The sequence below is a fragment of the Pinus tabuliformis genome, chromosome J, assembly GCF_031772625.1.
Source record: "Pinus tabuliformis cultivar Carrire ecotype Pingquan chromosome J, CPIR1, whole genome shotgun sequence".
Lineage (NCBI taxonomy): Eukaryota > Viridiplantae > Streptophyta > Pinopsida > Pinales > Pinaceae > Pinus > Pinus tabuliformis.
The window spans coordinates 902,091,582-902,163,670 of record NC_142295.1 but is presented as its reverse complement, the minus strand read 5'-3'; the positions used below and the strand labels follow the sequence as shown (position 1 = coordinate 902,163,670).

The following is a 72,089-nucleotide window of genomic DNA, read 5'->3' as shown; positions in this document are numbered from 1 at the left end:
CTGCTGTTGGAAATAGTGGTTAGTCATGGTTGTATTGTATGACTAGAACTTTCACTTCTTAATATAACAGAGCCAGTGCGTTTCATGCATATTTTGTTACTGTATTTCAAATAACTTGTATACTCTAATAATATATGTATCTTTTTGCTTACGCATGGATGTATGGCTTTTCTATATAAGTATGTATGAATCTTACTGAAATGTGTTGTTGGTTTAACCATCACTTTGGATTGCTAGCTCACTTTCTTTCCAGTTTGTGATGCATCTTTTCTTGTGTGTTCCCTTCTTAACTCTATTCTTTCACAGGTTTCCAAGGGGCGCACTCACCTCACTGCCCATTTGTTAGAACCGCTCATGCACCTTCCTTGCCTTACTGCATATGTCACACCCTTGCTACCAACAGGGACATCTTACTTGCCTTTACACACCATCGCAGTCAAGGCGATACTGTACGACCCACTGTTGGGACTCCTACACCAAATGGTGTGAGGTCTGGTTGGGACTTCTTACGGGGGAGATCCTGTGACATGATGGCGGATCCAACACCATCAACACATCCCTTATTGAAGACAAAGTAGTAGTAAAGAGTGGTTTGACTTTTCCATGTCATCAGTGTCATGTCATGTCACGAATCATCATGTGCGACATCATTTGTCGATTATGTAAATTCTATATTAGAAAATGTAACGTAAAATGGAAGTCCAAAAGTCATCAATGTAATGCAAAAGGTCATGTGGGAGTTGAAAGGTCATAGATAAGTCAAACAGTCACGAGGGTAGTCCAAGAGTTTTGTGGGAGGTGAATGATCACCCCATTTGTTATATATATAGCCACATTGTACATGCAAAGGGATTTTCACCTTGGCTCCTCTTACCATGCATTAAAGAGGAAGACAGTTATTTTGGAGGAGAAAGTGACTTCTATAACGCTCCACTATTGGGGCTAGTGGTGTTCGTTGTTTCGATGTATCTTGGAACTTTTACATAATTCAGAAGCTCGTTGAGATGACACACTTTCATGCATATGTCATGAATATTGTAATATTGTTCTTTGAGTGTTTGCGATGGATGTTGTTTCTCATATGTACTAAGGAAATTTAAATATTTCGGTGGCTTTGGTACTTATCTTGTTAAAAGTATGTTGTATTTGCTTCAATAATCTTTGCTTCCTTGTGAACTATTTTTCTTGTTGATCAATGATTCATTCTTATGTATGTGCTTGTGTTCCTTTTCTATATTTTTATTATTACTTGTCTTTAAAGGTCCCACTTTTCTCTCCCCTTTCAATAGAAGGACCTTGATACTTTCTGTAGTTGAACATTTCACAGGGCGTACTCACTTGCTAAGATACCTATTTATTTCTCTCTTGTGCTGAAATTTTCTAGCCAAGGAAAATCTACAACATACATGGTAGTGAGTTCGATACTCCGGATGGGGCTCCTACTCCATATAGTGTGAGGTATAATTGGGACTTCACATCAGGGAGACCCCCTTAGTTTATGGATTTCCACCACTGACAACATATTGTAATTAAAAAAAATCCTTGGAATTTCATCATAGATCAAATGAAAAATATAACTTGAAGCTACTCTCATCACAAATAAAATTTATAAAGAATAAGCTACTCTCATCACATAATGTATTGACACTAATATATTAATTTTATTCGAAGATGGTGTGGTTCCTTTCATAAACTTCCACATTTGGAGATGTAACAAACATGTTCATTGCAATGTTTGCAATTCAGCATTGCAAGAGCAACGTAGTCAAGTATTCTTTGTTCATGTCTATTCTATCTAGCTTCTTATACTTGGCATAAATCTAAATAAAAAAAGTTTGACAATGAAACTGATGTTTTTTAATTTTAATAAAATGCGTTTCCAAAAATCATCTCAACTTCCTTGATACTCACCATGGGTGGTGTATTGCTATATAATTTTGCAGGGTGTTGTTGGAATCAATTTGTATTTTTATGATAGATGTCTCATCCTACCCTTATGTTTCAATGGTCTATTCCATAAAGTGAAGCAATTGTATCTACGTAAACCTCTCTAAAAACAACTTCCTCATGATGCTAGTAACACCATAAGAACACACTGGAATATGGTAAAAGCCATGGACTTGATAATGTCACACACAATACCCTTCTTCATGGGCTTTGTAAAGATGGTAGAGTACAATTCAAAATGTATATAAGTTTTGGAATGGCATATGCCATAAATTAAAGCAGTTTCATATACATTACAACTATCTAAAGTTAACAAGTTGGTCATGATGGTAACTAATGGTTCATAAGAACACCATAGAATATGGGAAAACCTGTGGATACTATCACACACAATACGCTTATTGATGGCCTTTGTTAATATGGTAGCATAGATTTTAAGATGCATATAAGTATTGGAAAGGGGTTTTGATATTGTTTTTAATGTTATGACTCCCTATTTGAAATTCCTATTTCTATTGTAGATTTTGAAATATTTTATAAATATGAATACTTAAAAAAATATAATGAATAAAACAAAAATTATTATAGTTTATACCCATAAGTGACCGACCAACAACTTCTAAATAAGATACCCATGGTGTGAGTGCAAATGAAGTCGTAATACCATAACCCAGGCTCTTTGCAATGCAAAGTTTGGACAAAGGTCAAAAGTATAATATCATCATCCAGGGTCTCTGTAATGTAAACAAGTTTGGATGGAGGACATGAGAAATTATATTGCAAGTATTAAAGTTTTTAAACCATGGGAGATGGACTATTGTATTGCCAATATGAAAAGTTTTTTAATAATGCGAAATGGAGTTCATATCACATCTTTAAATTTTAAAGTTCCGCAAGCAATGACCAAATTCTTATAACATGTGATTATTTTAATGTAATGCAAAGGTTTAAATTTGTATATAGTGCGCAAAGGTTTAAATTTCCTTGTAAAATACGTGATGTGAATTACGAGTAGGATAGTAGGATAGAAAGTGTTAAAAAACACAAAAAATTGTGAGGTGATAGAATAAAATAAGAATCACGCAGAGACCTTCCCAATTAGTGCTTCACAAACCCCAACCCCATATAAAATCCTAACCCTAAAGATTTGAAATTCAAAGAATTGAGACGAATTTTAAAAATTAATCCCAACCCCATATAAAACCCTAACCCTAAAGATTTGAAATTCACAGAATTGAGACGAATTTTAAAATTAAGCAAGGTTAGCCATGTAAATTAGGCAAGGTTAGCTTTCTTCCTGCTTGAACACATTAATCTCAAGTCAAATTAAGCAATATTTAATAAATTACTTATTCAACCTTAAAATCAGAGCCATAACTCATCACAGATAGCCCTAAAATGAGAGCTATAACCCTAAAAAATGAGAGCTATAACCCTAAAATCAGAGCCAAAATAGCTATAACAATAATTTATCCTCCACAAAACCGAAACCAAAATTAGAGCCATAAACCCTAAAGTCAGAGCCGTAACATCAATTTACCTCCACAAAAAAAAAAAAACAGAACCATAACACCAAGACTATAATTTCTAGCAAGAAAGAATGTGTTAGAAAACACAGAAATTGTGAGCCATACCCACACACCGTTGCAACAATGATGAAGAACACCAGAACAAACCTTACTTACAACAAACTCTTGTAGCTAAAAAAGGAGTGGTGTTACACTCTAAGAAAACCCAAGAGAAATCCATGTAAAAACAATTGCAGAATTTGAAGGGTTACCTTCATTAAATAGGACTCAAGATTGAAACCTTCATATCAACCATTCGACCTAATGAAATTTGCAATGAGTCTATGCAGGGACAAATTTACCACGATTTGGTGCACCACAGGCAACTTACAACAATTCGCCAAGGGATAAATGGTGTGCAACAACCCGGTAAATGGAAAAACCCCCACAATCTCATCGAAACAACCTCACACGAAGAAAATGACAACCATAAGAGGAAAGGAAATGAAGGCTTCTATCATGGGATTCGAGGCCACACATCATGCCTGAGCAACATAAGAGAGGACATAATACCACCTCCTACGTTTGAGCAAGAACAAACCCTAAACAACCTCGAAAATGATTGTGAGCAATGCCAAAAGGTTGGCAACAGGTCACCTTCCATGTATGACACCTATTGTACGGTCCATGTGAATGAATGCATGCACTTTGATGACGTGTAAGGGAGGGCACACAAAAACTCGTATCCCCTATGGCTCCTCACAATTTTTTAAGCCAAAAACACATGACTTCTCACAAGGTGATGGTTCCATCTCACCTTGGCTTTGGCCTACTTCTTAGTTCTCCTTGTTCTCTATGTTTTCAAATGTTCTCAATGAGTTTTATGCAACTTGGCGCTCTAATACTATGATAAAGATTGCAAAATTTGATAACATGAAATTAGAAATGGTGTGAACTAGCTCTAGCTGAATCATTGAGTAACATCTAAATAAATTACATAAGAGAAGAGAACAATAGCAATAAATCAATGAAATAAAACTCAACTAAGGCAAACTAAGTATAACACCCAACAGACAAAAATGAGAGTGAGAAATTAATGCTGTCAACAATATAACTCAACTAAGTAAATTGAACTGAAAGTGAGTATGACACCCCGTAGACAAAAATGAGAGTGGGGATTAATCCTCTCAACAATATTTTGAATTGAAAGTCAATTAACTGCATCTAGCCAACAAAAATGAGAGTTAGAGATTAATGCTCTCACCAATATTTTGAATTGAAAGAAATTTTTTACCTAATTGTACGAATACGTTGATCTATCGAACTTGTGACTTTGAATTGAAAGTCCATTCCATTTTTACGTTGTACATTAAAACCTTGCTGTCCAATACGTTTTGAAAATGAAATTTTCAAAAAGACATTGAGAAAGCCTTTGCCTTATTAAATGATTCAACAGCTTCATCGATTAGTACTATTAGAGCTATCTATCTAACTTATACTTTGACTTGAAAGAAAAATTTACCAGTTTGTAAAAATTTTGAGGGCTCCTATCATCGCGTCCGTATTCTGAACAGCGCACCAGTAATTTGAAAATTGTTCAGCAATTCTCGTATCTTCCATAGTCTATTCACGGTAAATTCGAGGCCACCGTAGCTTTCAAATTGAATGCAGGAACATTCATATTGAATTATCTGCACCCATCATATGCCAACGAAAATTTATGGACAATAGACCAATTTCGGCATCTCACATCTTTGGAGTGTAGTCTTGTGGAGAGGAGATCTATTTTCAACGCGGCTACGAAACTTTGGTTTGGTCACAGAAGTTCTCCTGGACAACTGAACATTCCACATAATTAAGCTCCTTCTCTACCTCTGGTAATCCAGTGGCGCATTTGGCAAAGTGGCCATGCTCTTGTCTTCATTGTCGTCCCATATTCTCGTTACTGCGACACTGGGTGGACCTCATCATCTCACTCTCGACGCCCATGTGAATACACAATGCATTAACAGAAGCTCTGCCAGAAAGCACAGAAGCATCTACCTACGATCGGGTACGCTTATCTCGTGTTAGTTTCGATTCGATTTCTTAGTATTATTGAATATGCAGGTTCAAGCAAGATCATTGCTTGTGTTGGCGAAGACTCAACTTCCCTTTCCAATCACTCCGATAAAAAGAAAACTGGTACGTTTATTTTCATGCCCTGGTCCCTGACTCCCTAGGCGCTTGTAATTTATTTGAACGGTTGCTAATTATGTGCAGGCGGAGAGGATCGAGGAGAGGTGGCTTCTGCCATACAGTGTTACAAGAAGGAAGAAGCTCTCGAACATATTATATTCTCACGGAAAACGCCTTCGCAGATTTGAAGTGTGAATTCCTGAACACAAAAGACGTGCCGGAATTCCGGCACGTCTTTTGTGTTCAGGAATTCACACGTCTTTTGTGCCAGATCAATGCAGCTGTTTTACGTGGAAAAGGACGGAATTAAAAAACATGTCAAAAAGATCCTCTTCGAATCAGTTGCGTAGAATAAATTATTCAAATAAAGGTGCGTGGTGTTCCGTTCACGGTGTAGTAACGCATGCGCTCGCTGATCAGCATCTGTAGTAACCAATTTCTTTTTCTTTTTTTCTCGCTCATGCCTGCGATGAAATTCTTGGCTTCGAACGTGTTTTTGCTTTTCCCCATTCGTTAAAGCATATTAAATTCCATTTTATGTTAAAGAAAAATGGTTTATCAATCATATCCGAAGATCATCATGAGAATCGTTATGGAAAAAATTTATTCGTAAATAATTAGGTGACCAGCCATTTTTATGATTGCAGTTTAGAGTTGACAATTGATATATCGTGTCGATGAGGTACACATTACGTACACAGATTTTAAAACCAAAAGTTAATACAGGGAACATATTCATTTTACACAATCCATATCAAAAAGTTTATTGGTGGTATATATTATGGATGTAGCCGTCTATGATAGGTAAATGGAAAAGCAATCGGTGTAAAATTCAAAAAGTTTATTGGGTATATATTAGCATAATTAGATTTATTAATGTGGTTGATATAAGATGTATATAAAGTATATATATAATTAAATTTTTCAATATAGTTGATATAATTTTCTAAATATATATCATTCACATTAATAATTATTATGTATATTTTTTTTAAAAACCAACTATTTATAATAATTAATAACTATATAAATAATAGCAACTATATTCTTATATATTTATGATTATTATATTAATATTATAATAATAATATTAACTCATAATAATAATTGGTGATAATAATATTACAACATCATCATTATTATTATTATATTATTATTATTATTATAGTAATAATATTATATTATTCCCCAGATGTGGGTGGTTAAAGACGCGTTACTGTGGATTAGACAGTGGGACGGTAGGTGGCTTAGCCACATGGCCACCCACATTCCCACCCGAGATGATTTATGGTGAGCCATCATCAACTTGCAAGCGCCATTACTCTGATGCACAAGTCGAGGACTCCTCTGCAAGTTTAAGTCCATGGCTTCGGCAAGCCTGCATACCTCTGCCCCACCCCCTCTGAATTGCTCCTTCCTCCCTGATGTTGCGGAGCCGAGCTCTCGCATGACAACAAGGAGGCGTTGTCGACTCCTGAGCTGTATAGATTTGGGGGATGGAATCCATTTTTCCCATAATGTTCTCTGCACTCTGCAAACTGAAGCCTCGGTTCTGGTCTCTATCTCTCGCCTGAATCACCCTGTGAATTCCCACGCTGAGTCTACCTCTTCCTCTGCGCACACTGTTAGCACCTTCGTCATTTCGGCCCACACCAGTCAGCTCCACCCCACCCGCAGGACCATGCCGCGACTCCACCACCGAATGCGTTGCAGGCGGGGCAGCAGTCGAGGCAATGCCATTCACTCCCCCTCTCCGTCCCCCTCTGAGCCAACGACCCCTTCGTTCTCCCCTTCCTCCACCCCGTCCACAGCCCAATTCTCCAGCAAATATCCCGCCACTCGCAGTGGAAGAGGTCGGGTCCAACCGATCGAAGCTCGACATGTCAATGCTGCAACCCAGATGCTCAACCTTTTTGTGTCCCCTCACTAGTCGCATCAAACGGCCCAATTCCGCTTCCATTGTACCATGAACCGCCCTGCCGTCATTGCCACTATCTCTATGGCATTTAGAGAGGAGACTCGCCTGCAAAATGAACAGACTCACACCACTGCAAAACATCATGTCACTGCGGAACCCGCCACTATTCAGGAGAAGCCGAACACCAGCAAACAAAAGGCGGCTCAGAAGAAGCTGGCCACCAATAAACAGAAGGCCTCGGGCAGTAGCTCTGGTTCTCGCAAACACAAAGGCACCCAGGATAGTGCCAAGCATGGTGAGGGCATTCCTGGTAGCACGCAGGCAGTTGAGAATGATTGGGATGAATACAGGTGTCTAGTCGGGGAAGAGCCTCCTCCACCAAACGACACCTAGAGGGTCAACAGAACCAAGTTTTGATTCCCGACTCCTATTCTTAAGGGCTTTTTTCTAATGTTTTTTCAAATTATGTCGTCAATTTTGGTATTTTACCATAATTGTTTCTCTTGGATTTTGAGCTGTAACACCTATGCAGGTATCATTTTCCATTGGCTTTTCGGACTAGTTTCCCCTCAGTGGGAAGTCTTGAATCAGTCTTTTGGATGTCTAAACTTGTTATAACTCTGTTCTAGCACCGCAGAGGCCGGAGCCTCACTGTAAATTTACTGTTTCATTAATAGAATTAGTGCTACTTAGAATATATATAGATATATATATATATATATATATATATTATTATTATTATTATTATATTATAAAAATAATACTAATTGATAATATTAAAAATATTAACAATAATATTTTTAATAACAATAATTATAGAAATAAGTCTTTCTTCTTCCTTTGTTCAAGAATAGAGAGATATCAAATTAGAACCAGGGGATTTACTAGTTAGTTTTGACGTTGTTTCCTTATACACCAAAATCCACATCCAAGAAGCCATTGATATCATAAATCGCATCACTGACAAAGTCACTACCAAGTTGGTTGGCCTCTGACTCACCTCAATTTTCTTCAGTTTCCAAGGTGAGTTTTACGAGCAAACTTGCGGTGTGGTTATGGGCTCCCCTCTTTCTCCTATTGTCACTTACTTGTTTATGGAAGATTTTGAGACCAGGGCCTTAGCCACTGCTCAATTTTGTCCTAAAAAGTGGAACATGTTTGTTGATGATACCTGCGTCATCTGGCCTCATGGTCGGGAGAAACTCGACCTGTTTCTCAACCACCTTAATTCTCTATCTGACTCCATCAAGTTCATGATGGAAGTTGAGGTGGATGGGCACCTTCCCTCTCTCAACATTCACCTTTCGAGGATGGATGATGGTTCCATTTGTCACCAAGTGTTTCGAAAAAAGACTCACACAAAATAGTATCTCCATGCCAGTTCTCATCATTTCCCGTCTCAGAAATTCAGTGTTCTCAATGCTCTTGCTACCCGTGCTCTAAAAGTCTCTGATGATAACCACCTCAAACAGGAGAAATCCCATCATCTTGAAGTTTTCAGAAATAATAGGTATAGCAGATCTCAAAGCCTTAAGGCTTTTCACAAGGCATGTAAAGCACCTATAGTTAAATATGCTTGTGATGATCCTATCTCTAAGGTTCATCTTCCATATATCCAAGGAACCGCTGATAGGATTGTCCATATCCTCAAGAAGATTAATGTATCTTCTTCATTCAAGCCTATCAATACCATTAGAAATTCTCTTAGATCTGTTAAAGACCCTATTGACCCTAAGGACTCAAAAGAGGTCTACCTCGTTCCTTGCTCCTGTGGTATCCCCTATATTTGAGAAACAGGTAGATCTATTAAATAGAGGATCAATGAGCATGCAACAAACATCAAACACAATTGCTCCTACTCATTAGCCTTAGCTGAGCATGCAAAAAAAATCGAAGCACCATGTTTTCATTGAAGAATCCAAATTTATCGCTAAGATAGATCATTTCCACCACACAAAGCTTAGGGAGGTGAATGAGATCGAAAGGCATGCCAGAAATCTTAACAGGGATGATGGTTGGAAATTGAGTAAGAGTTGGATTCCAACTCTCTCATCATAACTCGTCATTCTTTATTATCCTTTCTCCTCTTCTTTTCTTTCTGGTTTATTTTCTTCTATTTCTGCATGGTTCCTCTATTTTTATTTTTATCAATTTTTTTATTTTTTTTTTCTTCTTGATCCCCTATTTTTATTTTTATTGTCAAAACTTTTCTATTTTTTTATTCTTTTATTTTCTATCTTTTTATTTATTTGTTTATATTTTTTTTATTCCCTATTTTATTTTGTTTATTATTAATTTTTTTCTATTTTTCTATTCTTTTATTTTCTATCTATTTATTTATTTGTATTGATTCCCTATTTTATATTTATTATTATCAACATTTTTCTATGTTTATATTGTTTTATTTTCTATCTATTTATTTATTTTATTTTATTTTTTTCACATTATAAATTTTCAGTTTTCCTTTGACTCTCATTTGTTTTAATTTATTTTGGATTCCTTTTTAGGGATTTAAGCGCCGTTTATCAAATAATTTAAACATGATATTATTATTAAATAATCTGAAATTAATGTTATTAATAATTATTAATGAATTATTTTGGATTAAATATGTCTTCCTAACAACTAGTTCTCTAATATGAAAAATCAACCCATAACAAACAAGATGTTTTCTACATCAATCGATAATATTGAATTTCTATTTTTATTTAACAACTATTTTTAACTAAATATAGAATATTTTTGCTTACCTCTAATTCCAAAATAATTTATATTTTTACCTACTAACTAATCCACCAACAACTAATTTTTAACAACTAACTCTGGGCAATGCTGCATCCTTACTATTTATTCCTTTTGATCAATGGATTTCTCACCTTGTTCTAAGGATGAACCACATTAGTTGGTTCAAATCGTCGACCAAATCCTAACAATGTGATTAATTTGAAAGACTTATTTCTACATTATGGATCACAAAAGCCTTAGATCTAACAACAATAATTATTTTAGTAAATGTAGTTGATATACCTATAAGGCTTTATTTCTATCTATGACAAACAATTGATAAATAATAATAATAATAATAACAATAATAATTACTCATTTTTTATAAAATGTAAATAAATATTTACTTATATATATATATATATATATATATATAGGTAAGCACCCACAGGGGATTTGAACCAGTGACCTATCACAAGGAGTGCCTTAACAGTAGACCCATTCACCGTCAATCCAAAACCCCATGGGCAATATAAATATTTTTTTTTTACTATTGTTTTAAGAGAAAATATAAATATTTTTATTTTATTTTATTTTATAATTATAATAATAATAATAATAATAATAGTTAAATAATTAATTATTGTTAAATAATAATAATATTTTTTAATTAAATATTGGTAAATAATAATAATATGAATATAAATTAATTAAATAAAAAAGATAATTAATTCTTTGTCACAATGTGACGTTGGACCATGGTTGACATATTAAGACAATCCTTGTCACAATGCGACATTGGACAATGGTTGACCATGGTTGACATATTGAGACAATCCTTGTCACAATGCGACATTGGACAATGGTTGACCATGGTTTATTATGGTAACCGTTATTGAATAATATGAACCCTTAGATTAATAAACCCAACGGAATAATAAACCTAAGGGATAACAATTATAAACCCAAGGTATATAAACCCTAACATCAATATTATAAACCCTAAAACAAACATGGTTGACCATGGTTGATTTCCATATCAAGCCTTGTTTGACCATGGTTGACCATGGTTGGTTACGATTGATCATGATTAACAAGGATTAATATTATAAACCCAATGGAAGGATATTATAAACCCAAGGGATTAATACTAAAACCCCAAGGGATAAATACTAAAGCCCTAAGGGATTATGAACCCAAGGGATAAATACAAAAACCCCAAGGGAATAATATTAAACCCAAGGGACTATTATTATAAACCCAACATATATAAACCCTAAGATAAATATTATAAACACTAAAATAAACATGATTGACCATCGTTGATTTTGAACATATTGAGACAATCCTTATCACAATTTGATGTTGGACCATGGTGGACCATGGTTGACCAGGGAATAATAAACCCAAGTGATTGATATTATAAACACAAAGGAGCAATAAACCCAAGGGATTAATACTAAAACCCGAAGGGATTATGAACCTAAGGGAATAATATTAAACCCAAGCAACCAATATTATAAACCCAAGGTATAAAGACCCTAAGATAAATATTAAAAATATTGGAATAAACATGGTTGAACACGATTGCTTTTCATATTGAGACAATCCTTGTCACAATGTGACATTGGACCATGGTTAACCATGGTTGACCGTGATTGATTTTCATATCAAGATAATCTTTGTCAGAACACAACATTGGACCATGGTTGACCATGGTTGATTCCCATATCCATATGGTTTGACCATCGTTGAACATGGTTGGATATGATTGACCATGGTTTACCATGATTAATATTATAAACCTAATGGACTGATATTATAAACCCAAGGGAATAACAAACCCAAGGTATTAATACTAAAACCCCAAGGGATTATGAACGCAAGGGAATAAGATTAAACCCAAGGGACTAATATTATAAACCCAACGTATATAGAACCTAATATAAATATTATAAACACTAAAATAAACATGATTGACCATGGTTGATTTTCATATTGAGACAATCCTTATCACAATGTCATGTTGGATCGTGGTTGACCATGGTTAATTTTCATATCCATACAATCTTTGTCACAAAGCAATCTTAGACCATGGTTGATCATCGTTGATTTTCATATTGAGACAACCTTATCACAATGCCATGTTGGAGCATGGTTGGGTATGGTTAATTTTCATATCCAGGCAATCTTTGTCACAATGCGACATTGGACCATGGTTGATCATGGTTGATTTTCATATTATGTTATAACATGTTTGACCATGATTAACCATGGTTGACCATGTTTGATTCTATAATACATGGTTGACCACGATTGTCCATGCTTTCTATATGTAGACAATTTTTGTCATAATGTGAGACCCGACCATGATTGACCATAGTTGACCATGGCTGACCATGATTGATATTATATACCCAAGTTAATAATAAACCCAAGGGATTGATATTATGAACCCAAGGGATTAATACTGACCCCAAGGGATTATGAACCGAAGGGAATAATATTAAACCCAAGGGACTAATATTATAAACCGAACATTGGTAAACCCTAATATAAATATTATAAACACTAAAATAAACATGGTTTATTTTCATGGTGAGACAATCATTGTCACAATGCGACATTCAACCATGGTTGATCGTGGTTGGCTATGATTGACAATGGTTAACCATGATTGATATTATGAACCTAAGGGAATAATCAACCCAAGGGATTGATATTATAAAACCAAAGGAATAATAAACCCAAGGTATAAAATCCCTTAGATAAATATTAAAAATACTAAAACAAACATGGTTGATTTTCATATTGAGACAATCCTTGTCACAATGCAATGTTGGACCGTGGTTGAACATGGTTGTTTATTGTAATGTTCCAGATTTTTGTGAGTGCAAAATTCACTAAGGAGTTTTCCCAATTTTTTGTGATATTAAATAAAAAGGAGAGAACATTATTTTGTGGGAGAAAAGTGGAAATTATTATTTTAATGAATAATGGTGGAAAAGTAACTAGCAATTATAAATAGAGCTTAGAGGCCTCCATTTGGTATCTTTGACATTTGCAAACAACTACTCATCTGTTCACTCTCTTGTTTAGTGAGTCTACTGACTACTTAGCCATGAGTCTCTCAAGGAGGAGACTCAACCTCTACTTCGGGGGACCATACATGCCTGCCCTAGGGAGGCTATCGCACAAGAGTTTTCAGGAGTTCCAGAGAAGTGACATACACCAGTAGCCAGCGGAGAGTAAAGAGTGCGTATTTATGGGCAGCAAGGAAACATGCACAGAGAGATTGAGGCAAGTAGAGATCCGATTGCTTGTCCAATAGTTGGGGAGTTGAGGTAGCAACATTAGACCAACATTCTTGCTGGGTTTTACAACCAACTGTGCCAACATTCCAGCAAGTCGAACTGATGGGCTGAGGGACAACGCAGAGGCCACTCAACATATTTTCATCGTGCTTGGAAGCAGCTGATTTGGGACAAGAGATCATCCAAGAAGTTAGGGATTGGATAACAGGGGTGAACTCAGCATTTTGGAGGAGTTTTTTAGGTGGATTTATAGGCAGTTTCCAGCAGGTCGAGTTTTACAACTATAGTTGAGGGGAGGCTCCAGGGTGTCGAAAATCAGAAGTCAAAACTAGCTAAAATCCCTTCTCGGTTTTTCTGGGTTTTGTCCAAGGAGTCCGGGGTTAAAAGAATATAAATTTCTGGGAAACTTTAGTTCACTTTCGATCCATTCAAACCTCAGTAGAGAAGTAGTTTTCTCAACAGCGTAGTACAGATTGGTGCAGCAGCTAGGAAGCCTTCAGCTTAGCCATTTCCTACCTAGGTTTGGTCTTGATTGTCCATTGTGACAAGCCCAGGTGCACCATTCCATCATCTATTGTATTTGGCTTGCAAAAATTAAACAAAATGGCTAAAAAGTTCTCCATTTACAACTTGTATATGGGTGTTCGCTGAATATTTTGTTTTTGTAATTTGTTGCATATATTATTTGCTTGTTATAAACCCGAGGGAATACTAAACCTAAGGGAGTAGCCAATAAGATCATGAGAGATTTGGGCATGTATGCATTGTGATGGGTGAACCATAGACAAACCCATGGCTCAAGGGAGAGTGAGTACCATTGAGGGAAAAATGACGCTTACCCACTTTGATGGTTTAGCTTTCTGTCAGAAAATGGGTACAAGAATTGGACACATATTTCCGGCTAAATCCCATGAGGTAGGAAAACGCTATTAGACATCCCACTTTGCACTTGGATGGAGATGATATGGAATGGTGGTTTTGAGGGCTGATCTCTTTTGTTCATGTATGTATCACATCGTAAAAGAGTTCACACAGAGGCTTGTGGAGAGATTTGACCGAAAGAACACCAGACCCCCTCATAAGGGAGTGGATAGGACGAGGAAAGCTAGAGGATGAGACCAGGAGGCATTTCTACTGGAGGAGACCAGGCTTTAGATGTCAGAAGTTCAAGGAGGAGGTTGAGCAGGAGGACACGCAGGATGGTGTGGGTCATATCGATATTCCTGGTGTGGCATAGGAGTCACCATTGTTGGAGGACTATTTGGTAGCTCTAGATGACACCTCAGTTGAGGGAGTAGAGCATACACTCGGAGGGCCATCTATTGATGAGACGCTAACAGTTGATGAGGTACCTAGTGCTATGACCCAGTTTCTAGATGATGACCACCCACAACAGGTTGACGAGGTGCCTGGAGGCATACATGTCTTTGAGGAGGTACCAGAAGAGACGGAGGGGTCTAAAGCAGTGACCGAGTTTACAGAGGATAACAGCCCTCCATAGTTTCATCAATTCTTGGCTAGCCTTCTAGCATTGAGAAAGAAGGTCACGACAGTGCGAGAGGCCACTCTACAACAAAACAAGGATTTGGAGGGCATGAGAGCAGCTCGTTCTGAGTCAGTGGCCAAACTAACTCATGTTGGGGAATGGTTGGGTTCCCTAATGGTTCAGTTAGATTGCACATTGGAGCAATGGGGCAACCCTACTTAGACATTACAGGCTGGTGACACTAGCAAGTTGCCACTACACATTAGATAGGGAGAGGCAGAGTCACCTTGACATATTTTATGTGTTGACCAGGATGGTGAGATGAGGCAACATGAGTTGCACCGAGGGCATCCTTGGAAGGATGGAGGGTTAGTTCCATGTATGGGAGTTTATGCTCTCAATCCTTCCATTGGGGTTGAATGGCGAGAGATATTTATTTGTTATCTAGTGGAGTTGGCTAGGAATTTAGATGCATCCATGGCCACAACTCAACGGAGGTTGTGGATTACCTAAGGGGCTAGAGGGCCAGACTGTTGTTTGGATCCAGGTGGGATTCTCCATCACATCATGGAGTCGTTAGGTCATGGTAGCCTCTATGTGATGGGCTTGGTGGTTGGGTTCACACACCTTTTCATATCCCCTTCAGATTTCTTGACAACACTAGTGACAGGATGGATTGGCAGAGGAAAAGGCATATTTCATGAGCTGTCATGGCATATTGATTGTGCATGGAGTCACAAGTTGATTAGCCTACTCTGGTAGGAGCTAGTAGGAGGAGGTGGCATCAACAGACCACTGGACAGGGCATTACATGGAGATGGTGCTCTCTCATTGGTATATTGGACAATAGAGATACTGAGGATAGACACAATAGTGGCATTCCCATTGGCATGTGAGGAGTCAGAACGCTAGGGTCTTTCAGGGAAGATGGGGAGATGTAGCCCACATCATGGAGGGATTACTGGTAGAGTGGTGGATGCATTGGCACATGCAGGATGTCATATGATACAGGATGGTACAACAATAGGCAATGGTACCTAGGGGTGCACAAGGATATGCCACAAAGTCTAGTCTTATGCAGAGGGATGCAACCAGATTCATACAGACCTAATTTTAGAACGTAGCATCTAGTGTTGTATAGAGGTATGCTGTGATGGGTAGTGGCTTGCATAAAAACATGGATATGCATGGTTGCTTAATGTAGCATGTTGGTTTTCATTGAGCAACTCACATCAAATCAAGTATACATGGGGAGAGCCAGATACCCTGACATAGGTAGGGTACGAGATGGTACAGAATGGTACAACAGTAGCACGGGATATCTAGTGGTTAACAATGATAAGATGCAGGGTACAGTGTCAGGTTGAACGGGGATACTGTATGGGATGCAAGGGAATATGGTGTTGTACAATGCGGTCTTGGAGGGTTGCCTCCAAGGAGACTTATGGATGGAGACACTGGGCATACCTTTGGGTGTACTTCACCCCGAATCAATAGGGACACAAATGAGCGATACTGGATGGTATCCATGGGGAATCACATGTATTTACCTCTTATACATCACTTACAGGGGCAAACAATTTGGATTTCTTCCTTTAACACTCTGGGTATGAGTAGTTGGGGATAGGGAGCTCACCCGAGATGTTGGGATGACACTCAATGCATTAGGGGAGATACTTCTCAGTGGCAGCATTGGGTTGGTGCATGAGTTGACAACCACAGGTTAGGGGATGAAGGGATTAGCTGCAGGGGTGGCATATCATTTATCAGTGAGCCTACGCTTGGGGAGCAGGTCACGAGGGAGACATGTGTCACTCTTTCCATAGGGCATGTCAGGACCATGCATGAGGAGAGGATACCGTGTATGATTGAGGCAACTTTCTAGTATGTGTCTGACCTGTAGACATTGTATTGGCACATTATTGAGAGGGCGGATGGCAGACTCAATGGTGATGGTTGGAAGGAGCAGGATGGGTCTACATACACTGAGCTGATTGCGAGTATTAGATACCCATCTATTGGATGCCTTCAGGGGGTAGTTACTTGGCACATGTGGCTTCCAATAGTCATCGATATTATGTAGTGGCAGGAACATGGAAATTTAGCATGCATTAGATTAGTTCATGATATATGGGGCCTATATTTTGGTTTCATGTAGGGATTAGGGACAAGGAACAAACATATTCCAATAGTTTTTAGAGCTATGCCACAACAGGTCTCACTATAGGATCTAGGGATTGAGTTGAGTGATAGGACACTCCATTCTATAATGAGTAGGTTCATGGGAGAGAGTGATCTAGTTCACCTTGGGTCTAACACATGGGAGATTTTTGAAACCTCCATTGTATGGTGAGGTAGATTTATCTTGTTGTTGCTCAGGATTTAGATTGACAGTGGATGGGTAGACATTGACATCATGGATATACCTAGGTAGAATAAGCTTCGCTTTCACAGACATCCCACCATCATGTTTTGGGAGGGGAGGATATAGTCTGAGCATGATTGGAAGCTTTTCATAGTCAGAGTGGCACAACGTCAGCATGGTTGAACCCTTCGTAGACTAGTATGAGATCCGGGTACAACATATTTGGCGGTTCATCTACCCTGAGGGGTGAGCTTCTTTCTATAGGGGGAGATCATTCAGATATTCCATTGGAATCTGGTGATTCACGGTTGACATGGGGATTGTCACTAGTATGGCAGGATGTTCAACAATGAGGTGTGGTTCAGTGGCACATTTGGGACCCTGGCATTGGCTAGGCAAATGTTTGGAGCAACAAGATATTGCTTGAGGACAATAAATTTTTTGTGGGAGGACTATAATGTTCCCAATTTTTGTGAGTGAAAACTCACTAAGGAGTTTTGCCAATTTTTAGCGATATTAAATAAAAAGGAGAAAATATTATTTTGTGGGAGAAAAGTGGAAATTATTATTTTAATGAAGAATGGCGACAAAGTAATATTTAATTATTCGAAGGTGGGGACCACGATGGGAGAGGACTAGCAACTATAAATAGATCTTGGATGCCTCCATTTGGTATCTTTGACATTTACAAACAACTAATCCTCTTTTCACTCTGCTATTTAGCGAGTATACCGGTTGTTTAGCCATGAGTCTCTCAAGTGGGAGATTCAAAATCTACTTTGGGGGACCATCCATGCCCGCCCTAGGGAGGTTGTTCCACAACAGTGTTCAGGAGTTCCAGAGCAGTGACATACATGAGTAGCCAGCACAGAGCAAGGAGTGTGTATTTTTTGGCATCCAGGAAACACACATAGGGAGATTGAGGCGAGAGATCTGATTTCTTGTCCCAGAGTTGGGGAGTTGAGGTAGCAGCATTAGACCAATGTTCTTGCTAGGTTTTACAACCAGCTGAGCCAACATTCTAGTAAGTCAAACAGTTGGGCTGAGGAATAGTGCAGAGGCCACTCAATAGATTTTCGTGGTGCTTGGGAGAAGCTGATTTGGGCCAAGAGATCATCCAGAGAGTCAGGGGTTGGATAGCAGGGGTGAACTCAACATTTTGGAGGAGTTTTCAGGTGGATTTATAGGCAGTTTCCAGCAGACCGAGTTTTGCAACTACAACTGAGGGGAGGCTCCAAGGGGGTCAAAAATCAGAACTCAAAACTAGCTAAAATCCCTTCTGTCTTTTATGGGATTTGTCCAAGGAGTTCGGGTTTAAAATAATATAAATTTATGGGCAATTTTAGTGCACTTTCGAGCCATTCAAACTTCAGTAGAGCAGTAGTTTTCTAGGCAATGCAGTGCAGATTGGTGCAGCAGCTGAGTGGCCTTCATCTCAGCCATCTTCCTACCTGTGTCTAGTCCTGTTTATCCATTGTGACAAGCCCAGGTGCACCATTCCATCATCTGTTGTATTTGGCTTGCAGAAATTAAATAAAATGGCTTAGAAGTTCTCCATTTGTAACTTTTATATGGGTGTTTTCTTAATATTTCGTTTTTGTAATTTGTTGCTTATATTATTTGCTTGTTATCACTTGTATTCCTATTTAGGATCATTACATTTGTTGTTGACCATTGTTGAATAATATTAAACCCTAGGAATATGAACCCTTAGATCAATAAACCCAAGGGATTGATAGTATAAACCCATGAAAATACTAAACCTAAGGGATAAAAATTATAAACCCAACACATATAAACCCTAAAATAAACATGGTTAACCATGGTTGATTTCCATATCAAATTAATCTATTGTGATATTGACATAATCATAAATAGTTGGACAAATATTTAACTCTTAATATTGGGGTTTTATAAAACCAAGCGATTATTAATATTATAAATACAAGAGAACAATAAACCCAAGGCATTATTAATATTACAAACCCATGGCATTAACCTTATAAAAACAAATGATTAATAAATGCAAGGGATCAATATACCCAAGGAATCAGTAAACCCAACAAACTAATATTTAAAACCCAAACTATTAATAAACCTTCAAAATTAATATTTTAAGCTTAGGGGATTAATAAAGCCGAGGGATGAAATGATAAACCAAATGAACTATTAATATTATAAACTTGAAAAATGAAAAACCCCAATCATTTGATATTATAAACCCAAGGAATTAGTAAAACCAAGGGAAAAATATTAGAAACCTAAGGGATGAAAAATTGCAAGCGATCAATACTAAAAACAAAAGGGATTAATAAAGCCTAGGAATTAATATTTTAAACCCAAAGGATTGATAAATCGACATGACTATGAATATTATAAACCAAAGGGATCAATAAACCCTAGGGATTGTTAATATTATAAACCCAACAGGTTAATAAACTGAAGGGACAAACATTGTAAACCTAAGGGATTAATATTAAACCTTAGGACTATTATTTAAACCTTTATATTAGGGATTAATAAACCCAAGGGATTAAATGATAAACCCAAGGAATTAATAATATTATAAACTTCAAGAACAAATAAACCTAAACATTTAATATTATAAACCCAAGGAAATAGTAAACCCAAGGGAAATAGTAAACCCAACAAAATAGTATTATAAACACAAAGGATTAATATATCCAAGCGATTAGTAAACCCGAGGAATCAATAAAGCCAACCAACTAATATAAAAATCGAAGAGATTAATAAACCCTAAGAATTAATATTTTAAACTCAAGGGATTAATAAACCAAATGGATTATTAATATTATAAACCCAAAGAACTAATAAACCCAACAGTTTAATATTATAAACCCAAAGAATTAGTGAACCCAAGGGATAAATATTAAAAACCTAAGGGATCAAGAAGCACAAGGGATTGCTATTACAAACACAAGAGATTAATAAAGCCTAGGAATTAATATTCTAAAAACAAAGGATTGATAAACTCGTATGATTATTAATATTATAAAACTAAGCGATTAATAAACCCTAGAGATTGTTAGCATTATAAACCAAAAGAATAAATAAACTAAGGGGATAAACATTATAAATTCAACAGATTAAACCCTTAATTTCGAGGTTTAATATACCAACGAGATTATTATTATTATAAATCCAAGGGATTATTAATATTATAAATAAAAGGGATGAATAAACCCAATACATTATCAATATTATAAACCCAATTCATTAATATTATAAAAACAAATGATTAACAAACCCAAGCAATCAATAAACCCAAGGAATAAATAAACCCAACAAACTAATATTAAAAACGTAAATGATTAATAAACCTTAGCAATTAATATTTTAAAGTCAAGGGATTAATAAACCCAAGGGATAAAATGATAAACCAAAGGAATTATTAATATTATAAACTCAAAGAACAAATAAACCCAAGCTTTTAATATTATAAACCCAACAGAAAAATATTATAAACCTAAGGGATAAAAAAATGCAAGGGATCAATATTAAAAACAGAAAGGATTGATATTTTAACCCCAATGGATTAATATTATAAACCCAAGTTGTTTAAACACCACGATATATATTATAAATCAAAATATAAATATCAATGACCATGCTTAACCATCGTTGATTTTCATATTGAGACAATATTTGTTACAATGCGGCATTGGACGATGGTTGACCATGATTCACCATGGTCAATTATGGTTTTCATTTGAAGACAATCTTCGTTATAACGCAATGTTCGACAACGCTCATGATGATTGGTTTTGAGAATAAGAGAGTATATGTCATATTAAATATTTTAAAACCCCTACACCCTAAATCCATGGCATCAATATTATAAACGTAAATAATGCTATAATACAAAATAATAATAATAAATATAAACCATAATAAATATAGGAACCACATTGTAAACCATTAAAACATCCGTACAAAAAATTAATATAAATACATTAATAATAATACACTACAAAACATTAAAACATGATAAATCATCAACACATTTATATCACTACATTATAAACCATAAAATTTTTAAAGCATAAATACATGAATATAGTAATAGTATAATAATTATTATTTCATACCTACATAATAATTATTATAATAATAATTATAATAACATATAATAATTATATTGCAATCTAGATATGACCATTGAGATATTGTGCCGATGAGGTACACAGATTTTAAAACCAAAAATTAATATAGGGAACGAGATTCGTTTTACACGATCCATATCATTTTAATATGTCGAATCATCGTAACATTAAATGTGATATGTAAATAAAAAAATAACCAAGTGAAAGATCAAATTTTTTATTGGTGGTATATATTAGGGATGTAGTAATCTATTTGCTCTATGTTTAATGTGATAGGTAAATCGAAAAGTAACCACGTAAAAGATCAAAAGTTTATTGGTGGTATATATTATCGATGTAGTATTATATTTTCTTTATGTTTTTAAAATTTTTGTTTGTATATTTTCTTCTTTAATTTGCTTGTAATTTTATAAGGATTTATTGGAATTACAAGTTTGAGTTGTAAATTCTCGACAATCAGATTGTTTTAAGGGGTTTTTAAGGTGTTGAATCCATGTATGCAGTCAAAAACCCATTTTAAATAACAAAAACGAAGATTTGGGCAAAACAATTTCCCCACATTCAAAACTCCAAAATATGACATAATTACACAATTCCTATTATAGATTACTTGATTGTATCATGAAAACTTTAGGATTTTTTCATTTGAAGCGATGAAGCAAAGTTTTAAAAAGATATGATGTAATACTTATTGATAAAATTATTTTTTAGTGTGAAACATTGTGTGTCATGAGGAAAGATTTAGTATACTATGTGTTGCACTATTTTTCAAGCTGTGCGTAAAATGCACCATATTACATGAAAAAGATATTTTGTGAAATATGAAATGAAGAGCTCATTGTGGAGGAAAAAACTTAGGAGAATGCAATGTGTTACTACAATGCTATTGCATGGAAACCCTTTTTTTAAGAGGGTGTTGTATCATGTGGAAAATATCCATGTGTATGGCACACCACAAAGAAGAAAAGTGTTTGGTTCATGCAAAATGTAGGGGAGAAAATATTTTTAAAGAGATGTAATGTGTCACAACAAAAATATCTTCATTGTGATCCAATGTTTAACCAGGGAAAAAAATTTGAATGCTAAGTGGTGCAAGAAAGTGTTTTTTTGAATAGTGCTATAAAGGAAAAGTTGTAGAAAAAAAAAGGAAATTTGTCTTTGTTGTAGCAAAGGGAAATTTCCATCTCAAAAAAAGAAAAATTGTAGTGATGAGATGTAGCACAAAAAGATAACGTTTCAAGCGATGCATTATATCATAGATATGGAAACTTGTTGGAAACCTAATACTACATGAAGAAAGGAAAATTGAGGTGATGTGATGTTTTGTTAGTAAAAACATGATGGACATGAAACATCATAGATGAATAAATTTTGGAGGACTTGTAAATGAAATTATGGCCAAGTTTTATGGAAAAATTATATATTTTATGTGCTCTTCTTGTGAAAATAAGATCTTTGGCAAGATATGATATGTTCCATGAAGAAGAGATTTATGTTCAAGTGACACATTAAAAAGTATAAAAGATTTGCCATATGCCTTTTACATTCTTTCTCCACTGTTTCACAAAACCCAATACTCCAATCCACTAAACTCTATCAATAGCATGCTAAAAGAACTCCTTGAAAAGTTCTCATATTCATTGTTATCCTTTCATCTTTCATATACCCAAAGAAATAAATCACCTCTTCTCCAAGGCCTCCTAGGAAGCCCACTAATTAAATAGTTCCAAGAAGAAAAATCTTGTCAAATAGTTTATGTTCTTCCTAAATGCATACACATTTATCACACATGTCAATGATTTTATTATCCAATAAAAGTTTAGGCATAAAACCCATTTATAATCATGTGATTGTGCACAATCCTCCCCTTTTCTAGTGCCCTCAAATTCGAATCATGCAACAATATAGAATGCAAACATGAATTACATAAAATAAATAGAAAATCCTTGTTGTAGTATATTTATAGAAGGCTACATGGATTACTTCAACACTCTTTCATAGATGCAATCCCAAATACTCACATTGGTTGTCATAGTATTAGCATTATAAGAGTTCCCCTTTTGAAAATGACATAAAGTTGTGAATAGGACTAACAAACATGTTGTCCTAACTAAAATGAAATAGTTGGCCTCTTTGGGTGTCACAGACCTTAAAAACTTAGAAGACTAAACATGGGTGTGATCATATGGTCCAATTGTTTACCTCTTACTCTTGAAAGGGTCATTGACTATCTCAACCTGCTTGTTCTTACAACTCTCCACATCACTACAATCAAACATACCTCCTATTATGTTGCCTAAATAATGGAAAAAAAATTGAATGTAAATTGGTGAGGGAAATAATTTTTTTGAAAGGTGAAATAAAGGAAAAAGTTTCCATAGAAAAAAAAATTGTCTTTGTTGCAACAAAAGAAAATTTCCATCCCACAATAAGAAAAATTATGGTGATGTGAGGTAGATTATTGAAAATTAAGTTTCAAGAATTGCAATATATCATAAAGATGGAAAATTCTTGGATATGTCTTACCACATGAAGAAGGAAAAATTGATCTCATGTGGTTTTTTGCTAGTAAAAACGAGATGAGAGGAATAATTTTGGAAGACATGAGAATGAAATTTTAGCCAATTCTTTTGGAAAATCTGTATATTTGATGTGTTGTCTTGTCATAAACATAATATATTTGATAAGAGGTGATATGTCTCATGAAGAAGAGCTTCATGTTCAAGTGACACATTACAAAAAACAAAACCTTTGCAAGATATGTCCATTAGGGGAATTTTGAGGTAAAAAATGGGCCTCAAAACAAAAAACGTACTAACAAAATCAACTTTAAAATAACCAATAAGATTCAATATGGTGATGTGATCTCCAATGGTAAATATTTTGGAGGGAAAAGAAGAAAACTATTTTGTTTAATTGTATTTTTTATTTATCTCCTTAAAGGTTTACTCAAATTTCCAGTGTAGACACCTTGAATTCTGCATCCAACTAATGCCCACTTTGCATACTTTTGAGTAGACCCATATAAAAAAATGAAAATACATGAAAAAAGCGTGTTCAACATGAATTTTATAAATTATAGTAATAAGGTTATTGCAAAGTATTCTAATAAGCAAAAAAGGTTATGATACTTTTCATGGTAAATAGGTTCATAGAAGATCATCATTCTTGACACCAGACTTAGAATCAAGTTTACATGGAATCAGGTGGTTCCATTAGGCTTCCTTCCTATTTAGATGTTTTGAGTTTTAGAAAGGGATATTTTGTGATTAATGAGGAAGGATTGCATGATGGATCACAAAATGAAAAGGAACTCACTTCAATGGTGATTCACATTAATTTATAGTGCTGAAATATGGATGGATTTACAAGGAAAATTTGTTTAATGAATTGCAAAAAAAAAAGGAACAAACTTTAATGAGGATTCTTTGTTAACTACACTTATAATGTGAAAGGTATGCCTATTCAGTCTCTGAAACCCAAATGCCAATATTTGATTTATTTTATTAGGCACTTTTTTTGTATCATTTCCACCTGTTAATGGCATTTCTTCGCTTTAAGCTAAATCTGCCATTTTATTTACTTAAAAGTTTGTCGCAAGAACTTTGAGCGATCTTTATTTCATCAGGGGTTAATTTGAATGTTGGTTAAACATTATTTGGCTAAATCTAGGGATTCCTTGGAATTGTTCCCATGTAGGAATGATTTCAAAAAACTTCAGGTTAATGATAGATAAGAAAACCATTGTGGGGTTTTGACCAGTTCTAGAACAACGAACTTAGAACCTGCCGAGTATGATAGTGTTGATGATTTTGGCCCTGGTAATTTTTCCCATTTATCCCATTTAGATATGTAGTATTAATGTGATGAAAATATGTTCAAAAATATCATTTCGGCACCTGCTTGTGTAATGTGAATCAAGGTGAAGAAAATGAAGTTTCAACACATCGAAATGTAACTCGAATTCAAAGATGAGGTTGAGTCAACCCTCTCAAGCCAACCCTCTTAGAGCATAATCTCCATTCTAATTCTATACAAAAGGAAGAAAATAATTATCCAGGTCCTGAATCGCAATCTAGAATTAAGAAAAAATATATAACCCATGTTGGCATTATGGTACATGCATTGTCCTTTATGGAAACCCACATACAAGTTAGTTTAGAAATGATAAAGGGAAAATCACATTGTAACAAGTCTACTAAGAGGTAACTGAGTAATGGTACAGAAGAACAAGATGATGTGACAAAGGATTACAGATCAAAATCAAGAAATTGAGGAAAGAGAATGTTTTAAGTTATATACAATGTTTAACCTAGTCCAATTAGCGTATACATGTGGGTACATAGAATAAAAAGAACGTATATGTATGCACACAATTTCACCGAAGGAAAAGTGCGTATGGGATGGAAAATTAAGGTCAAGGAATATCATAGGTCCATACCATGGTATTAGCCCACAATATTGAGCAGAATAACGGTTACTAGATCTTGTCTAAGAATACAATAGGTTCTAAGTGTTGTTTTAGTGCATGGTATTGAAAAAGGCTCTAAGTATATAAGGAGGAGAAGATCAAAGGGTTAAATGTGCAAGTGAAATGGTTTTTCATGAATACTTCTATCTCAAGTATATTTTGTGTTGTAAGTTTTATGATTATGATCTGAAACATCTTATACACCCTTGGATACAATGTTGGATCAAGATCATGAGACCTAAAATGACTTATCATTGTATGATTTGATAACGAATAGGCTAGATCTAAGTGCTAACGCATGTTTTATCATTTAAATGCTATGATCTGGGTATATCTGAAGTCTTGAAAAGTTGTGAAGTTATAAGTCATTATTTGCAGATCTATACGCATGTTTGCCTTAGTGAAGGTGCATATACATGCAAGTTTGGCACTTCCAAGTAGTGTATGCAGAGGAAGGGCTTGTTCTTTTTTTCTAAGTCTAAAATCTATTACTTTAAAAAAATAATAAAAGGAGGCTTTGGCCTCTGCAGTTCCTAGCTAGAGTTCATGGCATATTGCAGTACAAAAAAAATGAGGACTGCCCAGAGATGGGAAACCAATCCAAACCGTAATAAGTTTGCTACCCTTGCAGGGGAAACCAGCATATAAGCATATGACGATGTTTGCATGAAAGAGTTTTCAAAATTAACTGTTCTCTTTAAAAAATCAAAATGAAACCTGGAACCTGGAACCATATGACGCGTGGAACCTGATGGCGTGGAGCCTAGACCCTAATGACGTGTGTAGTACTAATTGTCATTTGCTACAGTCAGTTGCTCTTCGATGATGGAACATCTGTATTTGTCGATGTCCTCCTCATCTTCCTGCATCCGACCCGTGTCTTCCTGCGTTTGACGTGCCTGAATATGCTCTGCGGTGGAAGGCTCGCCTTGAGCTGTATTTGCCTCGCCTTGTGCAGTATCCCTATTCTTCGTCGCTTAAGTGGGAGGACCTCCATCACTGGAGGGCTCCTCCTAAAACAGAATTGTGATGGTCGCCATGATAATGGGTCGATTCAGAGTGCTTTGGTATGTGAATTGGGCTAAATGAGGAGTTGGTTGTGAACTGGAAGGGGAAGTTGTGGTAGAAGGATGGGAATGCCGGGACAAGGGACGAACAACTTGAGTGCGGCCTCTATAGCTTCTGCCACTAAGCTTATCAGGATATTGGCCTAAGATGGGAGTTGATGAATGGGAAGAAGAATTAGAGACTGGGGAAGGCAAGGAGCATTGCAGTCTCTGTCTACTACTGCCTCTTCTGTTGCACATTCTCTGGTGTAGAATCGGCATGATGCCTCAGGGAGGAGGGGCTTGTCTAAATGAGGTTTGCTCTGTGTGGAGATTGGGGGCGGAAGGCTCAGTGGGCTCGGAGGCGAGAATGAAATTGCAGAGCAGGCTGTGAGAGTGATGGATGCTTGTTCCAAAATCAATGCAGCACAAGAGATTGCAACGCCTGCCTGTTGTAGTGCATATGCTAGGCTTCACAGAATCTAGAGGGCAATTGTAGTTCAAAGGTAGAGGAGCTAAAACAAAGGAGGTGGGCAGATTATTACCTGAGGCCTCCATGGTGCAGAGCCAAGGCGGGACGACACTGTTGAATTGGTTTGAGTGCCACATTGAATGGCAATTATGCTAGCTGTAAGATGGATTAACTACTATCTGTGTGAGCTTACGGGTGGCTTTGTGGCAGTGCCACTTACCTACCCATCCCTCTATCATCTTGTCAATCGTTGCATACATCCGCATCCGGGAGTTTTGCTTCTTTGTGCACCAGGTCAGTGCATTCTTGTAATTGAGTGCTATCATTAAGGATATTGAATGATCCTGATCTAGTTGCCACTTTAGTAGCTGGGGTTCCTTGTTGAATTTGTATAGCCATATTGATGAGGATTTGGGAATCCCCTTCAATTATGATGGGTTGAAAATTTTGTTGGTTAGCTAAACATAGTCCCTACTAGAGTCGTTTCAATTCTGCTGAGTTATTTGTATTCCAGCCAATTGTTCCATAATATAATAAAAGAGGGGTGCCTTCATGATTTCTAAAGATACCTCCATGACCAGCCTTGCCTGGATTGCCTTTTGAGGCCCCATCAAAGTTTAGCTTGATTACTCCTGCTGGTGGGGTAACCCACAGAGTGGGAGGCCTGGAAATGATGGTAGAAATGTTGTGATCATCCAGAACCTGTGAGATCTGGATATTCTAATTCTCCCAAATGCTCTGTTCCTGTGCTTCAGTGGGAAAATCATCTGCCTACCATTTCTTGAGAGCCAAGGTTTCTTGAATATTCTGGCAGAAATTGTTCCAAATGGTGTCAAGGGGAGTACATTGGTTCTTAAAGATTTTCTTATTTCGTTCCTTCAAAATTGTCCAAAGAAGCAGACCCGAAAGGATTTGCCATAGGGAATTGAGTATTTTGCTATTATAGGGAGCGGATGCCCATTTACTGATGGTGCTTATGATGTCCCCTAAAGTTCTGCAAGCTCTTTGGCATCTGAAGCTGAGTTTTTCCCATAATTTGCTTGCTAAGTTACATGAATCCATGAGGTTCTATTTGGTTTCGCTTTGTTGCTTGCAATTGGGGTAATATGAGGGTCCTTGGAATCCTCTTTTGATGAGATTGTCCCATGTGAGAATTCTTTTATGGCAAAGCAACCATATGAAAGTAGATACTTTGGGCCAAATTCCCGGGGTCCATATGCATTCCCAAACTGGGTTTACTGAGGCCTGGGCTTGAATCATCAATCCATATGCCTCTTTTGTAGAGAATATTCCCTTCGAAGTGTATCCCCATCTTAAAATGTCTTTTTCTCCTGAATATCTGATTTTCCTATTGTTTAGCTCTGCGTGCATTGCTTTGTAGTAATCTGCCGTTTCTTGAGGAATAATCTGCTCGGCCTTTTTCCATTGTCTGTAGCCCTGATTGTTATGTTGAGTCCAGTGCTGAGATACTTTTTCATTCTGATGAATAGAATTTTCCTCATGATTTTGGGGAGGGATAGCGTCTAGTAGTTTGGGTTGTTGTTGCCAGGAGTCTGCCCAAAATCGGGCAGTGTCACCATTTCTTATCTCCCAAAAACTATGTTGTTGTATCATTGCTCTGTGCTGTTTTGCTGCATTCCAAATTAGAGAGCCTGCATCATTATTTGTGAGTCTGATAAGTTCTTCCTGCGGTCGATTATTTGCATATTTTGCAGCCCATATTTTGGCCCATGGTGCATGTGGAGCAGATACCCATTGCCACCATAATTTTGCCCCCATCATTGCATTACTATGCTGAGGATCCCGTAATCCAAGGCCTCCTGCTTTTTTGGCATATAGACTGTCGACCATTTCACTAGTGCCCATTTTCGATTGTGCCCTGATGATCCCCATAGGAAGTTGCGCTGTAGATTCTTAATCTTTTTGAGAACCCATTTCGGCACTGCGAGAGCAGAGAAAAGGTATAGAGGCATAGTTTGTAGTACTGCTTTGACCAGAACAAGTCTGCTTGCCATATTAAGGGCTCTATAAGTCCAAGAAGATAGACGACCTTCTAGTTTCTCTAGAAGTAAATGCCAGGATGTGTGCTTTATAGCAGAATCTGTTAATGGTGCTCCCAGGTATTTGGAGGGAAGATTGGAAACAAAAAAACCAAGGATTCTGGTAATATTTCTTTGGGTTACTGGGGGAGTGTGAAAGAAGAAGATTTGAGACTTAGCAAAGTTTATGGTGGTTCCTTATGATTTAGAGAAGGTATCTAATAGGGATTTGAATGAATGAGCTTCTTGGACTGAAGGGTACCCAAACAACATATTTTCATCCACAAATTGTTGATGGGTAATGGCAGAGGTTCCATGGACAGAAATGCCTTTAAGATTTTGAGAGTGAAGAGAATGCTTTATGAGGCGACCTAGGTCTTCTGCCATGAGTACGAAAAGAAAGGGGGAAAGAGGATCACCTTGAAAAATGCCTCTGGAGGGGGAGAAAGGGCGAGAAGGGACACCATTTACTAAGATGGAAAAAAAAGTGGATGATATGAGATTCATGACCCATCTGACCCATGTAGGGCTGAAGCCAAAGGCTGTAAGCATTTGTTTAATATATGTCCAACTTAATTTGTCAAAAGCTTTTGATAAATCAATTTTTAGAAGCATACCTACCTATTTGTTGTGCTTCAGGGAATGAATGGTCTCATGCATCAGAATTATGCCATCAAGGATTTGACATCCTTCCATGTATCGTGATTGTTCCTCTGAAATGAGAATGGGGAGCAACGGCTTGAGTCTGTTGGTGATGACTTTCGAGATGATTTTATATATAACATTGCATAGTGTGATGGGCCTGAACTTTTCTAGTGTGTTTGGCTACTCTTCTTTGGGGATGAGAGCTATGAATGTTGCATTTAGAGATGGAAGGAGCCAATGCATGGTCCGAGATTCTTCCACAACTTTCCAAACCTCTAGTTTGATGAGATCCCAAAAGTGATGGAAGAAGTTGGTGGTGAATCCATCAGTTCCAGGGACTTTCCCGTCTTTCAATTGAGCTAGTGCTAATTCTACTTCCAGAAGAGTGACCGGTCGCAGTAATAGCTGATTGTGCTCTTCTGTTATAATCTTTGGCACATGCTAGAGAATTTTGTTGATGGTTGATCGCCTGTTTACTTGAGGCTCTTGATGAAGAAATTTAAAATGGGTGAGGAGTTCTCTCTCAATGTCAGCATGTTCCTCCATTGTTTCTCCCTGTTGATTATGAATATGTGCAATGTTATTATGCATTCTTCTTTGGATGGTTGTTTGATGGAAGAATTTGGTATTCCTTTCCCCCTCTTTTAACCATCTGATTCTCAATTTTTGTTTCCAAAGTATCTCTTCTTGCTTCCTTCTGTCATCTAGCTGTGTGAGAAGTTATTGTTCTTGATTTGCTAGTGTCTTAGTTCTCCCTTCCTCTATAATTCTCTGCTGGAGCTCAGTCATGTTGTGCTCAAGCATTTTTTGAGCTTGGAAAATATTACCGAAGGTGGAGTGATTCCATTGTTTAATTTTCCTTTTGAGATTCTTTAATCGTTGTTGGAAATGATACATTGTTGAGCCGAACAGAGGGGTGAAGTTTTCGCAAGTTGTTTTGACAATATTTTTGAAGTCTAGATGCAAAAGCCAGAAAGCTTCAAATCTGAACGACCTTCTGGTAGAATCTCCCGGTTTTTGCCATTTGAGTGAGATGGGCCAGTGATCTAAACCTGACAGAGGCAAGATTGATGTAGTGATTTCTCCTCACAGGTGAATGGCGTTGTCTGAAATGAGAAATCTATCTAGCTGAGATGCAATTTGTTGGGATCCTATCCTTTTGTTGTTCCAATTATAGATGCCATTATTAAATGGTAGATCTATTAGCCAGTTGGTTTGTATATATTCTCTGAAGCGGATGCTTTCAATGTCTAGTTTAACTCTGCCCCCTTTTTTCCCCTCAGTTTCGTAATCATGTTGAAATCTTTGCCTGTGATCCATAGTGGGTGGGTCCTAGTGGAGTTGAGAGCTTCCAACGTATTTAGCAGTGCCATCTTTTGTAGTGAGTCCTGAGGAAAATATACATTTGACAGATGCCCATGTATGTTGGTTCCTATAATATGGAAAGTGGCCTGTATGAGATGATGGGAGGCATGAAAGTCTGTAAGTATGATAGCTTGCGTATTCCAAGCAATAGCAAGTCCTCCCAAGGCACCAGAAGCATCCACCATGACTGTTTGACATCCTTGCCAAACTTTGGATAATATAGAACTCAAAGTCTTACTGTTGCATTTTGTTTCTTGCGTGAAGAAGATTTGTGATTTTTCATTCTGTATCATGTTTTCTATCATTCTGTATTTCCCAAGATTGTTTAGCCCTCTTACATTCCATGAGATGAGCTTCATAGTTGACTAGTAGGTAGCAGTCTATAGTACTCGGTTAATTTTGAACATCTACTTGATTCCACCAGCATCTCCCCAATGATAATGGTTCTTTGAAGATCTGTCTTTCTTCCCCTTTTCTTACCATCTTTGTGGATATTTTTCCCATCCCAGCTACTGCTTGGTTGTATGCCTAAGGTATTCTGCTGATGCACTCTTGAAAGGACTACTTCCAAGTTTTCGAGTTGCCTATCCGAAATTTTGTCAAACTCTTTCTTTTTGCAGGCTTGTTCAAGATTGAAGATGTCTAGGTCTCCGAGGTCAAAGCTTTTTGGTTCTTCTTCCATGTGGCTTTGTTGGCTATTCTCAGGAAATGATTTAGTTGCCTTGGCTGGATCTAATGAAAGGCTGTCGATGTCCATTTCCTTTGCCTGCCTAGGGATTTTATCTATCTCCTTAACTGAGGTGGGTGGAGAGGCTGCTCTATTTGGATCAATTTTTTTATTGTTCACTAGAATACTAGATTCATGGAGATGAGATGAGGTGGATGGCATAGTGGATGGCATGGTGTGTGGTTCAACGGTTTTGGATCGATCTGCTTCATGCATGGAGGGTTGTGACAGAATATCAAATCTATTGTTGGTGGAAGGTGCAGAGGAATTGGATAGAGGTTTCTTGGGAACAGGTGGGGACTTTTTGGTATGCCTCTTTCTATTGGCGACCTTAGTGAATCCTTCAGAGTCAGATTTATCCAGGTTATCACTATTTGTGGGGGAAGCGTTTAAAGGATAGTCACGGAATAGATGGCCGTGAGCATGGCATTTTCTACAGCGGAATGGCACATGTTCATAATCAATAGGTTGGATTCATTCAAAGTCATCATGAAGAAGGCTTATCGAATCCATGAGGGCTTTGCTGAGTCACATGTAAATGTAGATGCGAGCATACGAGGTGTATCTTTGGAGCTTTGTTTCCTCTGCAATCTTTATGAATTCCCCAAGACCATTTCCAATCGCTTTTAGTGATTCTTCATCCCAATATTCCAGAGCCAAAGAGTACAATCGTATCCAAACTGGCGCCCAACTGAAGTATTCTTTGTCTGGATTAAATCTTTCAATCCAATCCCTTAGATACAGACCTGGTGCATTGAAAAAATATGGGCCTCTGTCTAAGATTCTATTCCTGTCTTCTATGGAATTGAATATAGTAGTGAAGAAACCTTTTGGCCCTAGCTGTAGGGTAACGTGTCCTTTTGATTTCCATTTTGCAATAATCCATCCATGCAAGGCTTTCTCAGTTGGCCAAAAGCCAATGAACTTACCTATAAGCGCATGATCCTTCATGAACTGTATTTGGGCATTGATCCGATGGCTTGGTAAGTCGATCTTGGTGCGATCTGCTACAATGGGCTTGCATGTAGACGAGGTCACCTTCATAGGTACATTGTTTTTCGTGGGGGTACCCTCTGTTCCTTTGTTCAAATTTTTCGTTTCCTGATACTGGGCAGGTTGGTTCTGCATCGACTCCTTTGTTCCAGATGATGGCGTTTCAGTTTCGTTATTATTCCCTTTGAGATTTTGGTTGTCATTGTAATCTATGGGGGGAGGCCCCATGGCCTCCCCCATCTGAATATTCATGATGTCGACTCTGTTCGTGCCAATAATCCAATGCTTGAGAGACTAATTCCTTGCATTGGATGGCTGTCGCGCCTGTGCTTCTGCTGTTGGTAGGGTTTGTCAGAAACCTTAGACCGTCTTTCCACAGAGTGTTCTCAATAAAAATTAATAATCCTCCCATACCCCTCTCCTCTCAACTCAGAGGAAGGGCTTGTTGTTCAGAAATGACTAATCTATTTAATCCGTGATGTTGTTTTACTAATGTTTGTCAATGATGTCTTCATTAGATCGAAAGTAAAACTGATTGTAAAAGGCGATTGAGTCTGGCTGGCTGATTGATTAAGTAAAAGGGTGATCTTTGCTGCTATTTGTTTAGAACTCTGTAATATGACAATAGATCTTCATAATGTCTTTGGGTAGTACAGTTTTTGGTTCAGAAGTTTTATGATTCAATATCTTTAGAGGTATATGCAAGTTGGATTAGAGAAAGTAGTGTATACATGCAGATTCTCCTCATTAAAGTAGTGTATACATTCTGACATATGACTTTTGAGGTTGCAAATGGTTCTGGTTGTTGATGCAGTGTTCTGGGTTTAGCTCTGTGTTTTGGTGACAATGATATGATTGTTGAGATTGATTAATTGTGTCTTTCTTCAGATTTGATGGGTTTTAGTGATTAGTTGATGCAGTTGTATTTGATGGTTGTATTACAGTTGTGGTGATTTATTTTGATCTTCAATGTTACTGATGGGTCCAATATGAACATTTGATGAAACATGGCCTACATATTGTGTTGATGTGTACAAGGAGTATCGAGTTTGAAAATTTATGAAACATTGTCCCTGGAAGAAGAGTGGAGGGGGTAGCCTTGTGTAGGCCGGCACCTACGTACTCGTACAATTTTACGCTAGTACAAGAGCCAGGGGGTTGTAGCTCCCTTCCAGTAGCAACTGGAGAATGAGTAAAGGTTGTAGCCTTCTGTAGGCCTGGTAAACATATCAGCCAGTACAAGAGCTAGGGGGTTGGAACTCCCTTCCAGTAGAAGCTAGAAAATGGGTGAAGGTTGTAGCCTTTACCAGGTAGATGCATGTGTACTAGAAAAATTTTGCACTAGTACAAAACTTGTAAACACATTTTATAATAAGAAGATTGAAGACTGAGACGACAACTGCGTGGTTTTTTCCCACATTGGGTTTCCACCTGAAAATTCATAGTGTTCATGTGTGTTGATTTATTCTGTTCTTACTGCATCTGTTTACTGCTTAGTAAATGCATCACACTCTGATTTAAGTTCAAAGACAATGAATTCGATGTTTTACAAGTTTATTATCTATACGTTGGTTTCATTCATTATAGTCGCGGACATACGTTATTTGGTTTCTGAAAAAACGCATATACAGTTTGAAAGGGAAAAATTATTATTGTGAAAGTTTAAATACTGATTGACACCCGTGTCCCTACCCACTCCCTCCGCTCTCTAAGTACTTTTCCCAACAACCTAGAGAATATCTAGAGCACAACGAAATTGTGGAAATAAAGTCCCTGCTAAACAAGTCCATGTTGATGTCAAGTCTCTAGACAAGCCCGTGTCAAAGAAAAATAAGCCCCAACCAAATCATAATTTTTATTTTTTTTATGATAATACTCCAACTCATAAGGATGATGATAATTGCGATATCCATTGTCAACACAAGGCTGATAATGATGTATTTACTCAAAGCATGTATTGGGAGAAACATTATACTATTATTGTTCCCTATCTAGAGCATAAAAAATGACAACTTCAATCCGAAAATGACCAGTTAAGATTGATGAATAAGCTTAGGGAAATTCAACAGGATAAACATACTTATAGGTTGGAGGAAAAGCCACAGTTAGCAAATACTCACATTATCATCAAATTTGCTAATATCAAAGAAGTCAGAATTTTATATCCTCATAGTGAAATTTCTGTCAAATAATATGATGTCATTTGTTTATTTATAGGTTGTAAATTTGGCAAGGTATGCTTATTTGTTTTTATTTAGTTTATTAATTTTGAGAGAAACTATAAAATCTCATAATTTGTAGCTTTCCATAGGATTCAATTCTTCATTAGCTTATTAGTGCCTCGATTTAATTGAGCTTAGATGTTTATTTTACAACTTAGTATGATGCAATTTAAATTTTAGAGGCTTATTCTACAGTTCAATATAATGTATGTAATTCTGTTAGTTGAAATTTTGCTTATAACCGTTAAAATATGTTTTTTTAAATCCAAAAGTAAAAAAAATAAATAACTATATAAAACATTTAAATATTATCCACTCATAAAAAAATTTGAAGGTGAAGAAATTGAATCTTTCTAAATTCATATTAGAACAGTGTTTAAAATAAATCTATACTAGTAATATTTGAAATTGATGCGCAACCATTGGGACGAAGGAGGCATTGGGTGGGCTAGGGAGAATCCTGTTGCTGATATTTATGTTACGGCCATGGGACTTCGAATCTTGAGACTGCATGGATACAATGCATCCTCAGGTAAATGAAAATGTTGACACGAAGAGCCATGTTTGAGCTATAAACTGTGCCAATAGCAAAGGATTTTAGTTCTTTCGTTCTGTTGAATCATCTGCAACCATCATTCTTGGCAGATGTTTTAAAAACTTTTAGAGATGAGAATGATGAGTTCTTTCGCTTCTCAGGTCAAACAGAGAGAGGAGTAAAAGACATGTTAAACGTCAATTGTTGCTCACGCGTTGCATTTCCGAGAGAAACAGTCATGGAAGAAGCAAAATTCTCCACCGAAAGATATCTTTGGAGCACTTTGCAATATCTGGATGAGAACATTAGGGGAGAGGTATATAGTATTTGTCGGCTCTTTCAACATCTCAGTCTTGCTGCTAACTCAACCTGACTATATATATATATATTATATATGATATTATATTACATTATAGGGGAGAGGTATATAGTATTTGTCGGCTCTTTCAACATCTCAGTCTTGCTGCTAACTCAACCTGAATTTTATTTGCAGGTGGAGTACGCCCTGAAATATCCATCGCTTAGGACTCTGCCAAGGCTGAAGGCCATAAGCTACATTGAACATTACGGGGCAAACGATGTATGGCTCGGGAAAACCGTTGAATCCGATATTGGTTTCGGCGTGCTAAATAGTAAACCATTTGTATTTTAATCTATAATTGAGAGGAGCAGGATGCCATATATTAACAATGGCAAATATTTGGAACTGGCCAAACTGGATTTCAATAATGTGCAGTCTATACACCAAAAGGAGCTTCGCGAGCTTCAAAGGTGCTAGCATTGTTTAATTCGATGTTTCAATCATTTAAGCCTAGTATTGTTTAGTTCAATGTTTCATTCATGTAAGTATAAGCTAAGCTAGTGTATCTAGCATTTTTCAAAGGTGCTGGAAATCATTGGGTTTTGGTGATCATGTGGCTGAAGTATTTTTCACAATGTCCTCTTCTATGTTTGAACCAGAGCTAGCTTCATGTAGAGCTGCCTTTACCAAATTTACGACCTGCGCTATCATTTTAGGCGACCTATATGACGCTCATGGATCTATAGAAGACATCAGGCTATTCACAGAAGTAGTTAAAAGGTGGAAGTTTAATATATTAAATCTCTTTTGATCTAAAAATAGATGAAAGTTTCTACAATTATTGTGGCTGCTAAGCTAAGTATTCATGCCTATTCGTCATCTTTGTTATAGATGGGATCACTCTCTGTTAGACCGAATGCCAGAACACATTAAAATATGCTTCCTGGGTCTGTACAATCTGGTAAATGAAATTGCGGAAGAAGGTTGCAAGAGACAGGGGCGTGATGTGCTAGGCTATATTCGGCACTTAGTACGTACTATGTTTACAATTTTGATGTTACAGAAGTTTTTTTTATTTTCTACAAAGATACAATTAAATATTGATTATGGATTTATGGGTCATATAATATATGACAGTGGGAGATCCATCTTGAAGCGTACACGAAAGAAGCAGAATGGTCTGAAGCTGAATATGTGTCGTCCTTCGATGAATAATGTGTCAATACCACTGGCAATTGTAATTCTGATTAGTGTTATTTTCACTGGAGAGGTTCTTACAGTTCACATACTCTCCCAAATTGGTAACAGATCCAAATTTGTATATCTCATGTGCTTGAAAGGGTGTTTGGTAAAAGATACCAAAAGTTACGGATCCAAAATCGTATATCTCATGTGCTTGACATGGCATTTTGTGAATGATGTCAAAGGTTACCAGGCAGGGTACTCAATCTCTTGTAATCCAACGTAGGGTCTGTGTCCTTAAGCGCTTGTAATTTATTTGAACAGTTGCTAATTATGTGGAGGCAGAGAGAGGTCGAAGAGAGGTGGCTTCTGCCATACAGTGTTACATGAAGGACCATCCCGAATTGTGAGAGGAAGAAGCTCTCGAACATATTTATACTCTCATGGAAAACGCCCTTGCAGATTTGAAGTGTGAATTCCTGAACACAAAAGACGTGCCGGACAATTGCCATAGAATGGTTTTTGGCAGTGCCAGATCAATGCAGTTGTTTTACGTGGAAGAGGACAGTTTAACACTTTCACAAAATACGGAAATTAAAGAACATGTCAAAAAGATCATGTTCGAACCAGTTGCGTAGAATAAATTATTCAAATAAAGATGCGTGGTGTTCTGTTCACGGTGTAGTAACGCAAGCGCTTTTGATCCGTGGCTGTTAAGGCCGAAATCAGACGGTGGGCATATAGAGGGGCTGTTCATTTAAAGCCCGATAACATGGAAATATGACTCGTTGCCAACGTATTTTTGCTTTCCTGCCTTGGTTAAAGATAATTAAAAATGGGAGGTGGGGAACTATCAATCCTGGAATACCACTCTTTCGTCTAAGGATGCCTAACCGCTTCTTTCTCTAGATTGATTCTCAGGGCGGGACACTGCAAGGTGGGTAGTTTATCTGGGGCAGATGCCTCCTAAAGAGTAACGGAGGTGTGCGAAGGTAGACGCTTTCAATAAGCAAGCGTAATGGTCTAAGCCTGCCTGACTGTGAGACTCACTGGTCGAACAGAGACGAAAGTCGGCCATAGTGATCCGGGAGTCCCGCGTGGAAGGGCTCTCGCTCAACGGATCAAAGGTACGCCGGGGATAACAAGCTGATGACTCCCAAGAGCTCTTATCGACGGAGTCGTTTGGCACCTCGATCTCGACTCATCACATCCTGGGGTTGAAGAAGGTCCCAAGGGTTCGGTTGTTCGCCGATGAAAGTGGTACGTGAGTTGGGTTTAGAACGTCGTGAGACAGTTCGGTTCCTATCTACCGCTGGTGTTGAAGGGAGAACTGCGAGGAGCCAACCCTAGTACGAGAGGACTGGGTTGGGCCAACCTATGGTGTACCGGTTGTCACGCCTAGCAGCGCCGGGCAGCCAAGTTGGTATGGAAGAACTGCTGAAAGCATCTAAGCGGGAAATCCTTCTCTAGACAAGTTCTCGTACGAGGTGAAAGAACATCACTTCGATAGGCGATAGGTGTAAGCACCGCGAGGTGTTCAGCGATATCGTACTAAACCGAAAAGTGAGAAAGAATGGTCCCGGAGGGGCTTGCGCTTCCTAGTGCAAGGACCCGACAGGGGGCTCGACTGATAAGGACCCTTTAGGGGGCTCGACCATAGGACCTTTAGGTACTCGACCATAAGGGAGAGGGAGAGGAGAGGAACTTTAGTTGCTCGACCACCGGGAGAGGACCCGACAGGGGGCTCGACTGATAAGGATGCGTAAGCAGGCTCGACTGTTAAGGAGAGGACCTTTAGGTGCTCGACCATAAGGACCTTTAGGTGCTCGACTGATAAGGATGCGTAAGCAGGCTCGACTGATAAGGAGAGGACCTTTAGGTGCTCGACCATTAGGGAGAGGAGAGGATGCGTAAGCAGGCTCGACTGTTAAGGCTGCCATCGCCCTATATTATTTAGGGGCGGAGCCACTCACTATTCCGATGGTGAGGCCCGGAGGGGCTCGACTGTTAAGGAGAGGAGAGGAGAGGTACGTTAGTGACTCGACCAACGCCCCCCCACCCAATAAGTAAAATGAAACTTGAAGAACTAAAAGGCCGCCATCGGCTCGACTGATAAGGCCGCCATCGAAATCGTCATTCTTATTGCTATTATATATGTCATTATGCATTCATGAATTCTCTAAGTCATTACGCTTTCTTTCTTGATATCCGAGCTAAGTACTTGGGCTTTTGTCAGGTTTCTCAAACTGGAAGTTTGCACAAGAAGCTCTCTAAGAAACTCCTAGTAAGCCCAATTCATAAATCTCTCATCTCTAAACACTAAGACTAAGAAAACACTCATAACACAATCAAACACTAAGAAACTCCTAGTCTCTAAGCTATCACTAGTAGTAGGAGAATTATGGTTGAGTTCTTAGTAGGAACAAGAGAGGAATATGTACCAAACTTCGGAAAATGATGCTTCCTCCCTTCCTCTGGGACTGGCTAAGCTACTGGTCCTCCCTACTCTTCCGTTTTTGAAGTCTCTGTCTCTACTGCTCCTGCATCCACAACTGGGACTAGATCTGGAGCTACGGGTGCCATTGGTGCTCCTGGTGCTAGATCAACTTACTAAAAAGCATAATCGACTTCTTCAACCCGATCAATCAACTACTCCTGCATCTTTAGCTATTGATTCTTCAGTCGATGAATCAGTCATACCCATATGAAAGAGAACGAGATCCCTCATATAGAGAACCAGAGTCAGAGTTTTCATAGTTTATAGAGAAAGACCCGGAACCACCAATAGCCGTGGGAGAGGCAGTTGACCGAGTGAAAGCAGCACCAATAGCATAGGTAGAGCCAGTTCCAAGCGCAGCACCACCGGATAGTCGATCCAGCAGTTGCTTTAGTCTATTATTTTGGTTATGCTTTTGATTATGGTGGTTTAGCCCTTTATGATCCACTTGAACCAGTCGATTAAGCTGTAGATTCTGTTCAAGATACATAGCTAGTAGTTGACCTTGATCCAACAACAGAAGCCAGGGTATATGCATCAGTAGATCCATCAGTAGCTTACCCACTACCACCTTGCCCAGATCCATCAGTATACCCTGCATAGGCAGAGCTATAACCAGTAGCTAAGTAAGCATCAGTAGCAGTAGACCTAGCACCAACACCAGCATATCCAGTAGCAGCACCTACACTAACAGCAGCAGCCCTTGATGCAGCAGTTGTTTATTCTGTAGACTAAGCAGTTGTTGGTTCAGTAGTTGAAGCACCAGTAGATCCAGCAGCAATAGTAGATCCAGTGGAACGAGCACCAGCAGCAGTAGTCAATCTAGTAGCTTAAGCAGCACCTATTGAACCAGCAGCATCACTAGTTGTTGACCTTGAACCAGTTGATCCATCAGTAGAACCATAAAAGGCATAGGCATAGGCACAAGTAGCATAGAAAGCAGGTGACCCAGTAGATTAAGCTGATGACTCAGCAGTGTATGTGGAAGAATACAGAGATATCTTCACTTCACCTACAGGGGTGCCTCTGCACTGTTAATTCAAGCATTCAATTTCTTTGATACCTAGATAGTAAGCAGCATCTTAGTTAGTTGTTTCAGCACCCCTAGCAGAGGAAGCATATGGCTTAGACGGGAAAGAAAGGGAAATTGAGAACCCAAAGAGAAGGAGAAGCGAGGTTACGTTAAGTAGCTCGACCGTTAGGGAGAGGGACGAGCGAGTGCTATCAAATGGGGTAGGGCCCCCAAAATGGAGGTGGAAAAAGTATCGAGTAGCTGGTTCATTCCCCCATGACGAAGGTGGACTTGAAGTGCTAAATGAAAAAGTGAAAGGGTGGCGTATTGATGAGAAATTATATGCCTTGATATAAGGGAAATGAACTAATGAAAGGTGGCCTATTCCAGCCATCCATCCCAGCCATCCCCATCCACCGCTCCTAACATACGGTGCTCAAGTGTCCTTCAAGGAATGTCATATGGTATGGTAGTAATTTCGTAAAGTAGCCAGCCTTGGAGCATCCTATCCCTGTTACCAGAGACATTAAGCCCTTCGACTCCGACACAGTGATTCAGGAGCTTGACAGATTGGCCATTCAGCCAATTCACCAACCGTTCCTCCTACAGAACGAACGTCCCAAGAGTGAGACTATCAGCGATACGACCAATAGCGCCTACACTCGCCCCAGCCATCCGCTAAACTGGGCGAGCTAGGACACTGATGAGCACAGAAATCATCCTTCGAGCACGCGAATTTGATATACGTAGCTGCTCAACTCAAATTTCTATTCGTACAATTAGCCATTTAGGCAGTCGAAAAGATATGTCACCGTTGAGCTGGCCATTCATGCATTCCAAGCTAGTCATTCATGCACTCTTGATTCATGCATTCATTATATATATGTCATATGTCACCGTTGTTCGATCGATCACAGCCGCCATCAATCCGATCAATCGATCAATCATAATCAACCCTTCGAACGCTACATCAACCCAGGATGGACCTAGGGAGGTCCTTAAATGAAACTTACTTTACATTCTGTGGAGTGTCGTTCGTGTCTGGGGCCGTTATGTTATCTCTAGAAAGAACAACTAAATAAGCATGATATGGGACGAGCCATTACCTTATTTATTCCTTCAATTATCTGGCCCCTGACTACAACCAGTAACTCATCTATAACGTATTGACCTATCCCATTTCGGTAACTAGGGATAGCATAAGGAGAAGACACCCACTCCATAACACTGGAGATAAGGCGCAGTAAGGTCCTAGCTACAGGTCCTGGCCTTATATATTCTCGGTACCTCTCTTCGGTCGGCCCTATACCCACCCAGGGATATAAGTCAAGCCATCAGTAAGCGCCTTAATAGATTCTCTGGGGTCCTAGCTATCGGCCAAGGAGATAAGGCGCAGGGCAGTAAGTGAAAGTATCTAACCAGTCGCGTGGATGCTCATAAGTAAAAGGTTTTTATGCCTCTCCCGTTGGTCGAGAGTTCGACAGGCTCACCCTCGTATATTCTAATATTTAGAAAGGCTCGGCCAACCAAATAGGTGATAGAGATACGCGGTACCCAGAATCTTATATGTGATACCCGGAATAATTCTTAAGTAAAGGTAAGATAAGGGTAAGGGTTATATAGATGCTGTACTCATCCTGTACTATACTGATCTTCTTGGTGGAATGAATTGGTCAGTAAGTCCTAGGGTTTGATAAGGGAAGGTTTGGCTAAAATTCCAGACTTGTCTCACTTCGTTCCTCGGTGGGAACATGATACCTAGAATCTAATACGTGGTAGACTGGAATAATAAGGTATAGGGTAAAGAGAAGACGGGTAAGGGAGAAAGACATCCACCCAGTCCTAGTAGATCCAGCAGAAGCAAAGGCAAAGGTAAAGGAAAGCCATTGATCCTGCCATCCCTGGCACGAGGAGTTGTCTATTAACGGATTATGAAGCGATCGAATGATCGGATAGCGGCACTTAAGAGTCTTTCTTTCTGATGGCCATCTAAGTCTGAGCAGGACCCGAACGAGAGCTGATAATGAGGGGGTACGGGGGCAACCTCGACTTACAGAGGTGGAGTTAGAAGATCGATTCCTTCCGAAGGAGATAGCTGGGTGAATGACTCGAATTGTCTTCATAGTTGGCACTGCTCTGTTTCGAATCCATGGGCATATAGCTGTCAACCCATACCACTGGAAAAGACTGAGACTGTATTCCCTCTCACTCCAGCAAATAATCGATATCTCAACCCCTGGGTTCAAAGGCCTTGATCAGAACAGCAGTCACCCTTGATTTCATTGCCTCAACGAGAGGACAGAAATAAAGGTCCCGGAGGGGCTTGCGCTTCCTAGTGCAAGGAAGGAACAAAAGCTGGCTGAAGAGGTCGGTCGAGTCCTATTCTCTTCTATCAATCGGTTTTATTGCTTATTATTATGAGAGGAGACTGCCCAAGATAGTCGAAGATCATGATGAGAATCGTTGGTCGTTATGGAAAAAAGTAATTTGTAAGTAGTTAGGTGACCAATCATGTGACCAATCATTTTTATGATTGCAATCTTGAGTTGACCATTGATATATCGTGTAGATGAGGTACACAGATTTTAAAACCAAAAATTAATATAGGGAACCAGATTCATTTTACATAGTCCCTATCAAAATGTTGGTTTTATATATTTTTAATGTAGTAGTCTATTTGCTTTACGTTAATGTGATAGGTAAATGGAAAATTAACCAGTTGAAAGATCAAAAAGTTTATATGTGGTAACTATAATTATATTTACAAATATGGTTGATATTCCTCAATAAAGATATATGAAGTATATATACAATTACATATTTTAATATAGTTGATATATATAAACCACATTAATAATTAATAATTATTATGTGTATTTTTTTTTAAATCAATTATTTATTATTATTAATAACTATATAAATAATAACGAGGCATATTTTTATATATTTATATATTTATGATTATTATATTAATATTATAATAATAATAATAGTAATATTAATTAATAATAATAATAACTGATAATTATATTATTATAATAAAAACATGATATTGTTATTATAATAATAATATTAGTAATACTAATTAACAATAATATTCTTAATAACAATAATTATTTTAGTAAATGTGGTTGATATACCCATAAGGCTTCATTTCTATTCATGACAAAAACAATTGATCAGTATATAATAAAAATAAAAATAATAATAATAATTTATTACTCATTTTTACAAAATGTAAATAAATAATTACTTATTTTATTAAAAAAAATTAAATTTTATTATTGCTTTTAGAAAAAATATAAATATTTTTATTTTATTTTATTTTATAACATTAATAATTATAAATAATAAATAATAGTTAAATAGTTAATTATTGTTAAATAATAATAATATGAATATTAATTAATTAAACAATAATAATAATAGCTAATTCTTTGTCACAATGTGATGTTGGACCATGGTTGACCGTGGTTGGCCATGGTTGAATTTCATATTGAGACAATCTTTGTCACAAAGTGACATTTGAGCATGCTTGACCATGGTTGACTATGATTCACCATGTTTGACCCAAATGAATAACAAATGATTGGGATTAACACAAAAAATAGAAGATTGACCATGGTTGTCTACGATTGACCATGGTTGACCATGATCAACCATGCTATGACCATGGTTGGTTATGGTTGACTATGATTGATATTATAAAACCAAGTTAATAATAAACCCAAGGGATTGATATTATGAACCAAGGGAAAAATAAAGACAATGGATTAATACTAAAACCCCATGATTGACCATGGTTGACAATGGTTGATCATGATTGATATTATAAACCTAAGGGAATAATAAACCCAAGGGATTGATATTATAAACCCAAATGAATAATAAACCCAAGGGATTAATACTAAAACCCCAAGGGATTATGAACCCAAGGGAATAATATTAAACCAAAGGGACTAATATTATAAACCCAAGGTATAAAACCCTAAGATAAATATTAAAAATACTAAAATAAACATGGTTGAGCATGATTGATTTTCATATTGAGACAATCCTTGTCACAATGCAACATTGGACCATCGTTGACCATAGTTAACCATTATTGAATAATATTAAACCCTAGGAATATGAACCCTTAGATCAATAAAGCCAATGGGTTTATATTATAAACCCAAGGGAATAATAAACCTAAGGGATAACAATTATAAAACCAAGGTATATAAACCCTAAGATAAATATTATAAACCCTAAATAAACATGGTTGACCATGGTTGATTTCCATATAGAGACAATCCTTGTCACAATGCAACGTTGGACCATGGTTAACGATGGTTGACCATGATTGATTTTCATATGAAGAAAATCTTTGTCAGAACACAACGTTAGACCATGGTTGATTTCCATATCCATTGTTCTTTGACCATGGTTGAACATGGTTGGTTATGATTGACCATGGTTGACAATGATTAATATTATAAACTGAATGGATTGGTATTATAAACCCAAGGGATTAATACTAAAAACCCAAGGGATTATGAACCCAAGGGAATAGAATTAAACCCAAGGGACTAATATTATAAACCCAACATATATAAACCCTAAGATAAATATTATAAACACTAAAATAAACATGATTGACCGTCGTTGATTTTCATATTGAGACAATCATTATCGCAATTCGATGTTGGACCATGGTTGACATCATAATAAACCGTGGTTGACCAAGGAATAATAAACCCAAGTGATTGATATTATAAACCCAAAGGAATAATAAACCCAAGGGATTAATACTAAAACCCCAAGGAATTATGAACCTAAGGGAATAATATCAAACCCAAGTGACTAAGATTATAAACCCAAAGTATAAAAACCCTAAGATAAATATTAAAAATACTAAAATAAACATGGTTGAGCATGACTGATTTTCATATTGAGACAATCCTTGTCACAATGCGACATTGGACCATGGTGGACCATGGTTGAACATGGTTGATTATGGTTGACCATTGTTGAATAATATTTAACCCTAGGAATATGAACGCTTACATCAATAAACCCAGGGGATTGATATTATAAATCCAAGGGAATAATAAACCAAGGGATAAGGTATATAAACCCTAACATGAATATCATAAACCCTAAAATAAACATGGTTGACCATGGTTGAAAATGGGCTAGCTAATTTGATGGGATGTCTTTAATGTCTCCCTTAACACACACTCAAAATAATTCCAACATTGTCTTTTCATCTGCATTTAGTCTATTGTGTTTCTCTTCAATTTCCAATATTTTTCTGGGATGGATTAAAATTTCCTTCATTTTGTGGTCCTCTTCCATGTCTTTTGGTGATTTCCTTTTGGGGGTGATCTTCTCCCAACCCTTGCCTTTCAGTTCATCATCCTCCATAACATGAATTGCCAACAGTGTTTCTGAGCTTTCTACGTTATAAATTTTATCCATGTTTTCTAGAATGGAAAACGTATTGGTATCTAGGGTCTTCTAGGGTTGACCTTGAGATTCATTTGGACTAGACATAGCCATATAAGTCTCAGTTGATCTATAACCCTATCGGGTCTATTGATTTCTAGCTAATCTACCCCTTCTTGGGTCGATTGATTGAAAGTATTCCTTGTCTTTCTTCTCCTTTACCTTTTTCTCTTACGCTACTATGAATGGACAATCTCTGAAGAAATGGACATATTCATGGAATCAACGAAATTTGAACAACACATGTTCATAATCCAACGAAATTTGAACAGCACATGTTCATAATCCAAAGGCTAGGTCCAAATTGTGTCATTATATTCCAAGTCAATTGAATCTAGCAAGGGTTGTGAAATGTTCACATGGACACAGATCCGGGTGTAGCCTACATGTCTCCTTCTCTTTGTAATCTTCAAGATATTCGGAAATTTTCCTATAAAATTACCAATCTGCTTTAAAATATTGAGTTCCAAGAAGTATTCTGGAAATGAGAAGAGACGCGCCCATACTGGGGCCACTAGGAAGTGCTCCTTTTTTGAATCATAACATTCTTCCCAAAAAAAATGAATAGCACCACATTGTTCATGAAATAGGGCCTATTATCAAATTCCCTTTTCCAATCTATTAGATCTATTACAAGCACTGTAAAAAAACCTTATTTTCTTAACCTAAGCTTGATTGGCCCATTGGGGCTCCATTTTGTTTGGATCCATTGAATAATTTCCTATTCTTTCGGCTAGATTCCCATGAGCTTACAAATGAGGACATGGTATTTCATGAATCTTTGGGTCTTTTCCAAACAGTTGTTTGGAATCAATTTTTTTATTTTATTTTTATTTTGGGTGGATTTTGACATGAAACACACAATTTCTTGCTTGCCACAAAGCCCCCATCATAGGTGACTCCTCATTTTCCTTTCCTCCAGTGGCTGAGCTAAAAGCTCCTCCCATTCCATTATTTGATTCATTAATTGTATGGCGCTAGGAGGAGAACCCTTCCCCCTATTGTGGGGTCACTCATGAGGTGACTAGAATGGAGGATGATGACATCTCACATGGCTCTGTGGCTTGGATTCGGCAAAAATTACTGCAACCACCTGCGAACTTCTGAAAACTAGTATAACTAGAAAAAAGCACTAGCAGAATAGAATAATGTTATTTTGTTTCCAAAACCTTAATGAAATACATAATATTAATTTAATTTTAAAATATAAAATAACTAAAAATTTAGAAAATAATTTTTTTCCCTTTACACATTAATATAATATTTAGTTTTCTCCAATTTTATAATTTAATTATTTCTATAATATTTAGTTTTCTCCAATTTTATAATCTAATTATTTATTTCTATAATATAAACTAATTGGTTGCAATCAAGTCCCTCTATAACATTGAATTTACCATGCCCTCTTCCCAGTCACTAATAAGTGAAGGAGATGAAAAAAACTACCAAGTCACTAATAAATGAATGAGATGAAAGCAAATAGTTAAATTGAAACACTTCTACATTTTAAAATTCTTTTAATATTATTTTACATTTAAATATTTTTAGAAGTTTATTAATTTAAAAATTAATATTTTGTTATTAGCCAAATTTATTATAAGGGAAAATGAGAATGATCATTCTGCCATTATTTATTTATATTTTGAAATATCAAAAAATTTGAAAAAATAATAAAACATTTATTTAAAAACAAAGAAATAGAATTATATATATATATATATATATATATATATATATATATATATATATATATATATATATATATATATATATATTGCCACCAGAAAAATCATAATCTTTCATTATATGGTGAAAAATTACATATAGTAAACGCTGTTCAGCATATGCAGATTTCATCCATGGCTATAGTATCTACAAACCATTCCTGTACATGCCTCTGTCAAAAAACGAAAAATCATCACGCAGGATGATGCTGTGATTGGTATTCTATATAAAAACATAATTGCACCTCGTAGGACGATGTTCATAAATAAAAACTAGATTATCTACACCATCATATATACTTGACAGTTCTTCAAAAAATCAGTGGTCATCCACTCGAGGGTAGATTTGGTCTATATAAGGCCTGTGGTAGTACTGGTACTGAGAGATGCCCCTCTGTTCATGGATTATCCACTGTCCTCCTGGTAGGTGCGTGGCTTCCTTGGATAATCCGTCGACACTGTGATTATGCTCCCTGTAGATATGACGAACAATGATGTTATTAAACTGTGATTTGAGGTGCATAACTTCATCCAGAATATTTAAGAGTGTGTGTGCGTGACATCTAGATTTCAGATTGATCCAATTTATGATAATATTTGAGTCCCCATATATCTGTAAGTCTCTGCAATCATGATTTAAAGCAAAATGCATAAGATGGCGAAGAGTTATGAGCTCAGCAAAATTGTTCGTTCCTACGCCTAAGCCCATCTTGACTTTGTAATGATGCTGATCTGATAGATATAGTATAAAGGCCCCCCCCACATCCATGTTGTTGAGCAGCTCCATTGAAATATATATATATATATATATATATATATATATATATATATATATATATATATAGATATATATATTACTATAAAAAAATCATATAAATTATATGACAATCATAAATTATATTGATATATATTTGAAAAAAATTAAACTATTTTTGAAATTAGATTTTCAAATCAACTAAAATAAATATAAAAAATAAATAAAATATTATCTTAAACATCTTATTCAAAATAGAAAATGAGGCTTTACAGTATACTTGTCTATTTTTTCCTAACAACTTACTCAAAAATGAGAAAGGAGATTTCTTGTCTACTTGTTACTCAAAATTGAGAAAGGAGATTTCTAGTCTAATTGTGTCATTTTCATGATAATAAATAACATAATTCCAACACATAATGGAGGTTCTAATTTAAACGGACCCTCCTAATCACCCCACTCAACCTATTTTTGCTCAACAATGGTGGAAAAATCACAAAAGAATAAGGTGAACAAGACTTTAAATAAACAAGGATTGAGGAAAATCAGATGGGCAAGAAGGAGAAGGAAGAGAAAGAGCTGAAAGAAATAACACCAAAATAGAAGCAAAGCTTGAAGTGAAGGAACAAAAGAAAAGAAAACAGTAGAAGAAGAGAGAAATGTTGTAGAAGAAAAAGTTGTCCAAAAAGTTGAGACAAATGAAGTAGGGATAGGGGCAAGGAGATTGAAGAAGAAAAAACTACAAATGAAACTACTCAAGGTAAGAAGAGAAACCATGAGAATGAGTAAGATAAAAAAAAATGCTCAGAATAAGAAAATAAGAATGAAGTGAAGAAGAAGATAAACAAAAAAGAAGTTAGAAAGACCATGTTTGAAACGCGGGTAATAAAGCTATTTGTAAGGTAATTAAGAAAAAAATATCTAAATTTACCAAGCTCTTTTCTTTTTTTAAGCTGATATAATTGTGGATCTACTATTTCATGTAACAAGACAAAATGTTTGTAATATTTTTTTGAATGCAAATATATTTGTAATATTTCGATACTTAAATAATCTATAAGGAATTCAGATATTTATGTTGTCAATTTTATAATACAATAAACTTAGATATTATATTGTGAATTTTGTAGTAAAATGTATTTATATGTTTAAAGAGGAAGTACACTGAATTTTAAATATAGTAAATATTAAAAAGATTATATATATATATATATATATAAGTAATTGAGTGATGAATTTATTTAAAATTGTAATTTAAGTAACAAGAAATCACAATCTTGCTTGAAATTATATTGTCAAATTTCTAAAAAGAATTATTTCATCAATTAATTATAGTGCAACATTAATAATATTTATATATAATTTTCTTTAATGGCAGAAGTGTCCTCAGACACGTAATTTTATTAATCAGAAAAAAATAATTACATAATTTGATTTTGCAAGAGTTTACACCCGAACACCCAAACACTCTTGCAATGAGCTATTTATAAGCTCCATGTCCTAACTACCTCTAATTATGGATCACTTATTAAATAACAAGTGTCCATTTACAATAAATGCTATTCAAACCAACTAGCTAACAAATCTCCTAAAATAGAGCCTAAGATACGACACATTTGGAGAGTCATATCTAGTTACAAAAATATGCTAATTCTAAAAGTATCCATTAAATAATTAAACATTCTAGAATAATAATTATTAATTTAATATCTTAAATTAATAATTATTTTATTCTATTTTTATAACCTATGATAAAATTGTATTTTTGGATCATCTAACATTCCCCCCTATGATCCAAAGATACATTACAACAGATACCAAGTTCATCCCTGAACTTAGTAAATTTTATTCTGCCAAGTGGTTTCATGAAAATGTTGGAGATCTGATCTTCGGAAGGACAATAAACTAGCTTGAGGACATCTTTGGCAATGAGAGATCTGATATGATGATACTTGGTGTCCACATGCTTTGTCTTTGAATGAAAAACTAGGTTCTTGGCAAGTTTGATGGCTGACTGGCTTTCAATGAATAATGATGTAGCTTCGGTCTGAGAAATTCCCAAGTCCTGCAAAATTCGGCGCAACCAAACAATTTCACATGCTGCTTCCCATGCTGAAATGTACTCTGCTTCTACTGAAGAAGTGGCCACTGTAGCTTGTTTCATACAACTCCAAGATACTGCTGCTGACCCCATGTTCATTAAATAACCTGATGTTGATGCTTGATCATCAATACTCCCAGAAAAGTCGGCATCAAAATATCTACCAAGCACAAAATTTTTAGTCTTTGTGTAAAGAAGACCAAAATATTTTGTTCCTTGGATATATCGAAGAACTCTTTTGGCTGCATTCTAGTGGCTGTCTCACGGTTCCTGCATAAAACATGAAAGAATACTGACTGCATAAGATATATCAGGATGAGTATTTGTCAAATAAATCAAGATGCCAATTAATTGTCTGTAAGTTGTACTGTCCACCTTTTCCCCCCCCCCTTCAAATTTTGAAAGTTTCAAGTTTTGCTCAATGGGGGTGAGAACGGGCTTGCAATCCTGCATGCCAAATCGCTGAAGAACCTCTGCTGCATACTTACTCTGAGAAATGAAAATATGATGTGGATGTTGGAAGACTTCAACTCCAAGATAGTAGTGAAGTAATCCCAAATCTGTCATCTTAAAACTTGCATGTAACTCCTTTTTCACCTGTGCAATATGATCATCATGGTTGCCAGTAATGATCAAATCATCTACATACATAACAAGAATTACCAGATATTTTCCCTGTTGTCGCACATACAAAGTATCATCAGATTCACTTTGGTGAAAACGAACTTTCTTAAGGTATTCATCCATCTTTGCATACCAAGCTCGGGGAGCTTGTTTTAATCCATATAAAGCCTTGATCAATTTGCAGACTTTATGTTCTTTTCCTTGAATTTCAAAATTTGGCGGTTGGGTCATATACACTTCCTCCTGTAAATCCCCGTTGAGAAAAGCACTTTTCACATCCATTTGATGAACTTTCCATCCTTTCTGAGCGGCCAATGCAAGTGTTAAATGGATGGTGTTCCATTTAGCTGTAGGAGCAAAAGTTTCCTCATAATCAATGCCTTCCTGCTGCGCAAAGCCTTTTGCGACAAGTCGTGCTTTATACTTTTCAAGTTCTCCCTTTTGATTATACTTAATTCTATAAACCCATTTGCATCCTATGGGTTTAATATTTGTTGGACAATCAACAAGTTTCCAAGTGTTGTTATCAATTACTGCTTGATATTCTTCAACCATAGCCTGTTGCCATTCTTTATGTTTTACTACTTCTTTGTATGTGCAAGGTTCAGTAAAATCATTTGCTATCAAGGCAAAATTTCCTTCACTTCTATGTGCCCATCTGGTGCCTGTTTTATTCTTCTCATCAGGCTTTACATCTTTCAAAAGTTGAACTGCCCATTTTGGTAGTTGGTGCTCACTTGTTTGCGCTTCTGTAAAGTCTCCATCATTGTAAATAGGATTAATATAAACTGATGTTCGTCGCTCAGGTGAAGAGTGTGGAGAATCACTGTCAGAAGAACTGTTGCTACTTGGAGATGCGGATGAACTGCTAGAAGACCCAGATGATGTTGTTGATGTAGATGGACTGGATGAATTAATCTTCAGAGGAAGGAAAATCAAGTTCATACCAATTTGGTGAAGTTGGTTGACTTTGCATTTTTCCATTTCTTTTACTTCCCTTAGTTTCTAACTTGTGAAGAAGATTTTCAATTTCTTCAGCACTCTTACTCTCTGTTTCATCAAAAATGACATCCTTGCTCACAATGAATTGTCCATTGGACAAAAGACGATACCATTTCTTCTCATCAGAATAGCCAATCATTGTGCATTTTAAACTTCTTGAATCAAGCTTAGTTCATTTTTCTTTCGGAACTAAGGCATAACATACTGATCCAAAAACTCTAAGATGTTTAACTCGAGGTTTGAAACCAAACCAAGCTTCATAAGGTGTGATTCCGTCTAAAGAAGCAGTTGGACATCTGTTTCTTAAGTAGATAGTTGTATGTATTGCTTCTGCCCAATATGTTGGACTTAACCTCTTAAAAGTTAACATGGATCTCGCCATTCCTAACAAAGTGCGATTCATTCTTTCGACTACTCCATTTTGCTGTGGAGTGTAAACATTAGTAAGATGTCATCTAATGCCATTTTCACTACAATAAGTTTTGAATTCATTTGAAGTGAATTCTCCCCCATTATCTGTCTTGAGAGTACCTATCTTTTCTTTGACTTCATTTTCAACAAGTTGGCGAAAAATTTTAAACTTATCAAATGCTTCTGACTTGTTCTTCAAGAAGTAAACCCAAGTCATTCTGCTGAAATCATCAATGAATAGTATGAAATATTTGCAACCACCAAATGAAGTTTGTAGTGGCCCACAAACATCATTGTGAACTAGTTGTAGCCGCCTATTTGCACGCCATGAACTTGTTGGAAAACTTTCTTGACTTTGTTTGCCATAAATGCAAGCTTCACATTTTTCATTTTCCCTTTTGAAAGTGGGAAGTCCTTTAACCATTCCTTCTTTCTGCAATTGAGAAAGACTCTCAAAATTTAAATGTCCATATCTTACATCCCATAGTCTTACAGGTGAAATACCTGTAGTCATTGCCCCTGCAAAATCGGAATGCCTTGGAATAACTGTCCCATTCATCCGTAACAGTTTTCCATCTTCATATCCTGTCACGACTATTTTCAAGTTCTGTTTGACTGAATTAATCTTGACTAAACCATCTTCCATAATCACCTGATGTCCTGCTTGTCGAATCGTGACTAAAGATAGCAAATTTTTCTTAAAACTTGGTACATACCATACATTGGAAATCATCTTTTCTCCAATGCTAGGGAGAAAAACTTTAAATACTCCTTTTCCATAAGGAGTATGTTTTGTATCATCAGCAAGAAAAATGGAATTAAGTTGGCAATCTTGAAAATTCCAAAAAAAATCACGTCGACAAGTCATGTGCTGAGTTGCCCTAGAATCCAAGATCCAGGCATCTTCATAGTCACTTCTAAGATGGGATGAAAGTTGTGATGCTGGCGAGGAAGTAAAAACATATTCTGAGTTATCATCATCTTGATCATTTGCAAATTGCGTTGAATGCTGCTGAAACTTGGGAATTTTATTAAGTGAAGTTCGACAATCTTCAGCATAATGGCCAACTTTGTTACATCTTCGACACACAATTTGACTTAAGTCTCTTCCTCTTCCTGAAGATTGTCCTCTGCCTCTGCTTTGACTTCTATGTTGAGATTGTCCTCTACCTTGATTATTATTTCCTTGTCCTTGAAAATTGCCTCTTCCTTGGTTGTTTCCTCTACCTTGAAAATTATTCCTTCCTGAACTGTTGCCTCTGTTAAAATTGTTTCCTCTGCTTTGGCTTCGACCTCGACTTTGTACATTATGTGCTGCTTGATTCTGATTCCCTCTGCCTCTGCCTCGAGAACTGTCTGTTGATGATTTACTAGTGCTGGCCTCTGTGAGAAAAACATCTTCACCAACTTTCTTCTTCTTCCCAAAAGTTTTATCATGTTGAGTCAACATTTCACAGAGTTCATCAAACTTTAGTTTCTCTAATTTCCCAATTACTTGTAGAGTCTCCAAAAAATGCGTGTAGGAAGAAGGAAGTCCAACAATTACAATTGTGACCATAAAGCTATCATCAATTGCGGGAAAACCAACATTAATAATTTCCTGCCTAATATTCTTAAGTCTTGAGATATATTCAAGAACATCACCGCCTTCAGTTAATTTTTGTTGCAACAATTTTAATTGTAGATCAACTTTCTTTGATTCAGGCTGAGTATCAAAGAGGTCTTTAAAAGTTTTCAAAGCAGACCATGCATCTGTAGCATTTTCTATATGGACATACATTTCATCATTCACAGAAGATTTAATAAGAGCTAAGCCTTTAGCATTATTAACTTCCCATTTTGCTAGCGCAGCTGCATCTATGGGTTTATTCGGCTTAATATCTCCATCACATATACCCTGCCATAATTCATTGTAAATGAGAGTGCTTTCGATGAGACGGTGCCATGTTTTATAAGATTTTGTGCCCTCAAGTTTGTCGGAATCAGAAAAAAATTAATCAACTTAGACATTATAGCGTTGAAGCGTCGCACCAAGAATCAGAACATAAATGACAATATAGTCAACCCAACACACCATGCCAGAAACACGATCTATCGGGGCTTGGCCTTGACCCTCGTATAGTCGTGTGAAGCAGGAGAAAAATGACCGAGCTTTGCACTTGGCTCTAGTCAATTTCTCAAAAATTACAGGGCAACTTTCAAAAATTTGACTTTCACAATGATGCTCTTGCAAAACTTTGTAAAAACAAAGTTACCCCCCCAAAGTAAAATTACTTTGAGTTACACTTATCCCCTTTAAAAAATTACAATTAAAATCTCCTTATTACTCCAAAAATTTACAAATCACCTTATTTCTCCAAATATTTACAAAATCCTTATTGCTCCAATTACATAAAATTATATACCGTATCTCACCAAATTACAAATTACAAACTATATATTACAAAAACCTTATCTCTCCAAATTACAAACTATTAAAAAACTTTATAATTCACCTTATTTCCCCTTTACAAAAAACTTTATTATCCATCTTATCATTACTCTCTTTTCTTTTTTAAAAACCCCATTAAAAAAAAATGAATGTTACATGAAATTTAAAAAGTGAATAAATCTACTTTTAAAGCATATATCATGCCTTTTAAAAAAAGCACATCCTAACTCACGCTGGCTTTTAAAAATCCACGGAGGGTGGCAACACTGGCTTTGCTTGGACACTTCTTTCTGGTCAACTGTCTTTTGTTTGTCCACACAGGGAATTTTCAATAATGCAGCTTTAAACTTCCAGATAAAAAAATTTAAGCCTTTGAATATTTTTAGGTTGTCCTCCACGCTAGTAACACAGAGTGCTGGCTGGTTGGCTCTCACGCAGGCTTCGCTGGCTGGCTTAGCTGGCTTTGAAGACTCTTGTTACAGGCTCTTGTTCCTGGAACCAAGGCGATGTCCAGAGCGTCTTATTTCCGGAATTACAGTTGACATTGTTGAGGCTGCCAGGGCATCAACTACATTTAGGCTGATAAGCTGGGTTTATAGCAGTTATCCCATTAACAAAAGAACTCCATATGCCATAAAATTTGTGTTTTGTGTCCGCGGCTATACAAAAAAAACCTGCGGAGATGGGTCAGCGCTGAACAAACTCTAAAAGTGAAACTGTTTGCAAAAATACATTCTCATCGACCTGCAACAAACTCTACAAACTCTCTATTAATGAACATCGTGGTATATTTCACTTGCGGCAAAAATGTGTTTGATTCAGATCAAAGGGGCGCCATATCCTTGCAGACAAATATTTTACAGTGCTTGAGAACATTGGAGGATACGATCGTTGTGCAGAGAAATTGTCTTGAACTACTTCAAAACGTTGGACAATACAATAGCCACCATGCTTTCCAGATATTTATATGGCTCAGCCAAAACTATGGTCAAGGTCTCCTCAAAATCTGGACGCTGTGCTCGCATTTTTCAGAGGGCGTGTAATAGAAAATAGTGTAGAAAAACTCGTGTGACTTGAATAATGTTGTATATGCATTAAATATCCAACACAAAGTCGCAGCACAAAGCTTTACACTGATTATTGTGGTAAGTGCAGTACTGATATAAATTTTCATGAAAAGTAGGTGGATAATAAAAGAAAGTGATTTTTACATTTAAAAATCTAAAATCAATTATATGATGAAAGTTCTTTTCCAGAAAAAACATAGATACCAAATCAATACATTGCATACCAAATATTAACTCACCAAATTAATGGAGTTTTCGATGTGCCTATAGAGCTGGAATCTCCTCTTCACATCCACTGTAGCATTACTGGAGCTCTGATACCACAATAATGGCAGAAGTGTCCTCAGACACGTAATTTTATTAATCAGAAAAAAAATAATTACATAATGTGATTTTGCAAGAGTTTACACCCGAACACCCAAACACTCTTGCAATGAGCTATTTATAAGCTCCATGTCCTAACTACCTCTAATTATGGATCATTTAGTAAATAGCAAGTGTCCATTTACAATAAATGCTATTCAAACCAACTAGCTAACAAATCTCCTAAACTAAAGCCTAAGATACGACACATTTGGAGAGTCATATCTAGTTACAACAACATGCTAATTCTAAAAGTCTCCATTAAATAATTTAACATTCTAGAATAATAATTATTAATTTAATATCTTAAATTAATAATTATTTTATTCTATTTTTATAACCTATGATAAAATTGTATTTTTGGATCATCTAACATTCTTATTAAAAATTCACTCACTTTTTATAAATTATTATTTATATATTAATATATTTTAAAAGTAATATGTATTTATATAAAACGACATAAAAATATACTCATAAAATATAAATTTGTAATAATAATAAATTATTTTAAATTAAATATAAAATATTATCAATACAAATTTAAAATTATAATTATGAATTATTTATATATATATATATATATATATATATATATATATATATATATATATATATATATATATATATATATATAATTTAAATTTGTATTACCTCAAAACATCAAAATATAAATACCAATTGTCCATGTTATTCCTTAGGTTATTATAGGTGGTCTCAATTTCCCATAAAGGAAATAAGAGGAGAAAGTCATACTAAGACAAAAACATTTACTGCAAGGAAAAATGTCCATCAACTATGAAACTGTAAATAGAAATGTTGTTGAGGTACATAGTAGAAAATCAAGTGTCCCAAGAAGTCACTAGAGAAGGACCTTTAGCACTGGAGCCTAGAGATGGAAGTTTTACCTAGCATGAGAGATGGATCTCCAGGTCAATTACGAGCATTCAAAGTCTCTAACCATGAGTGTTGGAACTGCTATGGACAATTGATATCATTTAAGGTAGAAAATATGCCATACTCCTCTTCTTGGTCCTCCTTCATAACTACTAATGAAGAGTGATAGAGTTGAGACACCTTTTCGACCTTCCTCTAGTGTCACCAGGGTGAGGAACCTGATGGAAGACCTCCTCAAAGATGTTAGAGTTTGATAAATTTTTAAAGTCATCAATAAAAATGGAATTAATATGAGGGATCTCACCGCAGACATCAGAGGGGACAAGATTGGTAGATGACTGCATCCTCTTGAGCCTATTTATGGGCATAAGTTCTACCCCTTAGGTCCATGGCTCTCTCAACCCCCTCCCTCCCCCATCTCCTTGGTGGTTATGCATGTGCTTCCAAGACATGGACCTTGAAAAGAAGGAACGTCGTCTCAAGAGGTTGGGGATCATAATTCTAGGGGAAGAGAAGCAAAGGTAGAGGATATCCAGCAAAATGTAAAGGCAAGAATAAGAAGGAGGCTTGAATAGAAAGAGAAGGGAGAGAGGAAAGAGAGGAGGAAGAGAACATCTAACATGACAATAGATTGAACCACATCCCACCATAATTCTCAAATCCAAAATCTGACAACTATAGAATACCAATTGGATCTACAACCAACAAAGATATGGGAAAAGGAAAAATGAACAAAGCTAAGAGTCACAGTGAGTATCCCAAATAGCACAACCCGTGATGACCCAACCTTCAAATGGTGGCTGACAAATGATGGTGCATAATCCACAATTAGAGGAAAAACTAGCTACAAAGGAAGTCATAACGTCTTAAGCGGAAATTCAACAACACAACCACCTACACCCAGTAAATCACCATTACACTCTCTCCTTAATTGCTCAATTGAGAAATAGTCATTTCCTAATGCAAATTGTGGATAGATCCAAACCACTACAACTCCATTGTCTCGAGCATACATGTCCAATTCTAGAAAAAATACAAGGAAATTCTCGGAGAAGGAAATTTAATTAGTGTATAAAAGCTCCTTGATGCCACAAGGCTTCAGAGGAAATCCCACCTGCACGAGGGCAGGGACTAATTTACAACATATAACTCACATTAGGAGTGTTATGTATTTGTCATTAACTTTGAAATGAAAGCTTGTCATATACATAACTTGAATGAGAAGTGTTCACATCATTTTGTGTATGGGAGGATGGTGAGTCCACCGGTCATAAATTTTATGTGAGGTGGTTGTGTGGTGAGCTTGCCCCAACATTGTTCATCACCCTAATCAGAAAAAGTATAAAAAATAAATTCAAATAAAATATATAATATTAATTTCATTTTAAATTTGAAAATAGATAAAAATTTGAAAATATTTGTTTTCCTTTATAAACTATTAATAATATAGTATTTATTTTTTCCCATTTTATAATTGAATTATTGATATTATTAAAGTGACTGATCACAATCAATTCCCTTTGTAGCATTGACTTTAGCATGCCATCTTCTAAGTTACTAACAAAATAAAGAGATTGATGTGACTAGTTAAATTGAAACAATTTTATATTTAACATTGATGTGACTTGTTAAATTGAAACAATTCTATATTTTAACATTCTTTTAATATTTATATTTTAGCTAAAAATTTAAATATTTTTAGTATATTATATTTTATAAATTTTATTTATTAATTTAAAAAATTATATTTTATTATTAGCAAAAAAATTGTTATAATGGAGGATGAGAATGATCATTCTCCCCTGATATTATGATATTATTGATATGTATTTTAAAATTTTAAAATTTAAAAAAACCAAAGAAAAAATTATTCAAAATAAAATAGAAGTATTTAAAAAATAAATATTAAAAATGAGAAGAGAGTTATACATCTTTGAAAATGAATATAAAAAAAATATGAATTACATCATAATCATAAATTATATTGATACATATTTGAAAATATTAAACTATTTTTGAAATTAGTTTTCAAAGTAAATAAATAAATATAAAAATTTATAAAATGAAAATAGAAAGTGATCTCAAACATCTTACTCAAGATATCAAACATCTTACTCAAGATATAAAATGAGGATTTATAGTATACTTGTGTTTTTTAGCCTCACAACTTATTCAAAATTGAAAATTCAGATGTGTAGTGTGCTTGTGTCTTTTTAGGATAAGAAATAACATAATTCCAAAACATAATGGAGGTTTAGATCCAAACATAGCGTCCTAACCACACCACTCATGTTTTTTCTCAAAAATGGTGGCATAATCACACAAGAAGAAGGCGAATATGATTTTAAATAAACAAGGATTGAGGAAAAGAAGGTGGAAGAGGAGGAGAAACAAGAGAAAGAGGTTAAAGAAACAACACCAAAAATTATAGAAACAAAGCTTGAAGTGAAGGAATAGAAGATAAAAAATGGTAGAAGAAGAGAGAAAAGTTGTCCAATAAGTTGAGAAAATAAGAAGGAGAAAAATTAGGGATAGGGTCAAGGAGATTGAAGAAGACAAAACTACAAATGAAGCTACCCAAGGTAAGAAGATAAAGTGCGAGAATGACCAAGGTAAAGAAAATGTTGAGAATAAGAAGATAAGAATGAAGTGATCAAGGGGATAAACGAAAGGAGAGGTTGGAAACAACATGTTTGAAGCAACGGTGATCAAATGAGTTGCGTGACTGTCCCCATCTATTCTAGATTCCCCTTCCCCTTTCAAATTTTCCAAAGATAGAACAAGAGAGAAATGTTGTAGAAGAAAAATTTGTCCAAAAAGTTGAGAAAAAAGAAGAAGTAGGGATAGGTGCAATGAGGTTGAAGAAGAAAGAAATACAAATGAAGCTACCCAAGGTAAGAATATAAAGTAGGAGAATGAAAAAGATAATCTTGAAAATGCTGAGAATAAGAAAATAAGAATGAAGTGATCAAGGGGATAAACAGAAAGAGAGGTTGGAAACAACACGTTTGAAGCAAGGGTGATAAAGGGAGTTGTAATAGTGTCCCCGTCTATCCTACTTTCCCCTTCCCTTTTCATATTTTCCAATATTCTTTACCTAGTTATAACAAGAGGAGTACTTATTGCATCAAGTGCAAAATGTTCACATATAACTAGTTAACAATCCTCATGGTTTGATATTATGGAACCTATGGACTATTGTGATTCCTTTAAGATAGTGAAGGATGTGAAAGAAAAAAATAAAAACCAAGATGTTGTAGGTTCTACATAACATTTTGATTAGAAGGCCCAACATAAACTCATTTTAATTACCTTAGTACAATATCCCTTATTAGTGATGAAGAAATCAAATATGCAAGAAACTAGAAGAATGACCATAGTTTTAGAGATAAGTAATGATCAATATAATCACATGCTATAAGTTTTGTATTTTAAATGTTTGTTTATAAAAATAAAATACTTTATTTAATGTTAACATATTGTATATAGGTGGTGGACAGTTAATTCATATATTAATTCCTTTTATAATAATAAAAAAAAGAGATTGTAATGTAATTAATCTTTATGATTTTATTAAATCTTAGAAATGTGAAATATGTTATGAAATAAGTGTTTTGATATTTTTAATTAATCATGATTGCGATAATAAAGCATGTGTTTGAGGATATAAGTTATAGACATATACCAACTATTTAATTTATATGACTGCAATAAAAAAATAAGTAATTTAGCTGTTAAGTTTACCAACTAAATTTCCATTGGGTTTTTTTGGTCTAATTTCTCTGAAATCTCACAAGAATTTATTGAAATCACAAGATTGATGGGTAACCGATGCACAATAGAAGTTCTCTAGGGGTTTTTGAGGGTGTTGAATCGATATATATAGTCAAAAAGCCAGTTTCCCTAAGGTGGGTGTTGGAAGTAATGCTTCCTTGTCTTCCAAGTTATCCTGAGTTGTATTGTGTGAGTTCCTAGGTTAATAGGTGTACTAGCTATTTTTAGTAATCTAGGTCCACCATTTTGGGATCTAGAAAGATCATGTATTCCTATATATTGTAATGTCTGTGAGATCAATAAGACATACTATGTTTAGTGTTGTGTTTAATGGATCTCTTTGCTTTCTCTCTATTTTCTAATATGGTATCAGAGCTAGATCTGGCTTGATTCCCTCACGGGAAAGTGAGGAAGATGAGAGATCCTTGAATATTATTTCTCTGTGAATAAAATAGAATAGAATATTATGTTGTGTGAGTAAATTATATTATTTTTCATTTATACATCTGTTCAACGTATGTTTGAGCGAGATTGGTAGTGTGGTAGTGCTGGGTTTTATAGATCTGTATGTTGAATGCTTATTGAAGTATTGAGCTCATTCATTGTGAGTTAAAAAAAAAAATATTCTGTTAAAGATTCCATATGCCGCTGCAAACAATTCGATATCTAAAAGGATTTGTTGTTGTGCTCCTTCTGTTGCAATGTGATTGCATTTGCAACAAATGGGTGGCTTTTCTCATTTGATGCCAAACTGTGATCTCACGTTAGATGTGTGAAATGCTGAAGATGAGACCTGACGGCATAACACCGGAACCTAGATTTGTGATTTGTGATGGAACTGTGGGGAAGTGCATTCATAAGGGTGAATTTGAGGAGTTCATGATGAATTCCGTTGAAGTATCACTTCTCCCGTGCTGTGAATTCTTCAACGTGTAAATCTGGACAGCAGTGATAGCAAATGTTGAAATCGTTCTTCAATGAGCTGAATGACGCGTGGAGAATATCTCAGGAGTCAATAATGGAAAATTCATTTAGATGGAGGTTTGGTCTCGTTGGAGGGGATAAATTGTAGTGGGCCTGAGAGTGAATGGAATAACTAAATATTGTATTCACTTTGTTGTGCATTTGTTGACTTTAAAGGTTTGATTTTATTAAAGGAATCCAATTCGTAAGTGAACACTAATGTGTGCATGATTTAAGGAGACATAAGGAATTAAAGATTAAAGTTTTTTTATGGTAAATTTTTTTGTGGTGAAAAAGTTTTTATGGTATGTGAAATAAAGTTGATGATTAGTTGGTATGTTTAAAAAAAAAAAATTGTTTGTAAAAATCAAATGATGCAGAACCACAAATAACAGGCCAATTATTCAACAGATTAATGTGAATCCTGGTGCTCCGGGAGCATTAGTCAAGTAGTTCTTAATAAGGTCAAGATGGTGTGACCCGTCGTGCTCTGGGAGCATGTTGTATAATTGTCTGCTAAAGACATGAAGTATCCAGAATGCTATCCTAGATAACTGATGAAGGCTGCGAAGGGCCGTGGATTCATGGATGGTGGCAGTTCCATATGATAGTTCATTATCGACACTCACCCGTTGGGCTCGAGAGGTTGACAAGCATAAATTCTGCAAAGCTCATCAAGGATGGTCAGAGGGGGTTACGTTTTAAATGGAGGTCAAGTGACAACTCGAAGATGTGGTGGTGAAAGAGCGGTGTTTGCAAGATTCCTAAGTGGATGTGGGTGCTAATGATGTCCATATCAAACAAATCTGAAAAAGATTTATTTATTGTTATAATATGAGTTTTTTTATATTTTCTACTTGTAAGAGTTAAGGGAGGGTGTTGGATGTAATGCTTCAATGTCTTCCAAGTTGTCATGAGTTGTATTATGTGAGTTCCTAGGTTATAGGTGCACTAACTATTTTTAGTAATCTAAATCCACTATTCTGGGATGTAAAAAGATCATGTATTCATATATATATGTAATGTCCGTGAGATCAATAAGACATACTGTGTTTAGTGTTGTGTTTAATGGATCTCTTTGCTTTCTCTCTATTTTCTAATAGTGGAGAAGTGATTGATTGGGCTTTTTTCACAACCTGAAAGTGACTCACTTCTCTTTCTTCACAGATTTTAAAAATAAGTTGTTGTGACAATTTTTCTGTCAAATTCTTTGGTCTCTCACTTTTAATGACAAGTTACTATCTTATAGATAGTTATATAGATTATATAAGAAGTATCAACAATAAATTTAAATGGATTTATCTAAATTTAAACTGATTATAATCCCAGAGACCATAAACAATAAAATTAAATATAATGACAGTGAACTAACAAGACCAGTGAGACTACTGCAAATTGATTCTAAACATCAAAACTCTAGAAAGAGCGAAATTAATATCTCAACCACTAACACCATATAACATTACTCAAACTGGTATCAAGACCATGCAACATGTACTTACTCAAACTGACTTCAAGACCATGCAACATGTACTTACTCAAACTGGCATCAAGATCACAAGGCAATTCAGTGACGTGAAGGTGTACTGTTTATGAATTATCCGGCTGACACAACAAAAAAGAGAATCCAATGAAAGCAGCTGGGCATCGGAAGTGGACAAAAAAAATTGGAATCGGAAGTGGAATCGTAGGGGCCAGTCGGGACCAATTTAAGCCAGGGATAATCGAGGCGTAGCATAGATTGATTGATAAGCATTCAAATTAGTAAGAGATTGGGGATAGTTGCGCTCCTAGGAAAGCATTGAATTGGGGATCATGGCGGGGACTAGTGTTACGTATTCATGGCTGGTGGGCTTCGTCTGTTTCGTTCTGGCGATGATTCTGCTTCAGCTCTACAGAATAGTGGACACTCGAGGCTACAATTTGCTTCCCGGTTCCTGAGGGTGGCCATTGATTGGAGAATCCTTGGGCTTCATTCGAGCGATTAATTCGGGTTCACGACCACGCCAATTCATTCAAGATCGAGAGCTAAGGTACTGTGTAAATTTTAACGTTCAACATCTAGAGCTGAGGTACTGTGTTAATTTTAACATTGGCGCGTATTTTATCAAATATCAAATACAAGATGTGAATTATATCAAATATCAAATACAAGATGTGAATTTGATCAAATATCAAATACAAGATGTGAAGGCGAATTACGCAGGAATGGCGAGATATTCAGATCAAATTTGTTCGGAAGATCTCGAATGATTGTGTCTGTGGATCCAGAATTCAACAAACATGTTCTGAAAAATGAAGGCAGGCTGTTTGAATCCAATTATCCGAGACCTTTTCGAAATCTCATCGGCAAATTCGCTTTGCTTTCGGTGCACGGAGATCTCCAGAAGAAGCTCCACGGAACGTCCGTAAATCTCCTGGGGTTCGAGAAGCTGCGTGTGCACTTCATGGAGGACATACAGAACCTTATGTACACCACCTTCGTACAGTGGCAAGCCAAGAGGGATACCCATTCCAAAAATCTTTATATTTCAGAAAAGCTATGCATTAATTAAAAATTCTTTAAAGACCTAGCTGAGTGACTCGAGGGACAGGTTAATATCTTAATAGCACAGTTAATAGTAAAATTAAGGATGGGATCTCATTATCTTATATGTTAAATGGGTAGTTGGGTAGTTTTCAATGAAGAATGGGAAGAAAGAATTTGTGTTTTTTGGGTGAGGAAGGAGCTGTTGAAATTTAGTGGCATTTTATTATGGAGTGTTTTGCTTATGCTTATAAGAACACAAGAAGTTGAGTAGTTTTTAAAGAAGAGTGGGAAGAAAAAATTTGTATTTTTTTTAGGAATAAGCAGTTAAAACCTAATGGCACTTTATCACTGAGTATCTTGCCTATAAAGACATTTGTAGTCGGTTGGAAGACCTGAAAGTAGACAATCGGTTAGTTATTCGTGGAAAGAAAACTTTACGAAATTAAATTCTTTAACCATAATTCACACCCAAAAACACTATCATGAAAAGAAACTTAATTGTATGATGTATTATGGAAAGAAACTTAATTGTATGATGTTTTGTTAGTTAGACGAAAGGACAGCTTACACTATTTTAGTGTCATGCACTTCATTAAAATTCTTCAATTCAATTCATTAACTTTTAGCATTATTTAAGCCTTCCTTATGGATTTTATTAAACATTTATCGAAATCAAACAAAATTGAACTACGAAACCTGCCTTCTAATACTGGTATCATCAGAATGGTGGTGAACTAATTGTTTTCCTTTTAGATTGGTCGATTTGTCTTATCACATGTGATATGTATGGTGGTGAACTAAGTGTTTTCCGTTTAGGTTGGTGGATTTGTCTGATCACATGTGGTATCTGTAACAGCTTGTTCTGAATTTGATGGCAAAACAATTGCTGGACGTATCTCCGTCCAAGGAGACGGAAGAGATCGGTAAGGCATTCGCCGTTTTTTCTAAAGCTTTCCTTGCCGTTCCCATTAGAATCCCGGGTACCTCGTACGCCAGAAGAATTAAGGTGCGCAAGAGCCGCAATGCTTTTCTCCTTTATTTTACTGATTACTAATTTGATTGGTTCTTACGGGATGAGTAAGGACTAGCATCGCTGCAGGGCAGAGAGTTTCTGATTAAAAAGATTAATGAGGGTATAAAGCATAGAAGGCAGCATCCAGATGAAGCTGTCCATAATGATTTGTGAGGAGAACTCTTGAAAGAAGACTTGCATTCAGAAGAGGTTATAGCAGATTTAGTACTATTCCTGCTCTTCGCTGGTCACGAGACCTCAGCCTCAGCGATGGTATTTTCTATCAAATTTCTCACGGACTGTCCCAGGCACTTCACGAACTGAAGGTGTGTACTCAGTGTGTAGGTACATGCTGCAAATCTCTATTCTAAATAAAAGCATTTCATATCTTGGTATTGATACATTAACACTGGACTACACTGATGATGGAATATGCACCACACAGGAGGAGCACGACGCTCTGTTAAAGAGAAAGGGGAATCCAAGAAACCAAAAGCTCACTTGGGATGACTACCAGTCAATGAAATTCACTGAATGTGTATGTAATTAATTAATTAATTAATTAATGCTTTGTTGACCAACCAAACGATTTCTGTTTGGTGACCGGCGGGCATCCTTAACGGGCTGATTCGCGGATTTGCTGAATATTAGGCAATCAGATGGACATGGTTATGGTTATGTAAGTCTGATTGTCGAATATTTGGTGAAAAAGCAATTTAGATAAAGCATATTAGGCAATGAGAGGGACATGGCCATGTAATCTAAATAAGCTCAGGGATGACAAAATCAGCAATCTAGATAAACTCCGGTAATATGCTAATAGCATTATTTTATCTTTTTAATTACAAATTTTGTAACATATATTTATATACATAAATGAATTGTAGATCATTTAAAATTCTATAGTAGCTTTTACCTATTTGTGTTGTTGGATGTAAACTAGATTCAGGATTTATCACATTAGATTTAGGAATTGGTGGTGCAGTTCATTCGTAATAGCAAGTTTTAAATTTGGAAATTCTAAAAAATGGAAGTCCTAAATCTAATATCATAAATATTGAAACTACTTTACATATCACAAAGCCTAAATTCGGAAATTTATATTGTTTTAGGGTTTTTTTGGGGCCCTTTAAACTGAAAAGAGTAAAATGATGAGTAGTTACCCTAAACTTTGATAAAAAATAATTATAGATGACTGATCGTGTATGTATTTGTTAGATGATGGCAACACGAAAATAATGTAATAATTAGCATGAAATCGCTCACTTCATGTTTTGTGGAAACCCAAATCTCTTACTAATCTTTCTCTGTCTAATTCTGTTAGTAATCTTTGGGACTTTATATTGCAGGAGCTCTCAAAGAACCCTCTTTTATACCTTTTGGAGGGTGTGGCAGGCTCTGTCCAGGAATGCATCTGGCAAAACTTGAGCTGGCGCTCTTTCTTCATAACTTCGTCACCAAATTCAGGTAAAAGAAATAATGTCATCCTCCTAATTAATATCATCCTCCAGGAGAAAAGAAAAGAAAACAATACAAAATAGTGTGGCAAAATGGTTTATGAACTTATTTACGCTCTGCATGTACACAGTGTCATATTCGTTGACTGCGCTAAAATTGTGTTTTACGTGTACCTAATGTTTGCAGATGGGAGGCACTGGAGGATGATAAGATCTCCTACTTTCCTGTTTCTCACTTGACTAAAGGCTTTTCGATACGTCTACATCATCTTCAAGAACGAAGGGATGATTAATCGCATTATAATAGGATTTGATTCATTCAGTATGGAGCGTTAAAAACAGTAAGCCTGACAATTTGAAACATATTTATGTATTTCCTGTATTGAAGCCTGACAATTTGGGTTTCACTTTGATTCTCATCGGGTTAATGGATTAATCAGCTATTATTGCATATCCTTGTTTAAACAACAAGATAACAAGTTTCCAAGTGATAAAAAAAAGAGGTCTGCATAATAATATGGTTTACTGGAAAAGTATTAAACAGTAGACATAAATATAGTTGTACAAATTAAATGGGTGTTTTTTTGGTCAAATTCTTGTAACATCTTTACAAATTAAATGGGTGTTTTTTTGGTCAAATTCTTGTAACATCTTTATATGGTAGTGGTAGTGAAATAAGCAAGTTTTTTAAATTAATAGAATATATTATAAAAATGTGACTAATGGAGAATTTTTTAGATTATTTTATTATTAGTTATTGGTTGTGATTAGTCAGATTAGATCATATTTTTGAGGAATTTGTTTAATTTCCTCAATGAATTTCTAATCTTATTTATGTACAAATTATTTGATGAATGATATGAAGTCATGTACACTCTTAGTTGATCATTTCCTCCATATTTTGTGTCTCTTTTAAATTTATCTTGGTATCACAGCTTGGTGTGGGAGGGTAGTTAGACCTCCAAGTGCCTTGTTTGTTGCATATTTTCTTATGTCGCAGAGGTAAAGTGATGCACAAACGATATGTCTATATTCTTAGACCTTTTTGACTATGACCCTTTTGATGATCATTTTTTCATGATGTCATTCGGAAACAGTTTTTATTCCGGTGGCATTTTTTAGCCGGAAGAATTCTATGGTAAACAAAACAATTTTATTGATGGCCATAAGTATCATGAGTTCCAGTCTACTCCACAGGATGTTACAATTGAAGAGCTACTAGTTAATCATGAGGAAAGGTCTAAGGAACATACTATTGAAAATACAGATGATGACCAAGGCAATACAAGAATCAAAACACAATAGAAGCATAAATGAAACCAAGATGTGTTCAAGCAAGCTAACAATTCTTATTTAAGACAATCATCATCTCAAAGCTCCAAAGTAACCTATGGAGGACAAAGCAGTTCATATTACACATCCTCAACAATCATGGGAATGAGCCCTCATGAGGTGACTCACAAGGAGCAAATGGAAGCAAATAAAATTATCTATGGGCACAAAGAATTTGGTGCTCAAATGTTGGACACTGAAAGCAGGAAAAATGCTCCTACCAAGCTTGCACCCTCTAAAGTGTTATCAACTACTGGCGATCAAGGCGAACCATATTGTGATGAGGACAAACTAGATCACAAGGTTTATGGTGTTTTATCATCTCACACTAAAAGGAAGGAAAAACATGACTATGGGTGAATTTCTCCATTAAGGGGGATACTTGGAATAATGGAGAAATGTAGAATTCTACAGATTATTTTATTATTAGCTATTGGTTGTGATTAGGTAGATTAGATCCTATTTTGAGGAATTTGTTCAATTTCCTCAACATATTTCTAATCTTATTTATGTACAAATTATTTGGTGAATGATATGAAGTTCTATGCAGGCACTCTTCAGGTTGAGCTCGGCTCACCTGAGAGTTGCTCATTTCCTCCATATTTTGCCTCTCTCTTAAATTCATCTATGTGTTGTAAATATATTGAGAAATAAATTGTAATTGAAAAACAATATGTTTACCTCTGCTGCTACTGTTGGTGGTTCTCTCCTAGATGTTGCTTCGCTAACCATTCCATAGTGATGTCGACCAGTTCATTGGGCCTAGAGAAGTTGTAACAATATCTCCATGGGTCTTCCTCCACCCAATTACATGCCCCGTGTATCCACTGAAACTGTACTCTCACACAATGATCTTTCACAATACAATGCGGGTCATACGGATTGAAGCTTCGGACATCGAAAGGATATTTCTTGATCTCCTCTGTTTCGACATCTGCATGCTTGAGGTTCTGTATCTCGTACAACCCAATCCACAACGAAAGAGTGGGCCAAGGTGCCTTCTTCTTCTGGTGCAGCCTAGCTGACAGTCCTGCTGAGATGTGGTATGATACTTCTTGCATGACGAGCTTGTCCATGGCAAACTTCAGCAAAACATGTGGAGGCTTCTCTATGTTGTACATCTGTATGAAGGTGTCGAATGGTGAGGCATACCAATCTACTATGTCGATTAGTGCCTCCATTGTTTTCCTTTGACATGCAAGGTGGATCATGATCAAATATCATCTTGTACACCGGGGTGAAAAAATGATCTGACAGTTGTGTGATAACTCCTCTAAAGTTGCATTCAAAAAACAGTTTACAATAAGTATTGACAGAGGTTTCCACTGATGTCCATGCCCACTTCAAGCCTGCGAACTCCTAACGGGCACAGATTGCATCGAAGATGTAAGCAGACATGTAGATTTCTAGTTGTCGACCTTTGGGTGGCTGTCAAGCTCCTGTTACCTATTCCTTTAGCCTATGAGCCAACATGTCAGACCAATTGCATGCTTTTCCTTCACTGGCCAGTTAGTCCAACACGATCACCCAGCTGTGCGAGAAGGTCTCTGTGCTCTCTTAGCCATACAAGCGACATGCAAAGATGACCAAGTATTGATATGCCTTATGTAGTATCCTCATCTTGTAAATATATTTACGTGTCATGCTAAATTTTCCTAGCTCCTTCACCCAGTTCTTCAAGATATCCCTCGAGTTGGCATTCCTGCTGGGTATGCAGAAGGGTGTCTCCATGGTGATCACTGGCTTCGAAAAATTATACATATTCTAATAATTCTATGCCCTGAAGGTCGCAATATTTGTCCTGCTGAAACTGCTCAATGTCGACATCTTGGGATCACTGTGTGAGACGGTCCAATGTATCATTTCTGCGCATGGGAATGCAGGATACTTGAATGCAATCCGATACAAGACGGACTTGTGAATGTTCACATAGACTTGGCGGTCTTCGAGGTATTCCCCAAATGTTCTTGAGAATGCATCATTGACCTCTTGCCACTTTAGCTTGATGTCCTTGTCTACGATCAGCTTTGTGTCTTCATAGATAAAAAAAACTCGAAGGCACTCACTCAACTACTGCTCGAGTTGTGCTTTTGTCAGTGTCCTTTGATCATGCTCTCTTGGAGGCCATTGATCCTGAATTGCTGAGAGATGGATGAACACCTGCTATATATGGAGACATGGCGACATGCATGGTAAGAAATCTATTAGCTAAAACCAAAGCATACTTGAAGAACGACATGCAACATACCTGGGGATTAACTAGCAAGGATTGTACAATTTTCACTAGGAGGTTGGGAGACTAACTGTTGAGCTACGCAAAAGGCATTCGAGACTATTGGGAGGCTAGTTGACTACTGGAATTGTGCAATGTGCAATCCAGACTGGCCTGTTGGGTGCTGGGATTGCGTAATGTGCAATTTCAGCTGGCAATTGCGTAATTTTCTGAGCCAGCAGTCATTGCCTCTCAGAATTGCACAAGGAAAGACTGGAGGATAGTCGCTGGCCATAAATGTTCATTTTTTGGGAGGAAGGCAAAGCCTTCCCTCTCAGAATTGCACAATGTTGTCTTGGTGAGGCAGAGTCCAGGCCAAGGTTGCCCAGACCCGCCGACGGGAAACTGAAAGCAAATGAAGATGTGAATGCATGGTGATACTAAGTGTAAGCAAGAGTGAATTATCATGCATACAAACAGTGAACACAAGATTCAGAAAATGGAACAACATGTATGTGTGTGAAACAAGTCGCCGAATCGGCGACTGTTCATGCAAAATAGTGTCATGCATGGACAACAGTGAGATGCTATCGAAAACTAAAACAGTGCTTGTACAAGCTAATATGCATGCAAAAGATAGCAAGCATTCATAGAAATCAAGAAAAAAACACTCACATAAGCCAAAACACAAAAATCGACAAAAATGTTGCAAAAGAGAAGTAAAGCGAATTTACATGGAAATAGTTGAGCTGGATGTGTCGAAGACTCCTGGATGTGTTGTGGGATATCATAGCTCCATGATCGATGTGAAGAATGAGCTTCGAAGTGTTGAATAAATAAGTTTGAGGCTCATGACACGCATACCACAAATCTA

At 36.4% G+C, this 72,089-nt stretch overlaps 2 pseudogenes across 2 annotated transcripts; both read left to right on the top strand.

Annotated features, from left to right (window-relative positions):
• The first annotated feature begins 35,918 nt into the window (after window positions 1-35,918).
• LOC149229621 (monofunctional isopimaradiene synthase, chloroplastic-like) lies at window positions 35,919-38,200 on the top strand (annotated as a pseudogene). The gene is made up of 8 exons (XR_016247945.1): window positions 35,919-36,076; window positions 36,190-36,395; window positions 36,573-36,677; window positions 36,744-36,850; window positions 36,963-37,160; window positions 37,272-37,410; window positions 37,518-37,761; window positions 37,904-38,200. The product of XR_016247945.1 is annotated as a monofunctional isopimaradiene synthase, chloroplastic-like (transcript).
• A 25,842-nt stretch (window positions 38,201-64,042) lies between these two features.
• LOC149229620 (cytochrome P450 720B2-like) lies at window positions 64,043-65,481 on the top strand (annotated as a pseudogene). Its single transcript, XR_016247947.1, has 2 exons — window positions 64,043-64,705; window positions 64,879-65,481. The product of XR_016247947.1 is annotated as a cytochrome P450 720B2-like (transcript).
• The last annotated feature ends 6,608 nt before the right edge of the window (window positions 65,482-72,089 follow it).